Consider the following 53,017-nt stretch of genomic DNA (forward strand, 5'->3'; position numbering starts at 1 on the left):
ACAAGGGAGAGGTCAGAGGTTGTGTGTTCCTGCCCCAGTGCTGGCAATGTGATCGCCATCATGACATCATGAGCACTACGTTTCTCAGAGGGACAGTGGAACACCCTAACCTCAACCCCAAATGCTGTAAAAACATACAATGTACAATGCTATGGAAAACGTGTTGAAAATAAATATGCCTTCGTGAGAAAAATTGCTGTAAAAATAGGTGCTGTCCATTGTCAAAGTCAAGCCTCAGCCATTATGGCTCTAGTAATGAGTTACAACACTACCACCTTGTGGGTGTAGATGGAAGTTAACACTGTGTATTTGAACGGCTTCCCCGTGAATACGGTAAATAGGCCTAGCCCTGGAGACCGTGATGCACTTCCTAGACAATTAAGGACGACTCAACCCACTATAATTGCTTTGCATATGGCTACACTGCAAGAGAGGTTGGTTTAATTGCCTAAATTCGTTCATGGTGGTAAAAAACTTTTTGGGTTTTGGTAGCTCCCTTTATTGAGGGGTAGTACATATGGCAGTCATTCACTGAGTAGGTGGTGAAGTTACAACGTATACCTCGATGGTATGACCATGAACTATGATGACATAGTAGTAACCAGTGCTTAATTTGAGCCGGATCCTGGCACCTCTCCGTTTTGGACTGTTTTGTTCCGAGCCTATTTGGTCGGATCCAGTAACTTTCGTGGCATGAAAAACAATGTTTTTGCAAAGTAACAATTCTAATAAAATCAATCAAAGTTCATTCGAGTTGCCTCTTCATTAATTATCCTGCCCCCACAAAAAAAACGTGATGTCAAAAAGTAGATTTTCAGCACGGGGCTAATATTCTGAGTCGTTTTGTGTTCGGTTGGTTTTGTGGTTTGTGGTTTGCGCAACATCGTAACCTCTGTTAGAAACCAACGCTTGGCCGTGGCTGTGTAAGAAGAGCGCCAGTATCTCTCACATAACTAGAATGACATTCACTTTTTATAATCTCTCTCCCTCTTTGCTCTGATATACATGAGCCTGCAACTCTCATCTATCCAGTGTTGCACTTCATCATGTATTTCCATATGGAATCATACCCGTTCTGAAGGAACTGCAGCACCCCTGATCAATTGGAATACATTTGTCAAAGTTATAGAATGACTGCAGTCTCTTCAGAAATAAATGAAATCATTCAGAATAGCCTACTACACCATGAAAAAACCTACAATTTAGCCACAGAGGACCAATAGCTTTAAAAAATAAAATAAAAAAGCCTAGCTGTGGAATGTAGCCCAATAACAAAGAATAGCCTACAGTCGGGAAAGTGCGGCAAATATGTCACTGAAAAAAAACAGCAGACAAACCAAACAGTTCTTTGCAATATTTAAAATACAATCGAGAGAAAACAAAGTTTGGAAAGAAAATGGCTCCTGCTGAAAAGAGAACGCTCTATGCTGTAAGCTACCAACATATTTGATCAACTTCCCAATATTGTTTTCAGTGGGCAGGTGGGGCCCACTTGTGTTGAGCCCTACCTATTTAGCCAATATATATATATATATATATATATATTTAAAGTACCAGTCGAACGTTTGAACACACCTACAAGTTTTTTCCCCACAATTTTCTACATTGTAGAATAATAGTGAAGACATCAAAACTATGAAATAACACATATGGAATCATGTAGTAACCAAAAAAGTGTTAAACATATAAAAAAATATGTTATATTTGAGATTCTTCAAAGTAGCCACCCTTTCCTTGATGACAGATTTGCACACTCTTGGCATTCTCTCAACCAGACTCATGAGTTAGTCACCTGGAATGCATTTCAATTAACAGGTGTGCCTTGTTAAAAGTTAATTTGTGGATTCTTTTCTTTTTAATGCATTTGGGCCAATCAGTTGTGTTGTGACAAGATAGGGATGGTATACAGACGATAGCCCTATATGGTAAACGACCAAGTCCATATTATGGCAAGAACAGCTCAAATAAGTAAAGATAAATGACAGTCCATCATTATTTTAAAACATGAAGGTCAGTCAATCTGGAAAATTTCAAGAACTTTGAAAGTTTCTTCAAGTGCTGTCGCAAAAACCATCAAGTGCTTTGATGAAACTGGCTCTCATGAGGACTACCACAGGAAAGGAAGACCCAGAGTTACCTCTGCTGCAGAGGATAAGTTCATTAGAGTTACCAGCCTCAGAAATTGCAGCTAAAATAAATGCTTCACAGAGTTCAGGTAACAGACACATCTCAACATCAACTGTTCAGAGGAGACTACGTGAAAATAGTACAAATTAAGAAAAACACTTGAATGAGTAGGTCTGTCCAAACTTTTGACTGGTACTGTATGCATTTGTTGTCACGTGTACTCCCTCTCTGGCCTCTAGGTCACCAGGCTGCTCATTATGGTGGACACCTGTCACCATCATTACTCGCATCAGCACATAATGACACTCACCTGGACTCCATCACCTCCTTGATTATCTGCCCGATATGGTTCCTTCCCAAGTGTCAATGTTTTTTGTGCCAGTTTCATGTCTGTGTTTGTTGTTTTGCATTATGTTTTCATTTATTAATTAAATTATTCACTCCCTGAAATTGCTTCCCGACACCCAGCGCACGCATTGCAGTTATTACCTGTTTTGCATGTTATTTTGGCATTAATACGTGTCACATATCAGTTTGCAAACATTGTAAAAAATATCTTTGAGTTAATAAAGCCGCATACAAACATAGTCTCTTTTTTGCTTTCTTGAGTAAGGCAGCTCCAAAATACAGGTGTTTAAGCCTAGCTCAGTGCTTTCTGTGGTGGTGGGGCAGCCAGCGGAAAATACAGAGCGTAGGGGTTGGTAATGTTCTCTAGTTGCGCCGTGATTGGCTCAGTGATCTGTCACTCATGGAGACTCTACGTCAGTGCAAAATCTACAGGGGAGAGCTCAAAAATTCAAGCCCCTTGGGTGTTGCCATAGACTTACATGAGGAGTGCCCATCTAAGAAGCCTCAAGGTAATTGGCCACAGATAAAATTTCAAATCACGTTATATCTACTGTAGCTTTGATTGGACTGATCATGTCAACATAATACTGTCAAAATCTTAGCTAGCTAGACAAGCATTCATCATTGTGAATCAAGTTGACAATCTACTGGCAAAATCTTTTCAAACCTTGTCATATAAAGAAATTATAGATGAAATGTATCGATGCTCATCGGCCATTGGACAAACATTACACAACAAGTTGGAAATCTCAAATTCAACGAGTGGTTTGGAAGGAATCAGTAGCTAACTGCAAGCATTGCAAAGCAATTCAATGGAGATGATGTGTGAGCCAAGTCTGGGTTTAAGGGTATCTTTTCCAAGCTTAAATGGAAAAATATTCACATGCAACACCATGGGCCAGAAAAGGTTGAATACATTGGCCATACTGTCAATCCAGCATGACTTCTTCCATGTTCAAGACAACTGAGGGCCCACAAGGACCGCCATGCCACCTTCCTGTTCAAGTGAGCACAGCATAACAAGGTGAGTCCAACAATGTCTTATATGCTGCTACATAAATTATGTAATATGCCTGGGAGACATGTATATCATAGCTAAGAAAGCAATTCTAATTGTATGTTGTGTAGTAAGCTGTTAGTAGCCCATGTGCCTCACCCTAATAATTGGGTCCCTTTCCCCCCTCATAACTTAGCCTACTGTTCTGACTTGCTGGTGCACATGTTTGAGATTATTTATTTTATTTGAGTTTGAGTTTATTTTTACAGGGACAGTGCACATTAATCAACGTTTCAGTAAAAGTGCCGGTTTTAGCCAGCCGGCTCATTTTCAACCGCAGTCCCTGGGCAGGTTATTAAAAACAATTACAATATAGACAATAGCAACATAGGACAAGCAAGACATAGCATACAGACAGAGCAACATAGGACAAGCAAGACGTAGCATACAGACAGAGCAACATAGAACAAAAAGCAGCAAGACAAAATTCATAAAAGCAACAAAGTGTTTCCACACCTCACAAGTTACAGACAACAGACATGGAAAGCGGCAACACACAGCTATGTAGCCTATAGCCTGTTTCAGAGAAATGTAATCATTGAATATTGCAAGAGCTTTCATTGTCTGCTGTAAGAACAGTCCATGTTCTGAATTCTGTCACTACACTTTTAAAAAGTGCTGAACAAATAGTTATATCGAGTATGTCCGCCTTAGCTCGCTCATTAATGTCTTAATAAAAATTACGGATTACCTCTTATCCATTCATCGTTCCTTTATGCTATAGTTGTACATCTCAATTATCAGTAGAAACCACATTAATTTTCTCTAAGCAGGTCAGCAATATCAGCTATGTTTTTTTAAAGCAGTAAATGAGGCTGAATGAACTGTTTCGCTGCCAGACAAGGCTCTGCTGATATCCAGGTGTAGCGGTGGTAAGGATTCACTCCATGGTGCTGAAAGTAAGCTTTGCTGTTGGGACAGCTTTATGTAGGTCCTAACAGTTTGTTGGCACTGTTATAGTGCAATTAATGTATTGTTTAGTGTCGTGTTGTGGCTTTGCTAACATGCATAAAAAAATGTTAAGATTGTCCCACTAAGATTTACATGCTAATATCGCCATTGATTGTTTTACAAGAGAGAGAGAGCGAAATAGGCTTTGGCACGAGCACATCTGCCAACCAGGAGTGAGCTGCGCATCAGTGTGTGAGTCATTTTTAGGACTATAATTTCCTCCTCATATTGTAGCCTACAATGTCTCCACCTAGGCCTAGGCTATAGATGGATTCAAGACAAGGCCGTTTTACTGATCTCAGCTGGTCGTTTTGTGCGGTATTTTAAAAAGATGCTGCCAAAGTCTCCAGTCATGTAAAATGACATAGAATTTCACGAAATGTGTTTATAAAAGGCAAACATTTTCTCGGATAATAGACCTCAACAATGTTTTCCCATGTGCAACTTCTGTAAATGCTTTTATTCTACTGCTCTATGCCACAACGCAAATGCGTTGATATGCATGCAATGCCTTCTGGTGCCTCAGAACTCCTTAGGTCAGTTACCTCTCGCGCTCACTTTTTGTTCCGGCACCTCCCAATCTACAAAATAAGCACTCGTATTAGCCATAGTCTTGAAGGTTATGAGGTTGGCGGTTGCAAGCTTCATGGTCACCAAAAGGTGGCGGCAGTGATGTATTATCTGAACTTGTAGAATTTTTCCTTGAGCGATGTTGAGTTGTGTAGCCAAAACAGTATACCACCTTCAAACTGAAGTTTAGCTGTCTTTATACATGTCCGAGGTAGTCTATTGTAATAATTACAGTGAGTAGTTATTGTACATAAAGCGAATGTTGGCTAATTACAAATATCCTCTCAACATAATTACAAACGTCCAACTCTAGCTCTCCATACCTATTGTGGCGTATATTTTCGACGTTTCCTCTGCCATTCGTGAGGGTGGTGTGGCAGTACTTGGTCGCGGTGGTCTTGTAATGTACTTTTTAATGGTACTACTCCAATAGTGTACTTCACCCTGACTCAGCTGGCTGCACATGTTGTGTAAGGATTAGGCTACAACGCTAACTTCGAGACGTCAACACTAAAAGAAGGCGGTTCTTCATTGAGCCCTACAAAATCCAAAGGCAAAAGAGACCAGACTATTTTCTCTCAAGTCTGCAAAAACTTTGTTATAAACCCCCCGGGAAAAACTTTCTGCAGAATGGAAATATCCAAAGCAGATGACCTTTCGACTGAGCAGGCTGCCAATTTACTAGGTTCACCTGGTCGAGACAATCAGATGAGACAGAGTGGACAGGTGAATAAAAAGAGGTCGAAGAACCGCATGGTCATCGTTGCGGTGAGTGGAATTACTGTAACTTTCCGGGCTGGGTAGGCTATGGTAAAACTAGGATCAAGTGTACCTGCGAAGTCTGCACTCTTGGTGATGTTATATCGCATGATGCTACAATGTAACCTAGCCAAACGTTAAAGTCAATTACCAGCATACATAGCCTACATTTCGATTCATTTGTTGGCATGTTATCTTTTGGATGGCACACATTCAATGATTCGTTCATAGGCTATTGCAAGCGAACAGGTGTATATGTTATCGAATTTGATAGGCTATTGAATTACATAAAGGAGCAATGACATTGTTTACAAACAGTTGAGTAGGCTAAAACGATCTTATATTTTGGGTTCTGATTGGGTAAGACAGTTATTTTTTACATTGTATTTATTTTAAACGTTATTTTACCAGGTAAATTGACTGAGAACATGTTTTTATTTACAGCAACAACCTAGGGAATAGTTACAGGGGAGAGAGGGTGAATGAGCCAACTGGAAGTTGTGGATAATTAGGTGGCCATGATGGTATGAGGGCCAGGACACCGGGGTTAACACCCCTACTCTTATGATTAAGTGACATGTAATCTTAAGTGACACAGAGAGTCAGGACACCCGTTTAACGTCCCATCCAAAAGATGGCATTTCCTAAACAGGGCAATGTCCCATATCACTGCCCTGGGGCAATGATGTTCAATCATTAATGGCGATATAGTAGTGATCCTCCATATATGAGCCACGTTACAATTCTCACCTAGCGGATTAATCCGATTGGCACGATTCGTAGGGTATTTGCATTTCACACCAGGGACCTGGGTTTACTTCCTTGCGCGGCTGTTTTACTACAGTGGTGTCAGAAGTGAGATGGCGGCCATGAGGCCATCAGAACGCACGACAGGACATGTGAGGGGGCCATGCTAGGTCAAAGCACAAGGACCTGCCTTCCCATTTGGAGGGGCCATTTAGCGATCCTCACCAATTCCCACCAAGCCAGTTAACCTCTTTCGTGTGACGGGTAGGGTGTTTGCCAGCGACCTGAGTTCACTTCCCTACTTGCCTGTGCCAGCCATTGACGTTGTGGTTGTCTGAACCTGCAATTACTATATCCTTACATTCAAGAATGTCTCAGTAGCCTACGTGCGCTACTTACAGCGCAATGTCTCAACGATCAGTTTGAGGCACTTGGGCAATATGTCCTGTCAGACATGAGTCAACTCTCTTCAGGAATCATTCTGCAAACATCGGTTTAGAGTTGTGAAATATTACAACAGATGGCAATATTAGAGCTTGTTGTCATACAGACTGGTCTCATAGACTAGACGTAACATAGTAAACGTAATGCCGGGACACTCAACTTAGTATGATATGTTACATTTGGTATGGTTGCATAAGATTACTTAAGGCAAAAACATAAGGAGGGGTGGTTGGTCTGAGTGGATGGGTAGGTGTATAACGTGAACGCCTAGCAACCCGAAGGTTGCTTGTTTGAAACTCATCACGGGGACCTTAGCTAAGTTACTACTGTTTAGTTACTTTGTAACAACTTAGCATGTTAGCTAACCCTTCACCTAACCTTAACCCTTTTAGCTAACCCTTTAACCCCAAATCCTAACCTTAACCCCTAGAGCTAGCTAACATTAGCCACCTAGCTAGCATTAGCCACAACAAATTGGAATTTGTAACTGTATCATACATTTGCAAATTCAGAACATATTGTACATTTTGCAAATTTGTAATGTACGTTTTGCAAATTTTGAACATAATGTACATTTTGCAAAGTTGTAACATGTCATACGAAAGGGATGATCAACATCCGCAAATGAATACATCTCATATGATACCAGTCAAAGGTTTGGTCATTCAAGGGTTTTTCTTTATTTGTACTATTTTCTACATTGTAGAATAATAGTGAAGACATCACAACTGTGAAATAACACATATGGAATCATGTCGTAGCCAAAAAAGTGTTAACAAATCAAAATATATTTTATGTTTGAGATTCTTCAAAGTAGCCACCCTTTGCCTTGATGACCGCTTTGCACACTTAGCGTTCTCTCAACTAGCTTTATGCTTTCCCAACAGTCTTGAAGGAGTTTCCACATATGCTGAGCACTTTTTGGCTGCTTTTATTTAATTCTGTGGTCCAACTCATCCCAAACCATCTCAATTGGGTTGAGGTCAGGTGATTGTGGAGGCCTGGTCATCTGATGCAGCACTCCATCACTCTCCTTCTTGGTCAAATGGCCCTTACACAGCCTGGAGGTGTGTTGAGTAGGGATGTACAATATATCGGTGAACATATCGGAATCGGCCAATATTAGCTAAAAATGCCAACATCGGTATCAACCCGATGTCTAGTTTAACGCCGATGTTAAAATATCGATGTCAAAGCTGTCATGCATACCTATATAACGTAGGTACATGACGTAATGACGCCACGTAAAATGTTGCACTACAAGTGCAATACAGAATCCCTAATCTAGCCAAAAATATCTGGTGTGTGGATTGAGCAGTCAATATGTCGAGCAGTCATTTGAAAGAGTAAGAACATTTCAGCAAGACAACTCAAAAGTGAAATCCATTAAAACCAAGATAATGGAATCCATTGCCCTTGACAATCAACCGTTCTCTGTCGTGGGTGATGTTGGCTTTCACCGACTGGTTGAGCACTGGTACACACTACCAAGTGTGCTATTTTTCAGATGTTGCCCTACCAGAGTTGCACAGTAATAGCGTCACTGCTATTAGCTTCACGACATACATACTATGGAACGCCATTTGGGTCTTTGCGTATCAAAACATATATAGTAGCATTGTCAAAGCTGTACAAAGAAGTCTGTAAACACCAGCCATGAACAATGTGTTTTCAATACCGCGTTGGTAATAAAGTATAATTTGTTAGACCGCAACTTCAGGGGTACCAAGCTAGCACCAATACAACCAGCGTGAAAACAATGACCAGTAGAAACTGCAGTCATTTTCATTATTCTTAGCAATGATTTAGGAATCCTTGTAAGTATTGTTGTTCGCCTATTGAAATTAAACTTCAGTTCATGAAAGAACTGCGTTTATTTTCAGAAAACTTAACATGTGTAAATATTTGTATGAACATAACAAGATTCAGCAACTGAAACAAACTGAACAAGTTCCACAGACATGTGACTAACAGAATTTGAATAATGTGTCCCTGAACAAAGGGAGGGTCAAAATCAAAAGTAACAGTCCATATCTGGTGTGGCCACCAGCTGCATTAAGTACTGCAGTGCGTCTCCTCATGGACTGTACCAGATTTGCCAGTTCTTGCTGTGAGATGTTACCCCACTCTTCCATCAAGGCACCTGCAAGTTCCTGGACATTTCTGGGGGGAATGGCCCTAGCCCTCCGCGCCAACAGGTCCCAGACGTGCTCAATGAGATTGAGATCCGGGTTCTTTGCTGGCCATGGCAGAACGGACATTCTTGTCTTGCAGGAAATCACACACAACGAGCAGTATGGCTGGTGGCATTGTCATACTGGAGGGTCATGTCAGGATGAGCTTGCAGGAAGGGTACCACATGAGGGAGGAAGATATCTTTCCTGTAACGCACAGCTTTGAGATTGCCTGCAATGACAACAAGCTCAGTCCGATGATGCTGTGACACACCGCCCCAGACCATGACAGATCCACACTGATCCTCAACACTGGAGCCTTCAAGGGTGCGTGCTCAGTCCCCTCCTGTACTCCCTGTTCACCCACGACTGCATGGCCAGGCACGACTCCAACACCATCATTAAGTTTGCAGACGACAAAACAGTGGTAGGCCTGATCACCGACAACGACGACACAGCCTATAGGGAGGAGGTCAGAGACCTGGCCGGGTGGTGCCAGAATAATAACCTATCCCTCAACGTAACCAAGACTAAGGAGATGATTGTGGGCTACAGGAAAAGGAGGACCGAACACGCCCCCATTCTCATTGACGAGGCTGTTATGAAGAATTATGAAGAGGGCACGACATAGCCTATTCCCCCTCAGGAAACTAAAAGGATTTGGCATGGGTCCTGAGATCCTCAAAAGGTTCTGCATCTGCAACATCGAGAGCATCACTGCCTGGTACGGCAATTGCTCGGCCTCTGACCGCAAGGCACTACAGAGGGTAGTGCATACGGCCCAGTACATCACTGGGGCTAAGCTGCCTGCCATCCAGGACCTCTACACCAGGCGGTGTCAGAGGAAGGCCCTGAAAATTGTCTAAGACCCCAGCCACCCCAGTCATAGACTGTTCTCTCTACTACCCCATTGCAAGTGGTACCGGAGTGCCGGGTCTAGGACAAAAAGGCTTCAACAGTTTTTACCCCCAAGCCATGTTCGTCCTGTCTCCCTGTCGCGCTGTCTTAGGCATACTTCTCTGTTTATCATGTATGCATAGTCACTTTAACTATACATTCATATACATACTACCTCAATTGGTCCGACCAACCAGTGCTCCCGAACATTAGCTAACCGGAATATCTACATTGTGTCCCACCACCCGCCAACCCCTCTTTTACTCTACTGCTACTCTCTGTTCATCATATATGCATAGTCACTTATTTGATCCTCCACCTCCAAATCAATCCCACCGCAGAGTACAGGCCTCGATGATAAAAGCGAATCCAACCATCACCCATGGTGAGACAAAACCGTGACTCGGAGGGTGAAGAGCAATTTTTGTCAGTCCTGTCTGATCCAGCGATGGTGGGTTTGTGTCCATAGGAGACGTTGTTGCCGGTGATGTCTGGGGAGGACCTGCCTTACAACAGGCCTACAAGCCCTCAGTCCAACCTCTCTCAGCTTATTGCGGACAGTCTGAGCACTGGTGGGGGGGATTGTACGTTCGTGGTGTAACTCGAGCAGTTGTTGCCATCCTGTACCTGTCCCGCAGGTGTGATGTTCGGATGTACCGATCCTGTGCAGGTGTTGTTACACGTGGTCTGCCACTGCGAGGACGATCAGCTGTTCGTCCTGTCTCCCTGTAGCGCTGTCTTAGGCATCTCACAGTACAGACGTTGCAATTTTTTGCCCTGGCCACATCTGCAGTCCTCATGCCTCCTTGCAGCATGCTTAAGGCACGTTCACGCAGATGAGCAGGGTCCCTGGGCATTTTTCTTTTGGTGTTTTTCAGTCAGTAGAAAGGCCTCTTTAGTATCCTAAGTTTTCATAACTCACCTTAGTAGCCTACCGTCTGTAAGCTGTTAGTGTCTTAACGACCGTTCCACAGGTGCATGTTCATTAATTGTTTATGGTTCAGTGAACAAGTATGGGAAACAGTGTTTATACCCTTTACAATGAAGACCTGTGAAGTTATTTGGATTTTTACAAATTATCTTTGAAAGACAGGTCCCCTTTTCAGGACCCTATCTTTTTTTGCTGAGTTTAAATAGCTAGCCAGGTACTTAACGCTGTTGCCCAAATCCAACGTTATAAGCAACCAGCTAGCTTCATCTGGCTAGTGAGGCTCGACCGGACCGGGTTATGTATTATGTAACGTGCAGTCCCATTCAGATCCTGATTGGTCAACAAGCTTATGACACGTCAAATAGTGTTATTTGACACACAAGGACCCAAACAGCGTTCCATAGATATCCTGGTTGAGAATGAAATGAACAATGAAACCGCACAGCAAGTAAGTGAAATAAATCGTTTTTGATTATGTTTTACTGGTAATGGGGACGTGTAAATGCCAACAAAATAATTTTTTGATCAGTGTGTGTGTAACCTATTTTTTAAACTTGCCAAGTTAGTTAAGAATTTGTTCTTATTTACAATGACTACTTCCCCGGCCAATCCCGGACAATGCTGTGCCAATTGTGCGCCGTCCTATGGGACTCCCAATCACGGCCGGATGTGATAGAGCCTGGATTCGAACCAGGGACTAGTGACGCCTCTTGCACTGAGATGCAGTGTCTTAGATCGCTGCGTCCTTGTGTGTGATAACTATTTAACTGTACTAGAATGCTTAAAAGGCCGCATATTTTATTTATTTATATTGGTTAAATGACACCAATGAGAAGAAGAGACTTGCTTGGGCCAAGAAACACGTGCAATGGATGTTACACTGGTGGAAATCTGTCCATTGGTCTGATACCTCTGCTGCAGAGGATAAGTTCATTAGAGGTAACTCTGGGTCTTCCTTTCCTGTGGCGGTCCTCATGAGATCCAGTTTCATTATAGCATTTGATGGTTTTTGCGACTGCACTTGAAGAAACTTTCAAAGTTCTTGAAATTTTCCGGATTGAATGACCATGTCTTAAAATAATGATGGACTGTCATTTCTCTTTGCTTATTTGAGCTGTTCTTACCATAATATGGACTTGGCCATTTACCGAATAGGGCTATCTTCTGTATACCACTCTTACCTTGTCACAACACAACTGATTGGCTCAAATGCATTAAGACGGAAATAAATTCTATAAATGTACTTTTAACAAGACACACCTGTTAATTGAAATGCATTCCAGGTGACTAACTCATGAAACTGGTTGAGATAATGCTAAGAGTGTGCAAAGCTGTCAAGGCAAAGGGTGACTACTTTGAAGAATCTAAAATATTTGTTTTATTTGTTTAACACTTTTTTTCTGACTACACAATCCCATAAGTTATTTCACAGTTTATCTTCACTATTATTCTACAATCTAGAGAAAAAAAGAAAAAAGAAAAGAAAAAAAGACCCTTGAATGTCTTGGATTTACATACAGAATAATAATACAAAAAGTCAACCAATAACAGGAATCCTTCATGATTACATGAAGCAAATTTACATTTTTGAGAAGTCTTGCTCAATTAACCTGGGGTGTGTATAGCTACTCCCAAAATTTGGGTTGTGAGATGTATATTCTGTTTAGTGTCCTGAGGCGCCTGCTGTAGGTTTCCACTGGACAGGGTGTTTACTTTCACTGGACCTCGGTACTTTACCCTTGGCTTTCCCAGGACACCAGCCAGGTTTCTCAAACACCACACACACACACACACTCTTGCAAACATAAACACATCTACACACACACACTCACACACACATATACATACTTGCACAATATTTCGTTCTAATATGGCTTTTCCAGTAAGCCATATTCGACATCACACATGTACAGCATATGATTCATGAAACAAAGTCCTCAGAGTTTTCAAAGCAGTCCAAGATTAGGACCCGAGTTGTCTTTTATGCTCTTTACTACAGGTTCTTGGTTTTAACCCACGATGAGAACACGCCATACTGATTAGAGCCCAGTTCTAATCCTGACAGGTCCTGCTAGCCTCTAATGAGACTCTTGACTCTCTTCAAGCCTTGATTATTAAACTTCTGTATATCCCTCCCTTTTAACATGGCTGACTCAGTTGAAACTTTAAACCACTGAGATCCACAGTCTTTGAACCGCCCACTAATTAAACATGTGGCCAGCCGTGCACCCTTCCATGGCCAAAGGAGCCAGTCAGAGCAGACCACCAGGCAGCCAGGAGGAGGGGAGTTGTCTTTCGGCCAGCATTTACTTCTCAGTTAGAGGGCCAACACCCAGATGTGGAGAATTACTGACTTTTTATTTGTACCCAGAAGAGAGGTATACATTTGAATGGGAAAGATTAAAGTTTCATACGACACATTTTCAAGAAGATTAATTTGGGTATGGTCTTTAGTATTTCATTTATTGTTTTGGTTGATTATTATTCTAGGAAGTGTATTTAAAAAAAAAAGAGTTTGGTTTCTCTCGATTATAAACAACTAGATGTTTTCCTCATACACAAGTTACAATAATATTTCTCAAGGTCACAGCAGGAAGAGACGTTTGGCAGCAGTCTCATCATTTTTCTGACAATACTTTTCTGTGGTATGCGATGTCACTTGGCAGTCTCGATTTACTGGCCTTACTAACAGTGAAAGTGATTTAAAATCTCATGTACACAATATAAAAAAAGCCACAAAACAATCCCCACAAGATTGAATACTGGGATAAAGCAGAGAAAGAAGTACTCTGGTTTAACCAGAGTGAGTGCTACGTAGCGTCACAATAGGGATAATAGTTTGATCGGATGAGAAGAATGCTTCCATAACATTATATACCCATGATATGTACTGTGCTGGCCTCGTACCTATCCAACATACAGTGCATTTTGAAACTATTCAGACCCCTTTTTCCACATTTTGTTACGTTACTGCCTTATCCTAAAATTGATGAGGAAAATATTTAATTCATATACACACAATACCCTACATTGGCAAAGGGAAAGCTGATTTAAAAACAGAAATACCTTATTTACATATGAGACTTGAAATGGAGCTCTGGTGCATCCTGTTTCCATTGATCATCATCCTTGATGTTTCTACAACTTGATTGGAGTCCACTTGTAGTGAATTTAATTGATTGGACATGATTTGGAAAGGCACACACCTGTCTATGAATGGTCCCACAGTTGACAGTGCATGTCACAGCAAAAACCAAGCCCTGAGGTCAAAGAAATTGTCCGTTGAGCTCAGAGACAGGATTGTGTTGAGGCACATATTTGGGAAGGGTACCAAAAAAATTCTGCTGCATTGAAGGTCCCCAAGAAGACCGTGGCCTCCATCATTCTTAAATGACAGAAGTTTGGACTGTTCGTAGAGCTGACTGCCAGGCCAAACTGAGCAATCGGGGGAGAAGGGCCTTGGTTAGGGAGGTAACCAAGAACCCAATGGTCACTCTGACAGAGCTCCAGAGTTCCTCTGTGGAGATGGGAGAACTTACCAGAAGGACAACCATTTCTGCAGCACTCCACCAATCAGGCCTTTATGGTAGAGTAGCCAGACGGAAGCCATTCCTCAGTAAAAGACACATGACAGCCCACTTGGAGTTTGCTAAAAATGACCCTAAAGGACTCTTAGCCCGTGAGAAACAAGTGTCTCTGATCTGATGAAACCAAGATTGAACTCTTTGGCCTGAATGCCAAGCATCACATCTGGCAGCATCCCAGGGTGAAGCATGGTGGTGGCAGCATCATGCTGTGGGGATGTTTTTAAGCGGCATGGACTGGGAGACTAGTCAGGATCGAGGGAAAGATGAACAGAGCAAAGTACAGAGAGATTGATGATGAACACTCCTGAGTGCTCTGGAGCAGGTTATGGTTCACTCTACCTTGGGAGCACCATTCACATAACCTCCGCCGTGACCATGGCCTATGGACATGTTTCACCATTAAGTCAATGTTTTTACCTTGTCGTTATGGATTATCATAGTCTTCATCAGGCATAGGAAATATATCCGGTAAATAGGGTTCTGAGGTGTCTCCTTCAGGGGTCAGTAATGACATGGCAAGAAATGTCAACAGCTTAGCTGCACAATTTTTAACACAAATTATTTTTTATTTAACCTTTTTATTTAACTAGGCAAGTCAGTTAAGAACAAATTCTTATTTACAATGGCGGCCAAACCCGGACGGCGCTGGGCCAATTGTGCGCCGCCCTATGGTACTCCCAATCACGTCCAGATGTGATACAGCCTGGAATCGAACCAGGGACTGTAGTAATGCCTCTTGCACTGAGATGCAGTGCCTTAGACCGTTATACGTATTTATTGAAAAAACACATTTCCAAGACATAAATCAATCAAATAAACATTGTAGTTCCCATAACACCAAATAATAACTGAACCCTTCAACGGATTCCAATCGTTGTCTGGTTGGTGTTAGTTTGCGAGATCACTGCTGAGCTCTTTCAGATGTTCCTCTACAATAGTCAAGTTATCCTCACCCAGGATATGAATGTACAGCAATGGTCACCTGTAATTTTGAATAAGGCTAAATCAATTACAGGCATGGTTGACCACACCCTATTTCCCAGCACTCATCCTTCTGGCGTGTCTTCATGTTGTTCTTCAGATAGGGTTTCAGTTCGTCCTCCCAAATGGCACATGTTCACTGCCCTTTACAGTCCGTTATGTATCGTCCATTTTCCTACCAGTACACCAGCAGCATGAAGGAAGTTGACAGGATCTCTCTCCATGCTCACTCTATGTGAACTCATGTCGCACAGCGTGAGAGAAAAAGACATGAGAGAAAAGGCAGTTGATGGCTTTGACTGGATGCTGTGTACAGGTTACTGGCTCGGACTCAAGTCTCACGGTAGCAGTGGTGCAGGACCATACTGAATGTCATTGTCGCCATTGCTTCAGACGGTTGAGGTTCTGACTGTTCTTGGTCAAATTATATAACAATTTCATGTATCTAGATAGCATCTGTAGTCACCTTCGCCATAACCTCGAGAGGCTTGACCAGAACAGCAGTTTAGTTTAGGGCATTTCTGATTCAGAAAATCCAGACAAATTATTTACTCTATGACAAATGATAACTACTAGCAATATTCTGAATACAAATTTCTAAAACAAATGTCAAAGAGAATAACAAAAATACACAGTTTAAACCATTTTTCCCCAAATTGGCTTATAGTCCCCTATCATCTTGGCGATCTCACTGCAAAGTTACAGGGTCAGGGAGGGCCAACCCTTAGGGAAATATCCCGACCATACAGCAGACCCATCTGTTGAGATTTGTTATGGAAGCAAGACGACAACAAACAAACCACAGCAATACACTTCATATTAAACTAGAGGTGGGAAAAACTTTTCTTCCTCTTGAAAAGGCAGACGTGAGGATTTTTTTTTTTCACCTTTATTTAACCAGGTAGGCAAGTTGAGAACAAGTTCTCATTTACAATTGCGACCTGGCCAAGATAAAGCAAAGCAGTTCGACACATACAACAACAGAGTTACACATGGAGTAAAACAAACATACAGTCAATAATACAGTAGAAAAATATATACACTGCTCAAAAAAATAAAGGGCACACTAAAATAACACATCCTAGATCTAAATTTATTTTTAATTTTTATTTTTCTAGGCAAGTCAGTTAAGAACAAATTCTTATTTTCAATGACTGCCTAGGAACAGTGGGTTAACTGCCTGTTCAGGGGCAGAACGACAGATTTGTACCTTGTCAGCTCGGGGATTTGAACTTGCAACCTTTCGAATTAAATATTCTTTATTAAATACTTTTTTCTTTACATAGTTGAATGTGCTGACAACAAAATCACACAAATTAATCAATGGAAATCAAATGTATCAACCCATGGAGGTCTGGATTTGGAGTCACACTCAAAATTAAGGTGGAAAACCACACTACAGGCTGATCCAACTTTGATATAATGTCCTTAAAACTAGTCTAAATGAAGCTCAGTAGTGTGTGTGTGGCCTCCGCGTGCCTGTATGACCTCCCTACAACGCCTGGGCATGCTCCCGATGTGGTGGCGGATGGTCTCCTGAGGGATCTCCTCCCAGACCTGGACTAAAGCATCCGCCATCTCTTGGACAGTCTGTGGTCCAACGTGGCGTTGGTGGATGGAGCGAGACATGATGTCCCAGATGTGCTCAATTGGATTCAGGTCTGTGGAACGGGCAGGCCAGTCCATAGCATCAATGCCTTCCTCTTGCAGGAACTGCTGACACACTCCAGCCACATGAGGTCTAGCATGGTCTTGCATTAGGAGGAACCCAGGGCCAACCACACCAGCATATGGTCTCACAAGGGGTCCGAGGATCACATCTCGGTACCTAATGGCAGTCAGGCTACCTCTGGCGAGCACATGGAGGGCTGTGCAGCCCCCCAAAGAAATGCCACCCCACACCATGACTGACCTACCGCCAAACCGGTCATGCTGGAGGATGTTGCAGGCAGCAGAACGTTCTCCACGGCGTCTCCAGACTCTGTCACGTGCTCAGTGTGAACCTGCTTTCATCTGTGAAGAGCACAGGGCGCCAGTGGCGAATTTGCCAATCTTGGTGTTCTCTGGCAAATGCCAAACGTCCTGTACAGTGTTGGGCTGTAAGCACAACCCCCACCTGTGGACGTCGGGCCCTCATACCACCCTCATGGAGTCTGTTTCTGACCGTTTGAGCAGACACATGCACATTTGTGGCCTGCTGGAGGTCATTTTGCAGGGCTCTGGCAGTGCTCCTCCTGCTCCTCCTTGCACAAAGGAGGAGGTAGCGGTCCTGCTGCTGGGTTGTTACCCTCCTTCGGCCTCCTCCACGTCTCCTGATGTACTGGCCTGTCTCCTGGTAGCGCCTCCATGCTCTGGACACTACGCTGACAGACACAGCAAACCTTCTTGCCACAGCTCGCATTGATGTGCCATCCTGGATGAGCTGCACTACCTGAGCCACTTGTGTGGGTTGTAGACTCCGTCTCATGCCTACCACTAGAGTGAAAGTACCGCCAGCATTCAAAAGTGACCAAAACATCAGCCAGGAAGCATAGTAACTGAGAAGTGGTCTGTGGTCACCACCTGCAGAACCACTCCTTTATTGGGGGTGTCTTGCTAATTGCCTATAATTTTCAACTGTTGTCTACTCCCTTTGCACAACAGCATGTGAATTGTATTGTCAATCAGTGTTGCTTCCTAAGTGGACAGTTTGACCAGCACTTCCTAAGTGGACCAGCACTGTATGGTTTGAGTCTGCAGAATACTGTGAAAAAAGGTAATAGTGGACTATACAGGATACAAGATGCTAAATGTATCTTTTTCTTTCCAGATGTTTTACTTGTATGAACCTTTTCCTGCTTCTGCGTTTCTTCCTCTGAGTTCTAGGCCAGGGTTACTGTGAAGCACTTTGTGATAACTGCTGATATAAAAGGACTTTAGAAATACATTTGCTTGCTTGGACTCCTACACTTGGGAATTTTATCATATTTTTTTATCTCGTCTCACCAATAGGTACTGTTGCTCTGCTTGCTGATGATCACTGTCATCGTGGTCGTATTTGCCTTGAAGCAGCGCTGCGATGTTAAAGGTACGGTTTAGTTCACAACGAGCCATCTGTCTGCGGACCTTTTTTGTGCTTGGCAGCTGTGCAAAACTGACCATTTGTAAACACAGAAACAAAACCTGCCATTGTCTTTATGAGCTCGGCCACTGAATAGACGCTTTTCAGTAAAAATAGAAATCCTGTTCGAGTCTAATTTAATGCATTGAATTTCCAATTTAAAATGGTTCAATATTTTATTTTGAGAAAAGGCAAAAAACAGCTAAGGATCAGCATTAACATCCATGTTAATCACAGCATTCAATGTGTTTTCATCCATAACTAACCAATCATATGTACTTTTTCCTGCTTTTTGTAATCTGTCTAATGTTCCCAATCATTCTCAGGAATGTAAATAACATTCGGAGTAACGTATTTGACGTTCTGAGTAATATAAATGTAATTCTGTGTAACAAGTCACATTCTGAATAACAAATGACATTCTGATTAGCGTAGTTGACATCCTGAGTAACACAATGACATATTTCCCTCATCCCCTGTAGTGACAAGCTGTAAAAACAGGTGTGTGACGGGCAGCAGGGACAAGTCTGCATCGTGCCACTGTGACCTGTCCTGTGAGAAAGAGGGAAACTGCTGTCTGGATTACACTGAGGTGTGCGTGGAGCCTGGTAAGTCCCTAGACTACCTCACGTGTTACTGCAACACTACACTACCAGAGGTATGTAGAGCAGGAGAGAATGGGCCAGGTTACCCACCAGCTACCCACCATCTATTAGCCCATAATGACAAAGGAAAAAACGGAAATATCGCATTTACATAAGTATTCAGACCTCAGTACTTTGTTGAAGCACCTTTGGCAGCAACTACAGCCTTGAGTCTTCTTCTGTATGACGCTACAAGCTCGACACACCTGTATTTGGGGAGTGTCTCCCCTTCTTCTCTGCTGATCCTCTCAAGCTCTGTCAGGTTGGATGGGGAGTGTCGATGCACAGCTATTTTCAGGTCTCTCCAGAGATGCTCGATTGGGTTCAAGCCCGGGCTCTGGCTGGGACACTGAAGGACGTTCAGAGACTTGTTCCGAAGCCACTCCTGCATTGTCTTGGCTGTGTGCTTAGGGTCGCTGTCCTGTTGGAAGGTGAACCTTCGCTCCCAGTCTAAGGTCCTGGACGCTCTGGAGCAGGTTTTTATCAAGGATCTCTCTCCAATTTGCTCCGTTCATCTTTCCCTCGATCTTGACTTGTCTCCCAGTCCCTGCCGTTGAAAAACATCCCCACAGCATGATGCTGCCACCACCATGCTTCACTGTAGGGATGGTGCCAGGTTTCCTCCAGATGCGATGCTTGGCATTCAGGCCAAAGAGTTCAATCTTGTTTTCATCAGACCAGAGAATCTTGTTTCTCATGGTCTGAGAGTTCTTTAGGTGTCTTTTGGCAAACTCCAAGTGGGCTGTCATGTGCCTTTTACTGAGAGAGGAGTGGCTTCTGTCAGCCAATCTTAAAAGCCTGATTGGCGGAGTGCTGCAATCAGGCCTTCTAGAAGGTTCTCCCATCTCCACAGTGGAACTGGAGCTCTGTCAGAGTGACCATCTGGTTCTTGGTCACCTCCCTGACCAAGGCCCTTCTCCCCCGATTGCTCAGTTTGGCCGGGCGGCCAGCTCAAGGAAGAGTCTTGGTGGTTCCAAACTTCTACAATTTAAGAATGATGGAGGCCACTGTGTTCTTAGGGACCTTCAATGCTGCAGACATTTTTTGGTACCCTTCCCCAGATGTGTGCCTTGACAATCCTGTCTCAGAGCTCTATGGACAATTCCTTTGACCTCATGGCTTGATTTTTTTTTCTCTTACATGCACTCTCAACTGTGGGACCTTACATAAACCAGTGTGTGCCTTTCCAAATCATGTCCAATCAATTAAATTTCCCACAGGTGGACTCCAATCAAGTTGTAGAAACATCAAGGATGATCAATTGAAACAGGATGCACCTGAGCTCAATTTTGAGTCTCATAACAAAAGGTCTGAATACTTATGTAAATAAAGTATTTGTTTTTTATTTTTAATACATTTTTTTTAAATTTCAAAAAATCTTTTAGCTTTGTCATTATAGGGTGTATTGTGTGTAGATTGTAAATGTAATCCATTTTAGAATAAGGCTGTAATGTAACATGTGGAAAAAGTCAAAGGATCTGAATACTTTCCGTATGTGTGTGTGTGTGTGTGTGTACATGCTTGTGTGCGTGCGTGGACTTAAAGATGAATGCTTTCTCCTGTACAGAATAAATTATTAACACTATTATAAAACACACTTTTTTTGGTGAACTGGAATGTTCACTGCAGATGGCAGGCATGTGGACTCTGAGATAAGGCAGAGCATGACAGAACCCATGTGATCAATCGTGTGCAACATCATCCCATATGAAACCCACAGTGCCAAGTCTTCCCTTTTAGGGTCCTTTCTGGTGTAACAGTACTGCTTCCAACACTCTCCTCACCTCGAACCAGGGACCCTCTGAACACATCAACAACTGCCTACCACAAAGCATCGTTACCTATCGCTCCACAAAAGCCGCAGCCCTTGCAGAGCAAGGGAAACAACTTCATCATGGTCTCAGAGCTAGTGATGTCAACACTAACTAGCTAGCCATTTCACACCGGTTACACTGGTCACTGTGGCCAGTGGTCCCTTAGCTTCCATGTGGTATTCTCGGCAGTGTGGTTTCCCCACACATGGTTTTATATTTTACATGACATTTTAGTAATTTAGCAGATGCTCTTATTCAGAGTGACTTACAGTAGTGAGCTCATACATTTTTCGTACTTGTCCTATGTGGAAATCGAACACATAACCCTGGTGTTGCAAATGCCATGCGCTACCAACTGAGCCTCACAGGAACATGTTGGTTTTCCCCTTGATTATTGTAACATGGATGCATGTCTCCTAAAACTAACTGAGCTTAGCATCCCCCTGTCAGACCTTCCACTTGGGAGGGAGGTAGAGAGAGACCATCGCGAGTTGAATCGGCACTTCTGGTTCAGTCTGTGAGGAGATGTTCTGTAGACTCACATGTCAGTATCTGCTGTTACTAGCTAAACAGCAACACTTACAGTAAGCTGGCTCTTAGTTTAATATCTTTGCACCAAAGAAAACAAGTGATGTGTGATGTGGCTGCCCAAGGGCTTATATGAAAGCCACACCACCAAAAAATATATACAATAGCCAGTTTTTGTAGGATGCATGCTAGCAAAGCAACTACACAACACAATGCTAAACAATAAATTAATTGCACTATACCACTGCTACACCTGTTTGGCAGCTACTGACTTTAAAAAAACATAGCTAATGTGGCTGACTTGCTAAACAAATGTGGTTTCTACTGACAATTGAGATGTACAAACTATGGCATAACACCGAACCCAAACCGGCTGCGCGCGTGCGATAACGTGCATAAGTTGATTTTGTCCGAATACACCAAACGGAATCACAACACGCATGTTAAAATATCAAAACAAACTCTGAACCAATGACATTAATTTGGGGACAGGTCGAAAAGCATTAAACATGTATGGCAATTTAGTTAGTTAGCTTGCACTTGCCAGCTAATTTGTCCTATTTAGCTAGCTTGCTGTTGCTAGCTAATTTGTCCTGGGATATAAACATTGAGTTGTTATTTTACTTGAAATGCACAAGGTCCTCTACTCTGACAATTAATCCACACATAAAACAGCCAACCGAATAGTTTGTCATCTCTCCTCCTTCCAGGCTTTTTTAATCGTTTAACTTTTATATGGCAATTGGCATCTAAACTTTCATAGTTTTACTACGACAACCGGCAACAGTTCGTCTTTCATTCACCCACGTGGGTATAACCAATGAGGAGATGGCAAGTGGGTACCTGCTTCTATAAACCAATGAGGAGATGGGAGAGGCATAACTTTCAACGCTATCTACGTCAGAAATAGAAAGGAGTTCTATTTTAGCCCTTGCCATCGCAAACGCTCGTTGGTGCGCTTGAGCAGTGTGGGTGCAATAAATTCTAAATATATTTTGCGATGCTCGCGCACACGACGTATTCGGTCTGGTCAGCATGTGCGGGGATGACAAGCGGATATGAGGCAAGCTGTAATTTTGATTAAGACATTAAGCGAGCTAGGACAGACGTAGTCTATATAACTATTTGTACAGCACTTGTGAAATGTACAGCGACAGAATTCTGTCGGTGTACATTAGTGTTCTCTCTGTACACCAAGTCAGAACCGTAGGATAAATAAAGTGGGCATATAAGCAGACAATGAAAGCTCTTAAAATATTTGATGATTACATTTCTCTAAAACAGGTTATAGGCTGTGTGCACCACCAAGTCAGAACAGTAGGCACATTTAAGAGGGGTAAATAGACCAAATTATTAGGGTGAGGCACAAGGGCTAAACAGCCTACTACACAACATACACTTAGTATTACTTTCTTAGCTACAGTATACATTTCTTAGCTACAGTATACATTTCTTAGCTACAGTATACATTTCTTAGCTACAGTATACATTTCTTAGCTACAGTATGCATATCTCCCAGGCATATTACATTATTTATGGAGCAGCATACATTACATGTTTGGACTCACCTTGTTGTGCGCTGCTCACTTGAACAGGAAGATGGCGCGGCAGTCCTTCGTGAGCAAATTTTGTAATCAAAGTCTGGCTCTAGAAAGAGGCCAGAGTTCCCGATGTTTACAATTTGTTGGATCAAAGTTCAAAACGTATTTTCTCAGTCGTAGCTCATTTTACCTGAGTTCCCAGTTGTCTTGAACTCACTAAAGTCAGATTTTGCAGTTCCGAGTTAAGTTATTTTGAGGATGGCACAAATCATGCTTCATTGACAGCATGGCCAATGTTTAAAAACACTAGAAAAAGATAACCTTAATCTTAGACTTGGGACCACACAGTCACTCCACTGAATATCAGGCTAATGATTGCTTTACAATGCTTGCAGTTAGCCACTGATTCCTTGCAAACCACTCATTGTTGAATTTGTGATCTCCAACTTGTTATGTAATGTTTATGTCCAATGACCGATGAGCACCGATACGTTTTATCTAGAATTTCTCTTAATTATTTCTCTTCATTTGACAAGGATTTGCCAGTAGATTGTCGACTTGATTCATGCTAAGATTTTGAAAGTATAATGTTGACATGGTCAGTCCAATCAAAGCTACTGTAGTGATTTGATGTCATTTTATCTGTGGCCAATGACCCTGAGTCATCTTGGATGGGCACTTTTAGTGTAACTTTATGGAAGCACCCAAAGGGCTAGAATTTTAGAGCTCTACCTTTAGACTTGGTGGTGACGTAGTGTCCCCATGAGTGACAGAACACTGAGTCAATCATGGCATAACGCTCCGTATTTTCTGCTGGCTTGCCACACCACCACAGAAAGCACTGAGCTAGGCTGAAATGCCTGCAGTTTGGAGCTGCCTTTCTCAAGAAAACAAAAAAGACACCATGTTTGTATGCTGCTTTATTAACTCAATGATATATATATTTGTTTGCAAACTGATATGTGACATGTATTAATGCAAGAATAACATGCAAAACACAAGCCTGTTTGTTGCTAATAATATGTGCTCAAAACAGGTAGTGCTCTGTCTCTGTCTGTTCTAATGGGTAATGCTCACTTGCTTTACTGTAGTGCTTTGTGAGAAGCAGACAGCAGGAGGAGAGATGACAGATTCTTCAAATGCTGCTCTCTGAGTTTGTACTTAAGTTGCTCTCCTACAAACAAACACGCTCATACACACACGTACTCGCTCTCTTCCTCTCTTCATCTTCCTCTCTTTCCTTCTCTCTCTCTCCCCTCTGTCCTTCTCTCTCACATTCTCCCTATTTTTCTGTCATAAAATCTGTTTCTCTCTCTCTCTCCCTCATACTTAAATATTTTCCTGTCATAAACTCTCTCTCTCCTCTCAGGTCAGCGTTGGACCTGTTCCAGATTCCGCTGTGGTGAGGAGAGGTTGGCCAATGGCCTGTGCTCCTGCTCTGATGACTGTGTGAAAGTAGGGGACTGCTGTGCAAATTACTACAGCTCCTGCAAAGGTAAAACCATAGACTAAACTATCCCTGCATGGATTGCAGTCCCAAACAACATCAATTTTTGCAACAGACCTTGGTCAAATACATTTATCATATAGATTCAAATATTTTCGATATGCTTGTTTTAAGGCTATATCAAGCGCACTTCAAATACTTTCAAGTATTTTGCCCAGGTCTGTTACGTAAAGGCCTATATTCAGACAGTTTACAGTTGGTTGTTGACCGTTAGAGTGGGTGGTTGGTTGTTTAGAGTGGGTGGTTGTTCGCAGTTGGTTGTTGACGGTTGATAGAGTTGTATTCCATAGGAAAGAAGGCTCACCAGATATTAGGACATTGTGTCAAGGGATTTTAGAATTTAACACATTTGCAGCTGAATATAAACTGAATTCCACCTTTGCTTGTAAAATCATCTCCCTATAGTTCCAATGCACTCAGTCCCACAGATAGACTTGTGTGTGTTGATTTCTGATTGATGTTGGTCTCTCTCTTTTCTAGCTCCTCCAGTGTGGTGGAATGAATTCCACAACATAAGGCCCTCTCAATCTTTCACTATCCCTGACCATCTTATAAGTGCTTAGACCAGTGTTTCTCAACCTTATTTGTACCAGGGACCAGCAAGCTAGGGCCTTCCTATTTGGACACCCACTTACACTAGCACTTCTAGAACTGAATAAATGAGTGTCAGAGAATTGAGGTTGAGAAACACTGGCTTAGACTATACAGGATCTCATATCTACATTTTAGAGCTGTTTTAGAGTCATCCAGTTGGCTTCATACTTATCACTCTTAACTACCCTAATAAAGCTTTAACTCATGGTCATTTTAACTAATATTCACCATTACTTGGCTTGCTTTAGCCTAAGCGATCCAAGCACAATGTTCACTTCATACATTAGATGTGGTTTAAGTGTAATGTGATTTTAGTCTAGTAGATAGATGTACTGTCGATGTGTTTGATAGTTCGCCACAAATGAGTGACGATAGTATGGTTGATTTATAATAATACTTTCCAGTGGGAGTGAAGTCTTGGATAGAAGAGGAGTGTGAGGACATTCAAACACCACAATGTCCTGCCAGGTAAGTCATTTTCCACAACTACAGTACTTTCTCTGTGAGAAACACTTTCATGCACCACAGTCTGAAGATAGTATCTACTGTTGAATTTGGAGGTCCCACTGTGCTTTAAGGCACAGCACAGTCCTTGATTTAAACTGCTTGATAGTGTATACACACAATGTGCTGTTGTTACTTAGTCACACTACAATCTGTGCGTACTACAGACAAAAACAGAGCACATTATGACGCAAATGCATTGTGTACAAGTTGAGGCCATTTGCTCTACTTGTGAGACTAAAACAGGATTAACACATGTTATTCCTGGCTTTTATGATGGAGAAGTTGGAGTCAAGATGTTCAGTGTCTATACGGAAACTTAGCTAATGGGGCTGTGTATTGAGTGTGTGTGTGGCATGTTGTGCGTTAAGGGTGGGACCACAGACTTGTTGGACTATGGAAAAGTTAACAGCTGGTTGTCTTGAAGCCATTTTTAGTCTGAAAGACCTTCCCAAAGGTCTAATTAACGTTGTTTTTCTTTTGAATGTTTTTTCTTCTTCTTAATGACTGACGTCACTCATTCTTGTCTTTTCTCTTTTGGGGAAGGGGAGGATTTCTATTGGCTATAACTTCAAATGAGGGTTTATTTTATGAGTTGTTAGCCTTTACAGGAAAACACAAATCTCCTCTGGTGCGGCCCTCTCTGTCATGATGAATATATATGTTTAAAACCTCTATTACTGAACCACAGAGAGCCTTAAATAACTTCACATACATCACTTACCTCTGTTATCCCTCATGTTGGAGAAAAGAGGGAGAGCGGAAGAAGGAGTAAAAAGGAAGGAGAGAGAAAAAAAGCAACTGTTGTGTTCCACTGAAATCTGGCTTTATCCTGCATTGCATTTCAGTTGAAAAGGGGAAGGGGGAAGTTTTTAAAATTCTCAGGGAAATGGGAACATTTTTAAGCCACAGGCCTTAGAAACATCTGACTCATCTTGGATGCAGCCATCCAGCCCCAGACCTCTTCCTGCCCTTCCCCTCCTCTCTGTGTGTCTGTGTGGGCTGAATCCATCCTGCCTATCAGTCTCATCTAGTCAGCTCATGTCAGTTCCCCACAGTCAAAGGGCTTGCTTTGTGTTCCTCCACACAAACCCACAGCACAACTACTGTAACGGTGGAACTGTACCATCCACACTGTGCCAGACTCAGACAGTTTTAGATTCATGCTTTCCAGGAAAAATGTATGTTCTGTTTTAACTTCAATGCAGCTCATTCTGTTTGTATCCCCAGTTTTTCCAAACCCCCACTGATCCTGGTGTCTATGGATGGCTTCCGGGCAGGTTATTTAAAGGCCTATGGCAGTCTTCTTCCAGTCATCAGCAAATTACGTAAGCACACCATTGTTTTCTGGTGCGTAGGGCAACATTTGGCATGAAACATTCTAAAGAAGTTATCTGGTTGAAATTTGGTTTCTGGTTGAAACGACATCAGATTACAATCAAGTAAAGACATCGTGGAGGAAATTATCCTGTTTCAGGAAACTATTGTTTATTTGGCCACTTATGTCCGTACCATCGCAAAAGACATCAGTCTGACATCTTTTAAAACCATTATCCACATGGTGAAATTATCCATTTACTTTGGCAGCTTTTAACTATTTTTCGTCTCCATCTATTTCAGGCAACTGTGGCACTTCTACCTCATACATGAGACCTGTCTACCCCACCAAGACCTTCCCCAACCACTATACCATTGTGACTGTAAGTGTTGATGCTAGTCTTAGTTGCTCTAATATGGAACCAGTCAGGCATCTGTTACTCTGCAGAATTGTATACACAACTGGCCTATTAGTTTATTTGAAAATGGAATTCACTTAAAAGAAAGATGACTCTTTAAATCACCTTATCCATCAAATTGTCACTTACGACTAGTGATAACAAATTGCCTCCTGTTGTGGCTGGATGGCTAGGACATGCTGCACCTCAGGAGAAACTGTGTTGGTGTGCAACCGTAGGCCCTGATTTCAGATCTACTGGACTAACCCACACCTTCCATTTAGCCTCCAGAATTCTTTCAACACAGTGGGTTACCCGGTGGCTCCCGTGGGTTACCCGGTGGCTCCCGTGGGTTACCCGGTGGCGCCAGTGGGTTACCCGGTGGCTCTAGTGGGTTACCCGGTGGCTCCCGTGGGTTAACCGGTGGCTCCCGTGGGTTACCCGGTGGCTCCCGTGGGTTACCCGGTGGCTCCCGTGGGTTACCCGGTGGCTCCCGTGGGTTACCCGGTGGCTCCAGTGGGTTACCCGGTGGCTCCAGTGGGTTACCCGGTGGCTCCAGTGGGTTACCCGGTGGCTCCCGTGGGTTACCCGGTGGCTCCAGTGGGTTACCCGGTGGCTCCAGTGGGTTACCCGGTGGCTCCAGTGGGTTACCCGGTGGGTCTCTGTGATGAAGTGGTTTAGATGTAAAGTTACAGATGGTATGTCCACTTACTTAGCCGTGCAGCTGTCAAAGCACTGGTGTGTGTTACTCCCACAGGGCCTCACTGGTGTGTGTTACTCCCACAGGGCCTCTATCCAGAGTCCCATGGGATCGTTGACAACAAGATGTATGATGTGACCCGCAACGCCTCCTTCAGTTTGAAAGTTCCCGAAAAATTCAATGCCAAATGGTACCAAGGAGAACCAGTGAGTGGATACATTGGAATACACAACAGTGCAAATACCGCACCTTCATTCAATGTTAGTTTACTGCTAGAACTTATTGGTTTTAGTATAATATGGCCCTAGTGTTAGGAGAAATGTAACTTGACTGGTAGCAAAACAGGTTCTCCGTTTCAGGCTAACATTACACTCCTTGTGTCATGTTAAGAATGACAAGGAGTGTAATGATAACTCAAACAGACTGGTACCCAGGCTAGAAGAGTGGAGCTTGGGAAGACATAAGGGGCCCTATTGTTGTTAGAACAAGTCACAGATGGCACTTCGAGAAGATTTCCTTCTGAAACATTTAGCTGGAAAAATGCATGAGCGCGTATAGGGTCAGTTTTGATGAGTTTATTGAGCCATTGGGGTAGTTCTTTCTAGTGGTCTGTGGTTGTTTTGATGATCATAGAACCTCCACTGTCTCTCTCTCTCTCTATCTCTATCTCTATCTCTATCTCTATCTAGGTTTGGGTCACTGCCATGGAACATAACCTGAAGTCAGCCACATTCTTCTGGCCGGGCTCTGATGTGGCAGTCAATGGAAGATTACCTGACTTCTATAAGAAGTATGACAAGTAAGAGACATGAGTAATGGTCTTTCTTATCCATGTTTGTTTGTCATAATAAAGAGGAGTAGGTAATTCTCCGATAGTGAATACCCCATCTATTTGTTTTGTAGGATATAAAGTATGAATGTGTTATTTGGAGGTGACCAGCATTTGCTGTAGTGTACTGTAGCAGTGTGTAAGCTATCCATAGTGATGCTTTCTCAAGTAAGAAATAAAGCAGTATCTTTGTTTTAGGAACATCTCATTTGAGGAGAGAATCTCAACCATATTTAAATGGCTGAACTTGCCTCAAGGGGAAAGGTATGGTAATATGCTTCTTATAACCTTTTAAATGAGCATCATTTTGAAGGACAGTCCAAACACTTACGTCATCTCTTTCATTTGATCGGACCTCACTATGTAATCAGAGTCCTTTCATTTTGTTTTCATGTAGGCCAGATTTTTACACTCTGTACATGGAGGAACCAGACTCTGCCGGCCACCGATACGGACCAATGAGCAGCCAGGTCAGATCCATCTCTATTCATTCAACCCACCAATCAGGTGGGGGGTAATTTATAACCAATCAAAGCAGGCCCAGCAGAGGCCACAAAGTAGTCAGGCAGAACTCCTGGGCCTTGTATAACATGTGGTGTTATGAATGACTATATAATGTATTTGCAGGTGATTGAGGCCCTGCTGAATGTGGACAGGTTGTTAGGACTTCTAATGGACGGCTTGAAACAGAAGAACCTTCACCGCTGTGTCAACCTGGTGCTTCTGTCTGATCACGGTGAGCTGCATGTCGCCACAACACACAGCCGGATTGTCCTGTACACACAGTGGTCTCTGCGATCAACCGAGGAATCAGTAGCCTTGTTTTCTACACAGCATTCAGATGAAACAGTAGATTGGAAAGTGACTTGTTGTTTTAGCTTCTACTGGAGCAAAGGGCCTCGAGGGGAAATGTACAGTACAAGAGAAACAATGTTTCTCAGAGATAAGCACTAAGAAAGTCAATGTGAAAGCAGGGGAGGCGGAGGTAACCCATTTAGTGTTTTTTGGCAAATGAAAAAAGACCAGTGGTTTACTTTATGGGTCTGCTGTAAATCATAAGGTGATGCGATAGTGAGCATCCACTACTACTCAACATGAAAGAGGAGTTGGTCTAGGGGGGAAAAGGGATGAAAATAAAAAGAGGAAGTAGCTGATTTTCCTACATCCCTAAATATTAGTGACTCAAAAAAGAGCTCATATCGAGTCAGTATCTGGCAGCTAAATGATTGCTAACCTCCCTTAGCTGTTGTATTATGGCTGCATAGCTCCGGGCTAACGTTGTATAACGCTGCATAGCTCCTGCCTAACCTCCCTTACCTGTTGTATAACGGCTGCATAGCTTCTGCCTAAGCTCCCTTAGCTGTTGTATAATGGCTGCATAGCTCCGGGCTAACGTTGTATAACGGCTGCATAGCTCCGGGCTAACGTTGTATAACGGCTGCATAGCGCCGGGCTAACGCTGTATAACGGCTGCATAGCTCCGGGCTAACGCTGTATAACGGCTGCATAGCTCCGGGCTAACGCTGTATAACGGCTGCATAGCTCCGGGCTAACGCTGTATAACGGCTGCATAGCTCCGGGCTAACGTTGTATAACGGCTGCATAGCTCCGGGCTAACGTTGTATAACGGCTGCATAGCTCCGGGCTAACGTTGTATAACGGCTGCATAGCTCCGGGCTAACTTTGTATAACGGCTGCATAGCTCCGGGCTAACGTTGTATAACGGCTGCATAGCGCCGGGCTAACGCTGTATAACGGCTGCATAGCTCCGGGCTAACGCTGTATAACGGCTGCATAGCTCCGGGCTAACGTTGTATAACGGCTGCATAGCTCCGGGCTAACTCTGTATAACATTTACATTACATTTACATTTAAGTCATTTAGCAGACGCTCTTATCCAGAGCGACTTACAAATTGGTGAATTCACCTTCTGACATCCAGTGGAACAGCCACTTTACAATAGTGCATCTAAGTCATTAAGGGGGGGGGGGGGGGGGAGAAGGATTACTTATCCTATCCTAGGTATTCCTTGAAGAGGTGGGGTTTCAGGTGTCTCCGGAAGGTGGTGATTGACTCCGCTGTCCTGGCGTCGTGAGGGAGTTTGTTCCACCATTGGGGGGCTGCATAGCGCCTGGCTAACGTTGTATAACGGCTGCATAGCTCCGGGCTAACGTTGTATAACGGCTGCATAGCTCCGGGCTAACGTTGTATAACGGCTGCATAGCTCCGGGCTAACGTTGTATAACGGCTGCATAGCTCCGGGCTAACGTTGTATAACGGCTGCATAGCGCCGGGCTAACGTTGTATAACGGCTGCATAGCTCCGGGCTAACGTTGTATAACGGCTGCATAGCGCCGGGCTAACGCTGTATAACGGCTGCATAGCTCCGGGCTAACGCTGTATAACGGCTGCATAGCTCCGGGCTAACGCTGTATAACGGCTGCATAGCTCCGGGCTAACGCTGTATAACGGCTGCATAGCTCCGGGCTAACGCTGTATAACGGCTGCATAGCTCCGGGCTAACGCTGTATAACGGCTGCATAGCTCCGGGCTAACGCTGTATAACGGCTGCATAGCGCCGGGCTAACGCTGTATAACGGCTGCATAGCTCCGGGCTAACGCTGCATAGCTCCCGGCAAACGTCCCTTAGCTGTTGTATAACGGCTGCATAGCTCCTGCCTTATAGCACACAATCCACTATCAAACTCAATCATTAAGTTATTGTCTACAGATTTTATTGTACAAGTAGCAATTCAGAAATAAAACATAACAATTAACAATGTAGCCATAGTGTATATTACCACAACATATTGTTTTGTTTAAATGTTATAGTTCCTCTATTGAGTAACTTTTCGATTGACTTCCAGCCTCTGGCCTGTACTCTGGGGTCTGCCACTGTGGGGGCATTTGAACGCTTACTGTCAGCCACACGTACTGTTTGTTTTGGCTGAGACAATGGATGGTTCCAAAATGGCTCCCTATTCCCTATTTAGTTCAATACTTTTGACCAGGTCCCATAAGACTGGTTCAGAAGTAGTGCACTATATAAGAAATAGGGTTCCATTAGGGACGCTGACCTAGCACCTGTTGTGGGGGAATCGCATGGCAGAGCGAAAACTTTTGTAAAACAAGGTCAGGTTGAATGCTGAAACAGCTGTGAATGATTTAGCAAAACGAGGATGAGGGAGCCAGGGAGGTTTACAGAGGAGAGGTCTGTAAAGAAGATGCTCGCAACATCTGCATAGCATTTGACATGTGTCTAGTCTTGTAATTATGTCATTATGCGTGTAAAGGATTAACAAAATTAAATTCATTTGGTGGCACTGACCGATGGCTGCTCAACTGGCCTTGTAATAAGTTCCACGTTGCAGGGTTGTAACCTTGATGTCAGGTTTTTATAATAACAAATGTCATATGGGAATCTTTTTATTTAGCCTATAACAATCATTGCATTGCTCTTGGGTTATTTTTTGTCAATGTTATTGATGTGATTGTTTTGATTGATTGGGAAATGGAGGATATAATCCTAGTAACAATAATCTGTTTATAATTTCAAGTTAACAGTTTGTTCAGTAAAAAAAAAAAAAAAGATTCTCTGGAATCTGGTACCACTTAATTATGGTGCTGTTGAAGTCTTATACTGTCTATTCTCCATTTCTCCATTTCTCTGCTCTAACTTCTCCTATTGCTCTGACTGCCCAGTTGCCAGGAACAACAATACAAACAATGGCAATTGTTTTTTAAAGTGTGTGTGTGTGTGTGTGTGTGTGTGTGTGTGTGTGTGTGTGTTTACTGTATTTGCAGGAATGGAGGAAGCTTCCTGCAAAAAGGCTGCATTTGTAAGCTCGTACCAGGACAACATTGACGACTTCACTGTCATCCAAGGCCCTGCTGCGCGAATCCGACCCAAGAACCTCCCAGAAGACTTCTTCTCCTGTGAGTAACTGTTGATGATGTCAACGTGTCACTTCCAGCTGTTTTCCTCCCTCTTCCTGGCCTTATGTTGAAACACCATTCAGTGTTACAGCTGGTCCCAATTCCCTCCTTCCCCCTTAGATTTTTGTCAGATTTAGTAATGTGTAAGCATTAAGCATTTAGTAATGTGTAAGCTTCACCACTTCACTGGGGCAGCAGGTAGCCTAGCGGTTAGAGTGAGCTGGCAACTGAAGGGTTGCTGCTATCAAATCCTAGATGCCATTGCCTACCATTATGCCGTTGAGCAAGGCACTTAATCCCCCACAACAGCTCCCCTCACTTTCCGGGTGTGGCAGCTCCCCGCACATCTCCAAAAACCTATATATATGTATATGTATGTATATGTATATGTATGTATATGTATGTGTGTGTGTGTCTTTCGCAGGGGCTGGGTTAAAGTATTCGGTTGGACTATGTGTACAATTGACTAAAGTGATTTTAATCTTAAATCACACTGTACCTATGCAGACCATCCAGATCTGCAAACATAACGGGAGGGATACAGCATTTGGGGCAAAGTGTATGAGGGCAAAGTGGAAGGGGCCAAGGGGAAGGGGCAACGTGGTTGGGGCCAAGGGGAAATGGCCAAGGGGAAGGGGCAAAGTCGTTGGGGAAGAGGGCCAAGGGGAAGGGGCAACGTGGTTGGGGGCCAAGGGGAAGGGACAACGTGGTTGGGGGCCAAGGGGAAGAGGCAAAGTGGTTGGGGCCAAGGGGAAGAGGGCCACGTGGTTGGGGGCCAAGGGGAAGGTGCAACGTGGTTGGGGCCAAGGGGAAGAGGGCCAAGGGGAAAAGGGTCAAGCAATTTGGTCCAAGGGGTCAAGAGTGATTTGGGAAGGTCATGACTCTTGAGTTACCAACTATGTCTGTTTTTATTCCCCCAGTCGACTATGAAGGCCTGGTGAAGAATCTGTCGGTATGTAAAGTATTTGTGCCCAGTTGACTTCTGTGTTAATAAGATTAATTGAAAAATGATTTGCTTGCCTTAGCTCATGTCAAACAGGCCTCTCCCTCTGTCCCTTCATTGACTCTCTGCTCTTCTCTTGCTGTGTGTTTTGAAGTGCAGGAGCCCTGACCAGCCCATGAGGCCCTACCTCAAAGAGCACCTTCCCAAACGGATGCACTTTGCTAACAACGTGCGCATTGAGAAGGCCCATCTCTACATGAAGCCTGGCTGGCAAGCAGCTCTGTATGTCATAACATAACTCTTGTTTCCTTTTTTTTTCATAACACATTTTGTGTTTTTACATCTTTATTCATACAGATGTGGGATCTTAATTTGAACATGAGTAAAATAATCCTGCAAATGGGAAATTAGCTTTGATAGGCTATAGTTTAGTTGTTAGATCTACTGAGAGAAAGATAATTCTGGGTTTTCAATGAAATCACAAGGCTAATTCTCTGCGACAACTGGTCAAATTAAGATATGACATCTGTAGGAACCGTATACAGTATGAACCATAACCCTAAATGTAATTTCTTTGAAAGCGCAACACTTTGTTTTATCACATAACCTAAGCTGCACTCTTGGCTTTACTCTGGCATTAAGCCAAAGTATCTGTTGTGGAATAACCTAAGTAAATAAGTACCGTTTTAAATATTTAATAGTTAGCCTACTCATCACGGTTCACTCCTTTTTCAAGTCATCAGTTCCAGGCAAAACTAATTCCACACCGGTTAGAACTACACATTATCCATTGACATTCACTTTACACATTGTGCCTACATGCACTTGTCCCTATATGCATTTCTCCCTACATGCACTTTGAAAGCAGTTACAGATACTTGCAAAAGGTGATCCCACTTTATATTTATACGGTAAAGTACAAAAATGTATGCACTCACTACTGTGGGTCGCTCTGGATAAGAGCGTCTGCTAAATGATTCAAAAGTAAATGTTTAACTCTCGTTATGTTTGTCCGTTGCAATGAGACATTATTCGACAAGATGACTCACTAGCCCTAAATTGAGCGCTGAAATTCTCAACATCTTCCACATATGAAAAATGATAGTTGGTCTCCGGTTAACAGAAAGCCTATTAACATACCAACAGACATTTTGTTTTGCCCATGTTTGGGCATGTTTTTTACGGATGTCTTTAATGGGTGCTGAAAGCTGTTCCTTGTTGTTATGGTTGCCACAGTTGAGGATGTGAGCTATTATTAGTTGGGCTGGTTTATACAACTGTTCAATTGAAAACCCCTCAATTTTAGTGTTGTATAAATATATATAAAATACAGAACTCTGTGTCAGGGGCCTAGACACCTGCCCTGAGGAATTCCTGATTCTACCTGGATTATTTTAGAGAGACTTCCATTAAAGAACACCCTCTGTGTTCTGTTGGAGGTGTGATGTTTTTCATCTCTGTTCATCCACAGACAACCTAAGGAAGTCAAGTACTGCACTGGTGGATTCCACGGCTCGGATAACATCTTCAAAAACATGCAGGTCAGGGAAGGGTGAGAGGGATGATGCTGTACTTCCGTTGATACTCTGTGATATTACAGTATGGACATGTGGTTATGTACACATCCAGGGAAACCCATCCAAACATACTGTCTCTAACTAAAAAACAGCTAACCATAAAAGCTACATTACACTTGAATCACATGGAGATTAGCTAAAAAACACAACTCATTTTTTATTTTGATGTGAAGTTCTATGATGAAAGCACTACAGAGAGGTAGCCTGAGTCCCAGATCTGATTGTGCCATCTTCTACAGATATAGCATCTTAATTTGATCACCCTTTTGTTGCTGATTTGTCACATGCGCCGACTACAGCAGGTGTAGGTAGACCTTACCGTGAAATGCTTACTTACAAGCCCTTAACCAACAATGCAGTTCAAGAAAGAGTTTACTTTATATAGTAAATATTTTTTTAAGAAAAAAAAATCTAATCAAAAGTAACAAAAAAATTACATAACAATAACGAGTCAATGTGCGGGGGTATAGGTTAGTCAAGGTATTTTGTACATGTAGGTAGGGGTAAAGTGACCATGCATAGATAATAAACAGTGAGTAGCAGCATTGTAAAAACAAAGTGGGTGTGGGTGTCAATGTAAATAGGTCGGGTGGCCTTTGAATTAATTGTTCAGCAGGCTTATGGCTTGGGGGTAGAAGCTGTTAAGGACCAAGACTTGGTGCTCCGGTACCGCTTGCCGTGCGATAGCAGAGAGTACAGTCTGACTTGGGTTACTGGAGTCTTTGACCATTTTTTAGATCTTACTAGGTGACACCACCTAGTATATAGGTCCTGGGTGGCAGGAAAAGCAAACTTAGTGTATTTGAGTTTTTAAAAGGCTTCTAACGTTTGTAATTTTCTTAATGTTTTTGTGGTATCCAATTGTTAGTAGCTACTATCTTGTCTCATCTCAACAACTCCCGTACGGGCTCGGGAGAGACAAAGGTCGAAAGTCATGCGTCCTCTGATACACAACCCAACCAAGCCGCACTGCTTCTTAACACAGCGCGCATCCAACCCGGAAGCCAGCCGCAGCAATGTGTTGGAGAAAACACTGTGCACCTGGCAACCTTGGTTAGCGCGCACTGCTCCCGGCCCGCCACAGGAGTCGCTGGTTCGCGATGAGACAAGGATATCCCTACCGGCCAAACCCTTCCTAACTCGGATAACGCTAGGCCAATTGTGCGTCGCCCCACGAACCTCCCGGTCGCGGCCAATTACGACAGAGCCTGGGCGCCAACCTAGAGTCTCTGGTGGCACAGCAGAGACTGGTGCCCTTAACCACTGTGCCACCCGGGAGGCCCTACGTTTGTATTTTTCACTTAAACATTTCAGACTTGATTTGCAGAAAAATGTATCAACCCCTACAAAAAATTCCATTATAATCCACATTTCCTGTAGCTGCAGGATTATCTTCCTGCTGTAGCAAACTGGCTCAAATAAGATCCTACACCTGTATGGCCATTCTCAGGCCAAATGTCCCAAACAGATCTGGGAGCAGGCCACTCCAAAGGAGCCCCAGTTTGTTAAATCATGCCTGACATTCTTTAGGTTAAATCAAGCTGTGTCCTCCGAGAGAGTCAAGTTTCTCCCAAAGTAAACCCACTGCAATACCATCACCTATAACAGTACAATGTCCTCCCATTTGGAGTTGTTTTCCCATGTACATTTTTACTAGGTTTTACTAGATTTCTCCCCATCTCCATGTTAGTCTTTATGATCGGTCTGTTTATGTTTCCGGCCTTAGAAAATCTCTCCCAAAATAAGCCTGCTGAAATACCATCCCCTATAACAGTATGCTTTGTTCCCATTTGTGTTGTGTTTTCTCATGGCTATGTTTATTATAGTTTACTAGACGTCTCCCTGGCATCTCCCAGTTAGTCTTTATGTTTATAATAGGTCTGTGTATCTTTCTAGATGTGGTCACACCTGGAATGTGTTGCTATAATTATCCCTGCGACTTTACTCGCTAACCTAAATAAAACAGGTGCATGAGTCAAATGAAAGTCTGCTGAAAATATCTTCTGTGTGTCTTGCTGCAGACCGGAAGAAAAGCAGACATAGCTAGCAAGTAGCAACATCACCTATTTAATTTAGTAGCCACCCACGTTTTAAAGGGGCAATCAGCAGTTACTACATACATTTTTGGACTTATAAATGAATTATGTGCCCATTGACTCATGAAGAATACAAGTTAAGAATGCCTCATCAACTGTCATACCCCATCAGAACCCAAAATATACTGTAAGTTTGTTTTACTTAAATGTTTGTAAACAAAGTAAATGTGACCAAACACTATATAGCCGCAACATGGTTAAAACTATCATTTTGATTTCATGGATGGTTAGTCCTTGCATCAATAGCTCTGAATTTGAGAGTGGTTGATTTCTCCAGCCCCATCTCTCAGCTTTTTACTTAAACAAGGGCTGGGAGTCCCCTTGTTATTGTTTCTACTGCTGATTGCCGCTTTAAGGCTCATCTTATGATTATTTCAAAATGTTAATTGCTTTTCAACCCACCTTTTTGGAAGGTCATTTAAGTACTTAAACTCCCACACGGTTTACTTTTAGCTATTCTGATGTTTACACATGGTCTATTTGTGGTTTTGACTCCTTCGTAGGTGTAGGGAAATTTTAACTAAATGAGATGGTGAAATTGTGGTTACTTTGTTCTTCTCTCCATATCTAACATGTCTACTCCACTGTCATGAATAGTGTGTCCATCTAGTAATGTGTCAGTTATTCTTATGAAAATGAATTAAGTTTGTTTTTGTATTTTTCAGGCCATTTTTATCAGTTATGGACCAGGGCTGAAATACAAGACCCAAGTTGCACCTTTTGAAAACATTGAAGTGTACAACCTCCTGTGTGGTAAGCCTGTTAGTCAATGGACCATTTAACATGGGGACAATATCCTGTTGCATAACTAGAAAGGATTAGCCTGGGTGCCAGTTTGTTTCCGCTCTCTTGCCAACTCCTGATGGAATTGTCATGCCAAAGGAGTGGAATGATATCTAAACAGACTGGTACCCAGGCTAAGTAATACTTCTCTAAAGTGAAATTATTTCAGCAGACCGAACTGGCTTTACATTCATTATAGCATCATTTCAACCACTTCTATACAGAACTCCCAGGACTATTTCTGAACATTGTGATACGTTTCAAAGAGGATGTGCCAGTTGAGAAGGCCACAGCACCACCACTGGAAACTAAGTCCATAGTCACACAGCTATTCTGTACAGTTAACCCATTAGATCAAATCTAGTCAGTGAAAGAAAATACCTTTTCAACTCTACTATCACTTTACCCCCCCCCCCCCCGTCTCTATCTATCACCCTCTCTCTTTGCCTGTCAGATTTGTTGGACGTTCCCCCTGCTCCTAACAACGGGACCCATGGGAGTCTGAACCACCTCCTGAAGAACCCTCCCCACCGCCCCGTGTACCCAGCTGAGCTCTCCTCTAACTCCACCTGTGAGGCCAGTGGCCTTGCCCCCTCTGACCACCTGGGCTGTAGCTGCAGCACCCGCACCAAAGCAGCGGTATGACCAGGGGGTACAATCAGGGAGGGGGGGGGGTGTATCCTCAAACTCGCACATCCATCCCCAGAGAGCAGGACTGGGAGGGGAGGGGTAGACAGAGGGTCTGTCCTGTCCATAACACTCTAAATCCTCAATGTTTGAAATGTGCTTCATTGAAAACTAATGTTTATCCTCACTTTATGATTGATAACCCATAAGCACTCAGAGGGAGAGAAGTTGACAGACACACTAACATGCTGAAAATATATGTTTCAGGAGAAGACTATGAACAGGCAACTCATCAAAGACAATTCCAGTGAGTACACACTTCATGGGGTCTCTTTGTAATGGCTCAGTAGTAAAAGCTTTGCCAAGCACTCCAGTTAGCGTAATCATGGCTCTATTTTGTCTATGATTATGTTTTTTATCACACCCGCCCCTCCCTCAGTTTCCGGAACCAAGGCTCTTCACCTACCATATGGAATCCCTCGAGTTCTCCAGGAGAATTCAGAGTACTGTGTCCTGCACCACGCCGACTACATCAACGGTTACAGCAAAGATACTCTTATGCCCTTATGGGTCGCCTACACAATTAACCCACTGGTGAGTCTTTATGTGCTTGTGTGAACGACCAGGTTTCATACCCAGGTATGTGTTAGTCTGCTTAGCTAAAGCCGAGGCATTTGCTTGGGAGAGTTAACGCGAGTCTTCAGAATCTTAGGAAATGTTACCCATCACGCGAGCGTGGTTCTAAACCACCTCCATTACACTCTGGCTCTCTTTAATGTCTACAGATAGATAGTATGTTGTGTTGGAGATGCACTGTTGTATTATGTTTCTCCGGTTTGTGTTTCTCCGGTTTGTGTTTCTCCGGTTTGTGTTTCTCCGGTTTGTGTTTCTCCAGTTTGTGTTTCTCCAGTTTGTGTTTCTCCAGTTTGTGTTTCTCCAGTTTGTGTTTCTCCAGTTAGTGTGTTTGGCTAGGATATGAAATAAGTTGTAAAGATTTGTGAAGTGCTGAGAGCTGAGCTGCTGCCTGGCCCTGCTAGCTGGCTGTAGATCTTCCAAACTCGTGCTGGCTTTCATAGCTTCTTGTGCTTGTCATTATGTGGTGAAAACCTCAATGTAAATCAGGACGTCTCTCTACAGTATATCTATCCCTGGCTTTCGTTCTCTCAACATCCTCCTTTTATTCCATTACTTTCTGTCTAAAAGCTATTAAGAGGAAGGAAAGTAGATGATTCATGGTTTTATTTTATCTGAGGAGAAGGTACCGGGAAAAGCACTATCATAATGTATATTGAGTCAACCCTGCAATAAGGAATGAAACCAGGTTCACATAACTAATACCAGAGCTCAAGAACTGGAATCATCTCTATCTCGTCCCCATCAGAACAATGTCCAGCCACTGAGTCCAGTAGCGGAGGCCTGTGTCCGTGCAGATGTCCGTGTGGCGCCTCTCTTCAGCCAGAACTGTGTCAGATACAAGGACAACCCTGCGCTGTCCTACGGCCTGCTGCATCCACCAAGTGAGTACATGGGAGATTACACCCCAAAACCTTTTGTTAAATACCTACTCCATATTACTGTACATGCATATAGCCAGCGATGCATCAGATTCTAACACTAAATCAGGACAGTTCTCATACAACTTTTGAAGACCAGTTGATGATTTAAATGAATTGTTAAATGAAGTGTGTGTGTGTGTGTGTGTGTGTGTGTGTGTGTGTGTGTGTGTGTGTGTGTGTGTGTGTGTGTGTGTGTGTGTGTGTGTGTGTGTGTGTGTGTGTGTGTGTGTGTGTGTTTTTAAGTGATTAATTCATGTTGATGTTTCAGATCTGGGTGCCAATGGAACAGAGGCAGAGTCACTACTCACCAGCAACATTGCGCCCATGTACCCTGCTTTTAAAGGTGAGCAGGTCAAGCTAGCTGGCTAAGAGACAGATAAATCTCAGGTACTGTGCAATAATAGCTCAAACACCAGGTATGTGTGATTTCTTATGGACATGCAGCTTCAGAAAATGACTTCTTAGGACACAGTGCGTCTTTGCATGATGTATGTATAGGCCTACTATAAGATTTCTCTCACTGGACTAATGGGTTTGTTTTATACTGATCAAAAATTAAAAAAAAAATACTATGTAAAGTGTTAATTCCATGTTTCATGAGCTGAAATAAAAGCTCCCAGAAATTGTTCATATGCACAAAAATATTATTTCTTTCAAATTTTGTGCAGAAATGTTTACATCCTTGTGAGTGAGCATTTTTCCTTTGCCAAGATAATCAAGCTACCTGAAAGTTGTGGCATATCAAGATGCTGATTAAACAACATAATTGCACAGGTGCTCCTTGTGCTGGTGACAGTAAAAGACCACTCGAAAATGTGCAGTTTTGTCTCAACACAATCCCACAGATGATTTGAAGGAGCGTGCAATTGGCATGTTGACTCCAGGAATGTCCACCAGAGCTGTTGCCAGAGAATTTAATGTTCAATTCTCTACCATACGCCGCTTTAGAGAATTTGGCAGTACATCCAACCGGCCTCAGAACCGCAGACCACGTGTAACCACGCCAGCCCAGGAGATTCTTCACCTGCGGGATAGTCTGAGACCAGCAACCAGGATCTTGACCTGATTGTAGTTTGACTGTTGTAACCGACTTCAGTGGGCAAGTGTTCACCTTTGAAGGCCCCTGGCACACTGGAGAAGTGTGCTTTTCACAGATAAATGCCGGTTTCAATTGTACTTGGCAGATGACTGACGTGGCGTCGTGTGTGCGAGTTGTTTGCTGATGTTAACGTTGTGAACAGGGTGCCCCATGGTGTCGGTGGGGTTATGGTATGGGCAGGCGTAAGCTATGGACAACGAACACAATAGCATTTTATCAATGGAAATTTGAATACATAGAGATTCCATGATAAATCCTGAGGCCCATTGTCCTGCCATTCATCCATCACCTCATTTCAGCATGATAATACACGGCCCCGTGTCGCAAGGATCTGCACACAATTCATGGAAGTTCAAATGTTCCAGTTCTTGCATGGCCTGCATACTCACCAAGGACGCTCTAGATTGGAGTGTGCATGCTCCAGTTCCCGACAATATCCAGCAACTTCGCAACAGCCATTGAAGAGGAGTGGGACAACATTCCACAGGCCACAATCAACAGCGGCCTGATTCACTCTATGTGAAGGAGATGTCGCACTGCATATGGTTGGTTGGTTGACTGGTTTTCTGATACACACCTCTACTTGTTTTTTGAACGGTATCTGTGACCAACAGATGCATATCTGTATTCCAAGTCATGTGAAACCCATAGATTAGGGCCTAATGAATTTATTTCAATTGACTGATTTCCTTGAACTGTAACTCAGTAAAATCTTTGAAATTGTTGCATGTTGTGTTTTTGTATTTTTGTTCAGTGTAGTTTCTATCAGTTTTACTTTTACTCTTAGGCTTACTCTTACAGCATGTAACACTCCCAGCCTGCATCTCTATTCTATTTTGAACTAGCCTTGGGCAATTAGGTATAAATTTCAGCCCAAAGATCCAACTGCTGAGATAATGTACTAGGACAATTTTTTTCCCCTTGCATTTCCTGTTAGATCGTACCATTTTTCCTAGGATCTAAGGTTCTAGTTGAATAGTGGAAAACAGCTGACTCCACAGAAAATATTTAACTGTTAACAACAAGCTGTAGATTTAGGAGCATGGTTTAAAACTCTTTCACACCAACTGAGAAATCTCAGATTGGTCTGTCCAATATAAAAGCTTCCCTGTGAATTAACATGGTAATCTGACCATGGTCATAGTGAGCCATATTTATTCAGTAGACATAGGATCTCTGTTACATTTTGTCTAGGGGACAGTAGTGTACAATAGTGGTGCAGCAGGGCGTTACCATATCAGGCAGTGGTCACGGTAAAAACCCAGCCCACTCCCTAAGCTCTCTTTTAGTGTTTTATTGTTCACTTTCCATTCTGTGTAACTGGCTTGACAAAAGTGATTGCTTGCTATGCTATTCTAAAGAAGGGGAGTTTGTTACGTTTAAAATCTCACCCCATTTTGTACTCTCTGCTTGGCACGTAATGTCATTTGTGAGAACATGAGCACTCCTGATGCAACAACAACTTGTGGTATAGTTACTCATAGACCATCAATGTGTTGGTAGTAGACCTAAAAGGTGTGTTCCTGACTTTCCCAGACAGACAATGTTGCTAATGTGGTGTGGGGTCATGTCTACTCTGATGGAAAATAATAGCACAGTTTTAAACACTGGGCTGTAGGATACTGTTTGGGACAGCGGTTAGGATGGTACAATATGATGCCACCTTGTGGGTTCCATATTGATGAAAGGGAGATGCAAATGGTTGTTACTTTCGTTGATGCCTGTGGACAGAGGTAATCCATCATAAAAGGGGTTGATTAAGTATGTGTCATGCAAGGGGATTTTGTTTTTTAAATCCATGAACAGAAGCACTCTGTGGATAACTTTACAAACACTCACTGCCCTCTGGTGGCAAATGGTGAAAGTTTACAGAGTAGAAATGCTGATCTAGGATCAGCCCCCAACACTGTCCATTTAATCACATTTATTATGATCTAAAGGGCAAAACTGATTCTAGATCAACAGTCATACTCAAAGACATTTTTGTGAATATTGACATTGTTCAATGACTTCTTGTTTTAATAAGTATATGATCGTATGTTTGCAGCTGTTTGGACGTACTTCCATGACGTCCTCCTGGTGAAATATTCCCAGCAGCTGAATGGGGTCAACGTTATGAGTGGACCTATCTTTGACCAGCACTACGACGGACACTTTGACACTCCTACAGTTAGCACACCACAGTAAGTGTTCATCATCCATGCGTGTTGTTGCTGCTGGCTTTTTTTGAATTCTGTTGTACATGAACATCTTTCTTTCCTGCAGACATGAGGCTCCCATCCCCACTCACTTCTATGTGATCCTGACCAGCTGTGGAAACTCTTCCTTCTCCCCTGCTGACTGCCAGGGTCCCCTGGAGACCACCTCCTTCACCCTCCCCCATAGACCAGACCACACTGAGACCTGTGCTGTGAGTCACACCGCTCTGGCTGGCTGTCCTACTCTTTCCTACTGGGCCAGCTGAAAAGCCTGTTGAGGAAATGTAACATGTCAACAGACCAAAAGATGGCTGAGATAATCAGACCTGGTTTAAATAGATGCTGTATGTCAAATACCTGAGCAGCACATCATTTAGTTAGCCATGTACAATGCAACCAATTGAATCGTCTCAAATGTGCACATTTCAAGCTAAATCAGCTGCACCCGAAATATTTGATTGTGTATTTGACCTCGGTCTGGAGATCGAATGGGATCCTCTCTAGTTTTGCTGTTTGTAAAGATAATCTATGAATATTATTAGTGACTCAGCCCTCCTTTTCCTCCTCCTCCCGGTCTCCTCAGAATGGCTCAGACTTCCAATGGGTCCAGGAGTGGGCCCAGTTCCATGCTTCCCGGGTCCGAGACATAGAGCTCCTGACTGGACTCAGCTTCTACCACAACAGGATATCAGTGGAGGAAACGCTACAGCTCAAGACATTTTTACAGACTTTCTAAGATTTCAAGAAGTTGCCTCCGGCGGGTTTTAGTACCATATTTTGTTATCGCTGTAAGGCCTTATTACACATATGCAAGTAAAAAGGCCAGGGCTAAATGTGTAGCCTTGGATCCCATTCAATTAAAAAAGGTGTAACACTTCTATTTAAGTGCATAAAGAGGGAAACAAAGCTGTACTGTTTAAGTGAGAAATTGCCTGAAAGTCGCTTGAACCTCAATCATAGACTTTAAACCAGAAAGGCATACACTGAAAGAAGCCAAGTTATGAGACATAATATAATAGACAGTTGTCTGTTTGGACTTGAGCCAGAACACTGAACCAAAGAAGTCATAATTACAGTGCATTTCTAAAGTATTCAGACCCATTTTCTTGTTACAGCCTTATTCTGAAATGTATTAAATAAATCTACACACAATATCCCATAATGACAAATCTAAAAAAAAAAAAAAAAAACGTTATAGAAAAACTGATGACATTTACATAAGTATTCAGACCCTTTGAGACTTGAATTTGATCTCAGGTGCATCCTGTTTCCATTGATCATCCTTGAGATGTTTCTACAACTTGATTGGAGTCCACCTGTTGTAAATTCAATTGATTGGACATGATTTGGAAAGGCGCACACCTGTCTATATAAAGGTCCCACTTGAACCCAATCGAACATCTCTGGAGAGACCTGATAATAACTGTGCAGTGACGCTCCACATCCAACCTGACAGAGTTTGAGAGGATCTGCAGAGAAGAATGGGAGAAACTCCCCAAATACGGATGTGCAAAGCTTGTAGTGTCATACCCAAGAAGACTTGACTGTAAACGTTGCCAAAGGTGCTTCACCAAAGTACTGAGTAAAGGGTCTGAATACTTATGTAACTGATTTCAGTTGTTTGTTTTTTTACATTTGCAAAAATGTCTAAAAACCTGTTATTACTTTGTCATTATGGGGTATTGTGTGTAGATTGAGGGATTTAAACAAATCTATTTTAGAATAAGGCTGTAACGTAACAAAATGGACAAGTCAAGGGGTCTAAATACTTTCCGAATGCACTGTAGATCCATCTACCAAACACCCCTCTTTCATCCCAGAAAAACAAGGGGAAAGAGTGAGAATGGAAGAAAATACGAGGAAACCGGCATATAAATAGGAATTCTATTTGACTAAGTGATTATAATAGCTGGGACATTCTCAGGAAACCTCAGACATTCTGGAATGCAAAAGCTAGTAACGGCCACTGGCCGAAGGCCTGAAACACTGCCAAAGTTTTTGACTCAGATGTCTGATTTGGAGAGTTGGCTGAAAGACATGGCATGGATGCTCAAAAAAAAGTTTAGTCTACAAGAACAAAAACAGGAAAACCACACATTCCACACACATGTTCATGGTTGCACTTGCCAAATGGTGTCATTGTATGTTTGACTAGATAGTGTCTTTATTTTGTTAATATCAATGTTTTTATATATTGAGTTTATTTTTATTGCTCTGTCACTGTAAATTAAAGGTTGTGAAGTTGATGTGGGGAATTGGGATTAAATTCTTGACAGGACTATTGGTGTGTGCACATAAGTATGTGGTATACATGTGTTGTGGTTGCAAGTACATGTGTGTACTTTGGTCGTGACCGGAACTTAAAGTAATACCAAGATTAGCATGACTAAAAGACAAAGTATACAGTGTATGAAACAAGATATGCAGTACATGACATCCAATGTACAGTTGAAGTCAGAAGTTTACATAAACGAGTTTAATGACTCCAACCGAAGTGTTTCAACCACTCCACAATTTCTTTTGTTAACAAACTATATAGTTTTGGCAAGTCGGTTAGAACATTACTTTGTGCACGACAAGGAATTTTTCCAATAATTGTTTAGACAAATTATTTCACTTATAATTCATTGGGTCAGAAGTTTACACTAAGTTCACTGTGCCTTTAAACAGCTTAAAAACCTTGGATCATTGCTATTCTAACTTCCGCGACGCATATAAGGCCCTGCCCCGCCCTCCTTTCGGAAAAGCTGACCACGACTCCATTTTGTTGATCCCTGCCTACAGACAGAAACTAAAACAAGAAGCTCCCACGCTGAGGTCTGTCCAACGCTGGTCCGACCAATCTGATTCCACACTCCAAGACTGCTTCCATCACGTGGACTGGGATATGTTTTGTATTGCGTCAGACAACAACATTGACAAATACGCTGATTCGGTGTGCGAGTTCATTAGAACTTGCGTTGAAGATGTCGTTCCCATAGCAACGATTAAAACATTCCCAAACCAGAAACCGTGGATTGATGGCAGCATTCGCGTGACACTGAAAGCCCCAACCACTGCTTTTAATCAGGGCAAGGTGACCGGAAACATGACCAAATACAAACAGTGCAGCTATTCCCTCCGCAAGGCAATCAAACTAGCTAAGTGTCAGTATAGAGACAAAGTAGAATCTCAATTCAACGGCTCAGACACAAGAGGTATGTGGCAGGGTCTACAGTCAATCACGGACTACAAAAAGAAAACCAGCCCCGTCACGGACCAGGATGTCTTGCTCCCAGGCAGACTAAATAACTTTTTTGCCCGCTTTGAGGACAATATAGTGCCACTGACACGGCCTGCAACGAAAACATGCGGACTCTCCTTCACTGCAGCCGAGGTGAGTAAAACATTTAAACGTGTTAACCCTCGCAAGGCTGCAGGCCCAGACGGCATCCCCAGCCGCGCCCTCAGAGCAGACCAGCTGGCTGGTGTGTTTACGGACATATTCAATCAATCCCTATCCCAGTCTGCTGTTCCCACATGCTTCAAGAGGGCCACCATTGTTCCTGTTCCCAAGAAAGCTAAGGTAACTGAGCTAAACGACTACCGCCCCGTAGCACTCAAAGCACTTCATGATGACGGAAGTGAGAGACTAGTCAAGGACCATATCACCTCCACCCTACCTAACACCCTAGACCCACTCCAATTTGCTTACCGCCCAAATAGGTCCACAGACAATGCAATCTCAACCACACTGCACACTGCCCTAACCCATCTGGACAAGAAGAATACCTATGTGAGAATGCTGTTCAACGACTACAGCTCGGCATTTAACACCATATTACCCTCCAAGCTCGTCATCAAGCTCGAGACCCTGGGTCTCGACCCCGCCCTGTGCAACTGGGTACTGGACTTCCTGACGGGCCGCCCCCAGGTGGTGATGGTAGGCAGCAACATCTCCACCCCGCTGATCCTCAACACTGGGGCCCCACAAGGGTGCGTTCTGAGCCCTCTCCTGTACTCCCTGTTCACCCACGACTGCGTGGCCACGCACGCCTCCAACTCAATCATCAAGTTTGCGGACGACACAACAGTGGTAGGCTTGATTACCAACAACGACGAGATGGCCTACAGGGAGGAGGTGAGGGCCCTCGGAGTGTGGTGTCAGGAAAATAACCTCACACTCAACGTCAACAAAACTAAGGAGATGATTGTGGACTTCAGGAAACAGCAGAGGGAACACCCCCCTATCCACATCGATGGAACAGTAGTGGAGAGCGTAGTAAGTTAAGTTCCTCGGCATACACATCACAGACAAACTGAATTGGTCCACCCACACAGACAGTATCGTGAAGAAGGCGCAGCCTGGCGGGCTGTATCACCGCCTGGTACGGCAACTGCTCCGCCCACAACCGTAAGGCTCTCCAGAGGGTAGTGAGGTCGGCAAACTACCTGCCCTCCAGGACACCTACACCACCCGATGTCACAGGAAGGCCATAAAGATCATCAAGGACAACAACCGTCCGAGCCACTGACTGTTCACCCCGCTATCATCCAGAAGACGAGGTCAGAACAGGTGCATCAAAGCTGGGACCGAGAGACTGAAAGAAGCTGTTTATCTCAAGGCCATCAGACTGTTAAACAGCCACCACTAACATTGAGTGGCTGCTGCCAACACACTGACTCAACTCCAGCCACTTTAAGCAATGCTGCCTAATATAATGTTTACATACGTATTCATATGAGATGAATAATGTAGGGTATATACTGTACTCGATACCATCTACTGTATCTTGCCTATGCTGCTCTGTACCATCACTCATTCATATATCTTTATCCCCTTATACACACAAGTGTAAGACAGTAGTTTTGGAATTGTTAGTTAGATTACTTGTTGGTTATTACTGCATTGTCGGAACTAGAAGCACAAGCATTTCGCTACACTCGCATTAACATCTGCTAACCATGTGTATGTGACAAATAAAATGTTATTTGATTTTGATTTGAAATTCCCGAAAATTATGTCATGGCTTTAGAAGCTTCTGATATGCTAATTGACATCATTTGAGTCAATTGGAGTGTACCTGTGGATGTATTTCAAGGCCTACCTTCAAACTCAGTGCCTCTTTGTTTGACATCATGGGAAAATCAAAAGAAATCAGCCAAGACTTCAGAAAAACAATTGTAGAACTCAAGTCTCATCCTTGGGGGCAATTTCCAAACACCTGAAGGTACCACGTTTATCTGTACAAACACCATGGTACCACATAGATGTCATACCGCTCAGGAAGGAGACGCGTTCTGTCTCCTAGAGATGAATGTATTTTGTTGCGAAAAGTACAAATCAATCCCAGAACAGCAGTAAAGGACCTTGTGAAGATGCTGGAGGAAACAGGTACAAACGTATCTATATCCACAGTAAAACGAGTCCTATATCGACATAACCTGAAAGGCCGCTCAGCAAGGAAGAAACCACTGCTCCAAAACCGACATAAAAAAGCCAGACTACGGTTTGCAACTGTACATGGGGACAAAGATGGTACTTTTTGGAGAAATGTCCTCTGGTGTGATGAAACAAAAATAGAACTGTTTGGCCATAATGGCCATTGTTATGTTTGGAGGAAAAAGGGGGAGGCTTGCAAGCCAAAGAACACCATCCCAACCATGAACCACGGAGGTGGCAGGATCATGTTGTAGGGGTGCTTTGCTGCAGGAGGGACTGGTGCACTTCCCAAAATTATTGGCATCATGAGGTAGGAAAATGTTGTGGATATATTGAAGCAACGTCTCAAGACATCAGTCAGGAAGTTAAAGCTTGGTCGCAAATGGGTCTTCTAAATGGACAATGACCCCAGCATACTTCCAAAGTTGTGGCAAAATGGCTTAAGGACAACAAAGTCAAGGTATTGGAGTGGCCATCACAAAACCCTGACCTCAATCCTATAGAAAATTTGTGGGCAGAACTGAAAAAGCGTGTGCGAGCAAGGAAGCCTACAAACCTGACTCAGTTAAACCAGCTCTGTCAGGAGGAATGGGCCAAAATTCACCCAATTTATTGTGGGAAGCTTGTAGAAGGCTCCCTGAAACATTTGACCCAAGTTAAACAATTTAAAGGCAATGTTACCAAATACTGATTGAGTGTGTGTAATCTTCTGACCCTCTGGGAATGTGATGAAAGAAATAAAAGCTGAAATCAATCACTCTCTACTATTATTCTGACATTCTTAAAATAAAATGGTGATCCTAACTGACCTGAAATTGAATTTTTGCTTGGATTAAATGTCAAGAATTGTGAAAAACTGAGTAGTTATCTAACATTCAGAGATTCAGATTGTTTAATAGTCACATGTACAGGGTTGCAGGTGTGATTGCAGGGTACAGTGAACATCTAAGGCTTGGAGCTCCAGCATGCAGGACTAGTGAAACAAAATAATGAAAGTGGAAATGAAAATAATCGAAATAGAACTATGTACATCATAACTGTAGCAGTGATGAATATATACATGTCCATTGGGGTGGAGGCAGAGTGAAGGCTTGAGGGTGTGGGGTGGAATATCATAGGGCGAGCAGCAGCATGACCACTGAGTGAAATAAAAACTAAAAAGTAATAATATACATATTAACAACTGCCACAGGGGGTCAACACTGGCTCAGTGAAAAGCTCCCACTTTTAGTTGGTCTTCTACTGGCGTTATGTAAGTTGTCAGTCTTTCAGCAGTGTGCACCAATTTATCCACAACAAGCAACTGACAAGTCAAGAGCATTTTGACATGAGTTAAACTAAAACATTGAATACCTACATTATTTTCCCATTATGTAAAACAATTCAAAGTTTGCATTTTCCTCACACATCTGCCCATAAGTAATGACAGCTATAGCAACAGTGTACAAAAATATCTGCAAAGGATGGGCAGGAACGACCTTGGGGACTCATAAAGCCTTGTTTAACACAGCAAGACTGTGGTGGACACTAATATTTGTCATGCATGATATTATAAATACCTTCCAGGCAACCTGTAATAAGACCTAGCAATTAGCCTATTAAAATGGTTCTCTGACTCCATAAAGATACATTTACTAACAATAATTGGTCTGAGAATGAAACATCTTCCTTTGATATAGACAATTAACATTGTACAATGAATGGATTCACATAAAATGCATTAAGCTTAAGTTACAAAGCAATAACAAGCATTACAGGGCATTATTCCAAGCATATAGATCCTAAGGTTAACTCATAGGACAAAGCACGAACAAAGAGATGTTTACTAGGGCAGAGGCCTAGAAGTCTATGAAATGAGAACTGATCAAACAACCTTCCTCTGTGGACTGAATGCAGGATTAGAGAGAAAACAAAAGCATTTAATTCCATTTATAACATCTGAAGGTGTAACCTTTCAACACCAAACCAACCACCATTGACCAATCAAACAATACCAAATTTACAGTGACCAAAACACTCCCTGATCCAATCTCCACAGGGTGTCACGGCATTTAAAGACTTGTGTGGGTGAGCAAACCAAAGTAAATAAGACTGAATTCCTGGGAAACGTTGGCCACCTGTTTTATATGTTATTTTGGCATTAATATGTGTCACATATCAGTTTGCTAACAACGTAAAACAATATATATATATATATATATATATATACACAACACATACACTGCTCAAAAAAATAAAGCGAACACTAAAATAACACATCCTAGATCTGAATGAATGAAATATTCTTATTAAATACTTTTTTCTTTAAATAGTTGAATGTGCTGACAAAAAACAAAATCACCAAAATTATCAATGGAAATCAAATGTATCAACCCGTGGAGGTCTGGATTTGGAGTCACACTCAAAATTAAAGTGAAAAACCACACTACAGGCTGATCCAACTTTGATGTAATGTCCTTAAAACAAGTCAAACTGAGGCCCAGTAGTGTGTGTGGCCTCCACGTGCCTGTATGACCTCCCTACAACACCTGGGCATGCTCCTGATGAGGTGGCGGATGGTCTCCTGAGGGATCTCCTCCCAGACCTGGACTAAAGCATCCGCCAACTCCTGGACAGTCTGTGGTGCAACGTGGCGTTGGTAGATGGAGCAAGACATGATGTCCCAGATGTGCTCAATTGGATTCAGGTCTGGGGAACGGGCGGGCCAGTCCATAGCATCAATGCCTTCCTCTTGCAGGAACTGCTGACACACTCCAGCCACATGAAGTCTAGCATTGTCTTGCATTAGGAGGAACCCAGGGCCAACCGCACCAGCATATGGTCTCACAAGGGGTCTGAGGATCTCATCTCGGTACCTAATGGCAGTCAGGCTACCTATGGTGAGCACATGGAGGGCTGTGCGGCCTCCCAAAGAAACTGCCACCCCACACCATGACTGACCCACTGCCAAACCGGTCATGCTGGAGGATGTAGCAGGCAGCAGAACGTTCTCCACAGCGTCTCCAGACTCTGTCACGTCTGTCACGTGCTCAGTGTGAACCTGCTTTCATCTGTGAAGAGCACAGGGCACCAGTGACGAATTTGCCAATCTTGGTGTTCTCTGGCAAATGCCAAATGTCCTGCACAGTGTTGGGCTGTAAGCACAACCCCCACCTGTGGACCTCGGCCCTCATACCACCCTCATGGAGTCTGTTTCTGACCGTTTGAGCAGACACATGCACATTTGTGGCCTGCTGGAGGTCATTTTGCAGGGCTCTGGCAGTGCTCCTTCTGCTCCTCCTTGCACAAAGGCAGAGGTAGCGGTCCTGCTGCTGGTTTGTTGCCCTCCTATGGCCTCCTCCACGTCTCCTGATGTACTGGCCTGTCTTCTGGTAGCGCCTCCATGCTCTGGACACTACGCTGACAGACACAGCAAACCTTCTTGCCACAGTTCGCATTGATGTGCCATCCTGGATGAGCTGCACTACCTGAGCCACTTGGGTGGGTTGTAGACTCCGTCTCATGCTACCACTAGAGTGAAAGCACCGTCAGCATTCAAAAGTGACCAAAACATCAGACAGAAAGCATAGGAACTGAGAAGTGGTCTGTGGTCACCACCTGCAGAACCACTCCTTTATTGGACGTGTCTTGCTAATTGCCTATAATTTCCACCTGTTGTCTATTCCATTTGCACAACTGCATGTGAAATTTATTGTCAATCAGTGTTGCTTCCTAAGTAGACAGTTTGATTT

General features: G+C 43.0%; 1 protein-coding gene across 1 annotated transcript; it reads left to right on the forward strand.

Moving 5' to 3' along the window:
• The first annotated feature begins 5,461 nt into the window (after positions 1–5,461).
• On the forward strand, positions 5,462–46,142 carry enpp1 (ectonucleotide pyrophosphatase/phosphodiesterase 1). The gene is made up of 25 exons (XM_064925596.1): positions 5,462–5,821; positions 18,565–18,640; positions 19,156–19,281; positions 24,570–24,695; positions 25,706–25,769; positions 27,036–27,133; positions 27,426–27,505; positions 28,307–28,426; positions 28,910–29,019; positions 29,248–29,313; positions 29,447–29,519; positions 29,677–29,785; positions 32,854–32,985; positions 33,906–33,937; positions 34,083–34,210; positions 35,400–35,469; positions 38,267–38,354; positions 38,839–39,023; positions 39,279–39,318; positions 39,451–39,605; positions 40,393–40,528; positions 40,836–40,910; positions 43,714–43,849; positions 43,932–44,076; positions 44,448–46,142. Exons 1-25 carry the CDS (start codon positions 5,684–5,686, stop codon positions 44,598–44,600), a joined length of 2,661 nt encoding a protein of 886 aa, XP_064781668.1. The 5' UTR covers positions 5,462–5,683; the 3' UTR covers positions 44,601–46,142.
• Positions 46,143–53,017: the final 6,875 nt, after the last annotated feature.

The sequence above is a fragment of the Oncorhynchus masou genome, chromosome 19 (genome assembly GCF_036934945.1).
Source record: "Oncorhynchus masou masou isolate Uvic2021 chromosome 19, UVic_Omas_1.1, whole genome shotgun sequence".
NCBI lineage: Eukaryota > Metazoa > Chordata > Actinopteri > Salmoniformes > Salmonidae > Oncorhynchus > Oncorhynchus masou.

What these genes read in the sequence shown, in the direction of transcription:
- enpp1 (XM_064925596.1), top strand. Translation starts at nt 5,684, where the DNA reads ATGGAAATATCCAAAGCAGATGACCTTTCGACTGAGCAGGCTGCCAAT. An exon ending in GCAGCGCTGCGATGTTAAAG is followed by an intron (nt 18,641 to 19,155) that starts GTACGGTTTAGT and finishes CATCCCCTGTAG; the next exon opens with TGACAAGCTGTAAAAACAGG. An exon ending in CGGCCTGCTGCATCCACCAA is followed by an intron (nt 40,529 to 40,835) that starts GTGAGTACATGG and finishes TTGATGTTTCAG; the next exon opens with ATCTGGGTGCCAATGGAACA.